We start from the raw sequence: 72,089 nt of genomic DNA, 5'->3' as shown, positions 1-72,089 counted from the left end.
ATATTAAGTGAGTTTTCTGATGATGCTAGGAACCTTCCTCTGAGGAGAATGCACTGCTAGAGTGCCACTTACTGTCTCAAGCCAAATGGATAACATAGAACATAGTACAGTACAGCAGAATGCCCATATCCCTCTATTTTCCTCTCATTCATGTGCCCATCCATGCCCCTCTTAAAAGCCCCCAGTGAATACTTGTCTAACTTTAAATAACTGCGACATAACAGAGTAAAATAACAAGGAACATTATTAAACACTGAGCAAAGATGATCTCAGGCCAGAACGGGTGGGTTTTAAGGAGAATCTTAGGAAGAAGTGTGGAGAGGTGGAAAGGGTTATAGAAGGGATCCCAGAGATTAGTATACTTGGTTTGAAATGTAAAACTCTTCTCTGTAAGAGCATTCCTGATACCTAACTTGGTTAACCTGATGTATTGATTTGTTAACACCCCATTAAATATTCATCTTCAATATAACTGTGTGTAATCAATGCCCAGAGGAACATCCAATAGTCCTCTTCAAAATAGAGTTATACAGCACAGAAACAGTCCCTTCAGCCCAACTCATCAATGCTGAACAAAGTGCCTACCTGAGCTAGTCCCACTTGCCTGCCTTTGGCCGACATCCCTCTAAACCTTTCCTATCCATGTACCTGTCCAAATGCCGTTTAAATGCTATAATGGTTCCTGCCTCCACCACTTCCTCTAGCAGCTCATTCCATTTACCCACCACTCTCTGTGTAAGAAGATTGTCCCTCAGGTCCCCTTTAAATTTTTCCCCTCTCACCTTAAAATGTTGCCTCTAGTTTTGGACTAGCCTCCCCTGGGAAAAAGATATTGACCATCCATCTTATCTATGCCCCTCATAATTTTATAAAACTCCATGAGGTCACCCCTCAGCCTCTTTTGATTCAGGAAAACAGTCCAATCCAATCTCTCCTCATAACTCAAGCCCTCCAGTGCTGAGTGGGAAGAATTCTTCTGATTTTTCATGTTATTAAGTTTACACAAGATTCTGTCTTTTAGTCAGTCTTCTTCCAAACAATTCTCTTTATTTAAATTATTTTCAAACAAATCAAGCCAAAAGATCATAAAATCACAAGAACAGCTGCAAACCAGAAGGAAATTCTCAGCAAGCCCTGTTGCTTTGTAAACTTGCTTTATTGGTGGCTTTGGGAAATGGTAAGATTTTAGCCTGCTCTGTGAGCACAGATCTGCTAAATTTTAATAAGTTCTGGTCACAGAAGATTTGGACTATTGACACAGGTCCAAGTAGAGCATAACAGTACACCAAGAGCAAATTTACTTGCACAATTTGTTCCATCTTAGTTTTACTTTAAGCTTTTTATTAGATAATTTCACTTATCCAATGCAAATTCCAATGTATACAAAACAAATCAGGAGTCTGTACAAGCTAGAATTATCTGGAATTCACATCACAATCAACTTTTTCCAGCTAGCTTTTCCCATGAGAAGCTCATTTGCTTTCAGAAGCTTGTGATTCATTCCATTTCCTTAATTCTGTTTCCATGACCTTGCTACTCCTGGCTATCTTCTTCACGGTCAAGTGAGGAAATGGTCGAGGCGAGTACAATTGCAACATATGGGAAGCATTTGGAAAGGTACATGGAGGGGAGGGGCTTGGAGGGTTATGGGCGGAATGTGGGCATTTGGGACCAGCAGGGAGGATGCTGTGGTCAGCATGGACCAGTTGGGCCGAAGGGCCTGTTTCCATGCTGTATTACTCTATGACTCTAAAGGCTGGGAGTTGCCCATTCCCAATGGCATGGCACAGGACCAAGGGACCAGTTGCACTGATAACCTGGTCCACCCATCTCCAACCTGAGATAACAGAAGCAACTTCCAGATGGCAGGTCAGACACGACTGTCTGCAACCCCCAACAGGATCATTGGTTCGAGACAGAAAAGGTTAATTTCTTCCTTTTAACCCAAGGCAACAGCAGCCAATTTAAATCAGCTGAGTCAGACTGGGAATCACAGATTTTTGTGTTTTTGCTGGTTATTGGATATATTCCATGTTATCCATTCGAATGTTCTATTCTGCATTCTTATTTAATCAGATATCTGGAATTTAGCGCAAACCTTTCTAGTGGTCTAAATGTAACAGGAGAAATGTGATTTTCCACATCTCCAATTACCCCTAAAGCAGATTTCTGTTGGATTTCACCTGAGTTATGGTGGTAGAGCAAGAGAAAAACAAAGTTCAGCCCTGGTGACTCAGACTTTAGCATTGACACTCAAACGCTCCAGTAGAATCATTAGATATTGGCAGGATTGGGAATCCCGGCTGATTCTTTTCTATTCCTTGGACGATGTTCACCAAATCCAATTACTGGGTCCCCATCACTGCCTCATATAACTCATGGGAGATCACAGATTAAACCTGAAAATTTTCTTCTTTTGAATATGGATAGCATATCGGGCAACACATTATTAACCAAATCAACAAGCAAGCTTGAGTTAGTCCACTACCAAATGTATTGTAGTCCTGACTGTGAAACAGAAAGTGCTGGCCTTGACATTCGATAGTGTAACAGGTGATGCTGCTGCCTCACAGCTCCAGCTACACAGCTGAAGTCCTGATGCAGGCTTTCGACGTGAAACATCAACAATTCCTTTCCTCCCACAGATGCTGTTCGACCTGCTGAGTTCCTCCAGCAGATTGTTTGTTGCTCCAGCTACACAGATTCAGTTTTGACCTCTAATACTGTCTGTATGGAGTCTGTACATTCTGTCTGTGATATGTATGAGTGTGATTGACACTCTCTCTTTGTGTGGACTGTGGGCCCCAGGAAACTCTCCTGTTGTTTATGAGTAACCACACCATCACAAAGCTCATGAGGTCCGTGGAAGGAACATTCAATTTGGTGCAGTGGCACAACTAGTAGGTCTGCTGCCTCACATCTGCAGGATCCCATGTTTGATCCTGACCTCAGGTCCTGTCTGTGTGGAGTTTTGTGTGGATTTCCTCCAACATACCAGAGAGGTGCAGATTGGCAGGTTAAATGGATGCTGTAACTTGTCCCTTGTGTATAGGTGAATCTTAGAATCTGGGGTGAGTTGAGGGGGATCTGGGGAGAAGTGTGAGGTGTTGCACTTTGCGAGGTCAGATGAAAGGAGAAAGTAAACAGTTAATGGTAGGCCTCTGAATAGATTAAGGTACGAAGGGATCTTGAGGGTCGAGGTTCATAGTTCACTGAAAGTGGCTATGCAAGTGGATAAGGTGGTAAAGAAGGCGTATGGCATGCTTGCCTTCCTTGGTAGGGATGTTGAGTATAAGGGTAAGGAAGTCATGCTGCAGCTATATAAAACTTTAGTCAAGCCACACTTGGAGTATTTTGCATAGTTCTGGTCTCCCCACTATAGGAAGGATGTGGAGACTGTGGAGAGAGTGCCGAAGAGGTTTACCTGGATGCTGCCTGGATTGGAGGGTATGAGCTATAAGGACAGGCTGGTCAAACTTGGGTTGTTCTCCCTCAAGCGCTGGAGGCTGAGGGGAGACCTGATACAGATTTTTAAAATTATGACAGGCATAGATAAGGTAGATAGTCAGAATCTGTTCCCCAAGGTAGAGATGTCAAACACCAGAAGACATGCTTTTCAGGTTAGAGGAGAGAAGTTTAATGGTGAATTGAGGGTCAAGTATTTTTACACAGAGACTGGTGGGTGCCCAGAATGAGTTACCAGGGTAGCAGTCGAATCAGGCAGTTTGGTGGAGTTCAAGAGGCTTTTAGATAGACACATGAATATGAAGGGAATGGAGGGATATGGATGATAAACAGGAGGAGGACATTTAGTATAAACCAGCATCAAGATCGGCACAATATTGAGGGCCGAATGTCCTGTCTAGTGCTGTACTATTCTGTGTTCTTTAATACCTCAGTCAGTCCAACAATCAACTTGTGGAGAAGCACAACTCCAGCTCCTGGCACTGATGGATAGGTTCCTGTATGGTATTGCTCCACAAACATTTTGCATTTGCATTAATAATACAATAGGTTCATTTTAGAATATTTTCTGTAGCCACTAAAAATATTTAATGCAAGTGGGATTTTTGTTCATAATGTCAATGTGTGGCAACTGAATGGATTGAGCACCCAGTATAGAGATTTGAGGTTGCTGGCTGCAGAATCTACCACTGTTAAAATGAATTAAATGGATCATTTTATAATTGAAGAAAAGTGTGTTGTAATGTTTTACCATAGTAATTGGTGTCAAAATAATTCTATTGTTTTAATAGCTTCAGTCACCATGTGAAATAATGTGATGCATTATGGACCATTGATGTCCTGGGTTTGACCACTGGTCATAACTCATTTAGCCAGGCTGGGGCATTACAGTCAGGCTGTGTGTTACTGTGGAGGAGTGGATAGAATGAGGGACCAGGAATTTGACGTATCTGCCATTTTTGCTTGTTTTCTATTCATTCACTCTCAGGACATCAGTGTCATTAGCAAGGCTGGCATTTTTATTGTAAATTCCAAGTTACTCTTCAACTAAGGAGACAGTTGAGAGTTAACCATGTAGGCCAGACAAGGTAAAGATGGCAGATTCTTTCTCTGAAGGACATTAGTAAAGCAAAAGGGTTTTTACCACAATCAATAGTTTCACGGTCAATTTTAATTCCACATTTATTTAGTGACTTGAATTTAAATCCCCCAGCTGCCATGGTGGGATTTGAACTCTCTAGATCAATGGTGCAGAACTCTGTGTACTGTTGTAGTTGCTTACCCAACACACTAACTGTCCAATGGAGTTGCTGTGTGCATGGACTTCATATGAGAACAGTAACACGGAGATGTTGTTTGTACCTACAGACAAAACAGACATCCTATCCTCCTGTTCCCATTCCCCATTCACAGATTCATTATTGCCTGAAGTTCAATTGGTTGAAATTTGCTTAGAAATGACACATTAATATTCTTTGATATCTGTGAGCTTATTTGCCAAGTGCCACTCATTAGATGCTGGATAATTTTGGTCCCTCTCTAGCTGTTGAAAAGTAACAATAGTTTGTCTGAGCCTCTTGGGTCAGGAGTGGGATGAGAGGCAGTGCTTCAGCTTGATGACAACATCTGAATGCATCCCTTTAACTACATCAACAGGAGATGCTGTTTTGCATGCGATGCAACAGACAGCATTTTGAAAGTACATGAAATTTTACACTCCTGTGTATGTTCTAAGTGCTTGTTCTGTAACAGTGAAAGCACTGTGTAGAAAGATTCTAACACAGCTTTGATAGCCATAAACTCTTAAAGTACTGAACTCTGCAGGCATCAAAACTGAAGTGCTTGATTGTACAACCCTAAAACTACTTGGCACTCTTCCAAATCTGACCCCTTCTGAATTCTCTGCTCCCTTCACCCCACCCTTCACAGTAACATGTTCAGCCTTAGACCTCAAACCCAATTTCCCTCCCTAAATAGAATCATAGTGTAAGAGAGTCATACAGCACGGAAACAGGCCCTTTGTCTCAACTGGTCCATTCTGACCAAGGTGCCCCATCCAAGCTAGTCCCATTTGCCAGCATTTAGCCCATGACCTTCTAAACCTTTCCTATTCATGTACCTGTCCAATTGTCTTTTGAAAGTTCTTATTGTATCTGCCTCAACCACTTCCTCTGGCAGCTCATTCCACATAGATTCCTTCACGTCTCCATCTTTCTCCTCTTTTAAGCTGCTCAGAACCTATCTGAGTGACCTAACTATTTTGTCCTTCAAATACATGACAGTTGCAGAAAAAGTTTTTTTCTAAGTATGTTGTAAAATGTTCTATAGTAGTTAGCCACTTGTACATTGACCTTACACAACTCATGGCCTGGGATTCTACAGTCAGAGACCTGACAAGGGGAAAGTCAGATTAGCTGAGACTGTTATAAAAATAGAAAATCTTAGAGATCCTCAGCAGGTCAGGCAGCATCTGTGGAGAGAAATAAACAGATTTTCAGGTCAATAACTTTTCATCTGGGAAAGATCGGACTCAAACAGGCCTTAAGATAGAGAGAAAGGATGATGTGAAAGAGAGAACTAAAGGTACTTTCAGGTTGGAAGGTAATAGATAAGATAAGATATTTATTTATTAGTCACATGTGCATCGAAGCACATAGTGAAATGCGTCTTTTTGTGTTACTGAGAATGTGCTGGGGGCAGCCCACAAGTGTCCCCACTCTTCTGGCATCAACACGGCATGCCCACAACTCCTAACCTGTACGTCTTTGGAATGTAGGGGGAAACTGGAGTACCTGGAGGAAACCCACGCCGACACACAGGGAGAACGTACAAACTCCTTACAGACAGTGGCGGGAATTGAACCTGGGTCGCTGGTGCTGTAATAGCGTTATGCTAACCGCTACACTACCGTGCGAGGTTAATGGCAAAAGCGGTGTTAAAACAAAGAAGCGGGGAATGGCTCAGGGAAATAAACAGAAGGTTAGTTTGACAGAGGTATAAATGAGAAGCAAGTTCATGATCTGTAATTACAAACTGAAATAATATGGACACTGGAAAACCTGGAATAAAAGCAGAGAATTCTGGGGAAATTCTTCGTTTCCAAAATTGATGAACTTAGTGCTATGTCAAGAAGGCAATGCCTACTCAAAAGATGAGACACAGTTCATTGGCCTTCATTGGAATAGCGCAAGACACCAACAACACAGAGGCCAGAGGGGAGCAGGTTGGAAAATTAAAGTTACAGGCAACCAGAAGTTTGAGTCATGATTGCGAACTGAACAGTGTTCCCAATCTGCGTTTGGCCTCCCCATTATAGAGGAAACTGCATTGTAAACAGTAACAGCAGTACACTGAATTGGAGTAGATGTGTAACTTGCTGCTTCCACTGGAAAGAGTGTTTTGGACCCTGCTTGTTGGGAAGGGAGGAGAATATGTGAGATTGTTGGCCAGAAAGATTGGTTTATCACTGGGCACTATGACACTGTAGTCAGGACAGGACTTACTTTGTCCCATTAGACTGTTTATACATCATGAATCCTTCTGGGTTAAATCAACTATATTGCACATAAAAACTGGCAATGTTTTTGTCATGGTTCATTTATACAGTGCGGTAGAAGGAAACTGGTAGCTTGAATTCACTGTAAATCATTCAGAATGGCTGTTCTCCAGAAATCCAACCTCAAGTAATAAGAAAACAGTTTTGTGCCAGAATTCTGTATTTGTTTTTATTCCTTTTGTATGGGATGTCTTACAAAAAGTAATAAGATATTTTATTTTCCTCATCGTTTGCTGATGTTGACCAGAATGTAAAATCTGTGGCAAACCACTCACTCTTACTGCTAACCTCTGTAAAATGTTTGGATTTATCTGGTCAGTATTTCTTAAAGAGGATCCCATTCTGTGACATAATCAGATCACATTTAATTGGGGAAGCTTGGAACTTAGTTGGCTGTCAAAGAACTGAATGTTCCTGGGATACAAAAGCATGCAAAAACTAGTAAAGTCAATTCAAACCTTCACGAAAACCAAGTAAACATAAAACTCAAAATTACTTAAGAAAACTTAAAAACCCTTAAAATCCTTTACACACACACACAGAAAGGCTCAAACTTTTCCAAATTGATTAACATGCACCTTAGTTCCTTATGGCTGTTCCAACTATTGAAATCAATGAAGAATCAGTCCCAATGCCCAGTCCAACCTGGGGCAGGATGTTTGTATAGATTCCCCATCTTAATTGGTGGTGAACTATTGCAGCTTTGCACTCAAGTTCTGAACTGTGAACTCTGTGGAGGGTACAGATTGGAAAACCTTCAGAAAAAACTGCTGACCTCAACCCTGAAACTTCCACACTTGTGTAGAAAACTCAGCTCCTGACAATTATAAAGGGAAATGTAGATAAATGCCAACATTTTCCCACATAATACAACCCCATAGCTTTTGTTGGCTTCCATTCGCACAATGAATTGAATGGCCTCTGTGCTATAGATGTCTATAACACTACAATTCTATAAATTCAAGGTACCTTCTTTTGTTTGATGTCATTACTTTCCAAATTAGAATGAATTTTGCACAACTTCTATCTCCTGCAGCCACAATATGCCTCCCCTTTAAGATATAAAGGCTGAGTTTAAGTTATACTTACCTTTAAGTGATGATAGTCATTTATAATGCTCGCCCCCTGGACTGAATCAACAGTGTGGTTCATGTGGGCACTTGCAGCTGTTTACCTGAAGGTTCTGGTGATCTGGTTCAGAGGGGCTGAGGCGCGTAACAAGAATTGGCTGGAGCAGATTGGGAAGGTAAAATAAAAATTGGGTTTGTGGAAACGGCGTTCTCTGTCAATAACTGGGAAGAACTTGATTATCAGGTGCGATGTGCCCTCAGGGCCACTGTACTTGGCTCAGGTGTGACCTGTTCCTCACTCCTCAGTCTCGGTAATCACCCAGGACATCTTCCAGTTTATCTGGGGGTCCAAGATGGAGTGAGTCCGACAGGTCACGCTTCACGTCCCCTGAGAATGGGGGCAAAAAGTGTACCCAACGCTGCCCTCATCCTGATGACCACTTTCATGTGTGGCTGTATCAGCCGGTGTGTGGACCCAAAGTATGTGGGCACCAAGTGTCACTACATGCTGAGGTTCTACCTGTCCCTGGTGTTGCAGAAGATAGGCTTGGCCTCGCTACCGCGCAACGTCCCAGTCAGCCGGACGTTGCCGCACTACCTGTCCTTTGTGGAAGAGTTCTTCCAAGCAAACACCTTTGACCACAAGTCCATCAGACAGTGGTCAGTGCGGACTGTACTGTAGACACTGCAGGACAGGGACACCATGGATTCTGTGGGTTTGTTCCCTGAGCAAACGGTCCAAACCAAATGGCAGGACGCCTCATCGCCAGATCTGTCGATCAAGCACCAATACCTCGCTTGGCCGGCGGTGAGAGGTGCCCTCCCAGTCAGAGCTTTCCCCTACAGATGACACATCACCCCCAATGCACGCTGCCCTCAGGAAGGCTGCAGCAGGGAGGAAACGGTCACACACCTCTTTGCAGACTGTGGATTTGCAAAGAGGGTGTGGAGACGGATGCAAGAGTTTGTGTCCCAGTTCATTCCCAGCAGCTGCGTGACAGAGGACTCTCTGATCTATGGGCTGTTCCTGGAGCCACACACCGAGACAGACATCAAGTGCTGTTGGAAGGTCATCAACTCGGTGAAGGACACACTTTGGTCTGCCCGAAATTTGTTGGTCTTCCAGCACAGCGAGATGTCCATAAGGGAATGCTGCTGACTGGCCCAGTCCAGGCTGCAGGAGTACGTGCTGAGGGACGCACTGAAGCTCGGTGCATCCAATGCTAAGGCTCTGTGGGGAAGGATCACAGTCTGGGCTCCTTCCGCTACCACACATGGAGGGTCAGAGTTGGGTGGGGAAGCCCCTCAAACAATGAAAGGGGTATCACCTCAGGGAGCCACATTGGTGGCAATGGTGCTATGTTTGTTTGTGTGTGTTTTTTTCTCTTTAAGTTTTACATCACTGAATGTAACAATCATGAATGTTAAGCTTTTGTATTTTGTACTCTTTTCTTCCTTTGTATATATTTTTTATCATGAATAAAGTTTATTTTTGAAATATTTTTAAAAAAGAGCAGGCAGCAATAAGCTGGCAACTAACTGCATCCCACGTCACCATCCTTCTACTCGCCCCTCCGGTTTCTAAGCTGGAGTTAGTGTAAGCATTCACCCCGCCATCCAATCTGCCTTCATTACATCCATATCATTGTGTCTTTTTTTCTCCTGGCAGATATCAGAGGACTGCATCCTGGTTATCATCTCACCCACAGCCACCAGGTCTGATCCTGATGTTGCAAAATTAAAGAGGGAGCTACAGATGGTGAGACACTGGAATAGATGCAAGACTAGGGACAAAGGTAGTGGGTGTGCCAGCTCCAGAGAGGGTGAGATTGCACAAAGGTTATGTTGCAGGGAATGCCGCTGGTCCTTTCAAATGGCCACTAGAGAACGTGGATGGCTCTACTCTGTGAAAAGTTTGGTGTATTGACAGTCCTGCCTGACAGCTTGCATTCACCATCATGGAGCACACTGGACCACCCAACCATGATGCAGCATCTGATGACTAGAGTCTCAGCTTCCACTGCAGCACAAGAAGAAGGCACTCAATGTTTGGCTGCTGCAATGCAACCTGAGCTTGCTGCTAAGCAGTTTATACTGCTTGGATCAGAATCAGAATCAGATTTATTATCATTGACGTATGACATGAAATTTGCTGCTTTGCAGCAGCAGTACAGTGCAAAGACATAAAATTCCATAAGTTACAAAAATAAATAAATAGTACAAAAAAAGGAATAATAAGGTGGTGTTCATAGGTTCATGGACCATTCAGAAATCTGATGGTGGAGGGGAAGAAGCTGTTCCTGAATCATTGAGTCTGAGTCTTCAGGCTCCTGTACCTCTTCCTGGATGGTAGTAACAAGAAGAGGGCATGTCCTGGATGGTGAGGGTCCTTAATGATGGATGCCATCTTCTTGAGGCACTGCCCCTTGAAGACACCCTTGATGGTGGGGAGGGTGTGTCCATGATGGAGCTGGCTGAGTCTACAACCCTCTGCAGCCTCTTGCGATCCTGTGCATTGGAGGCTCCATACCAGGCTGTGACACAATTGTGCATCTATAGAAATTTGTAAGAGTCTTTGGTAACATAACAAATCTCCTCAAACTCCAAACAAAGGAGAGCCGCTGGTGTTCCTTCTTCATAATTGCATCAATGTGTTGGGCCCAAGATAGATCCTCTGAGATGTTGACGCCCAGAAACTTGAAGCTGCTCAGGCTTTCCACTGCTGACCCCTCAATGAGGACTGGTGTGTGTTCTCCTGATTTCCCCTTCCTGAAATCCACCATCAGTTCCTTGGTCTTGCTGATGTTGAGTGTGAGGTTGTTGTTGCAACACCACTCAACCAGCTGATCTAACTCACTCTTGTAAGCCTCCTCATCATCACCTGAGATTCTACCAACAACGGTGTCACCGGCAAAATTATAGATGGTGTTTGAGTTGTGCTGAGCCACACAGTTGTAAGTGTAGAGGGAGTAGAGCAGTGGGCTAAGCACGCATCCTTGAGGTGCGCCTGTGTTGATTGTCAGCGAGGAGGAGATGTTACTACCGATCTGTACTGACTGTGGTCTCCCTCTAAGGAAATCGAGGATCCAGTTGTAGATGGAGGTAGAGAGGCCCAGGTTTTGAAGCTTGGTAATTAGTACTGAGGGAATGATGGTGTTGAACGCTGAGCTGTAATCGATAAACAGTAGCAGTTGTCTCGGTGCTCCAAAGCAGAGTGGAGAGCTAGATATGGATGACAGTGTTCACAGGTGCTCGCAGGTTGTCACAGTAATTTAGGATCTCAGCCCCAATGGATGACTGGGATTGCTGTAGGCCATACTGAGGGGCTAGCAATAGCAGAAGCAATGATGATGGGGGCCTGTGTACCTCCATCAGCATACACATTGTTACCCAGGGCATGATCATGTCGTCAAAGCCAGGTCCAGAAGGCCTAGGTCTGCTCCAGCTCATCCTGCAAGGCCCATTGCTCTCTTAAATCTCCCAGTGGAACATCAACAGATATCCCCTGTGCTGTCTGCAGCCACTGGAATAACAATGCACGGGGGCACTTGGACAGGGAATACCTCAGACCCAAAGTGAATACAGAAGGGAAATTAGCTGACTTTTCAAGTCAAGTCAAGTCGAGTTCATTGCAATATGCACAAGTACAGTGAGGTACAGATCCAATGAAAAACTTGCTTGCAGCAGCATCACAGGCACATACATTCAGACAACACACACAATATAAATTAAACATAAATTATACAGAAATTATACAAGACAGTGAAGAAGAAAAAGACTGTGTAACACAAGATGTTAGTGCAAAAACAAATACATTCAGAGACAAGTCCATGACAATGCAAGAGGTGGTCCATAGTGCTCTGTTGTTGAGGTAGGATTTATATTCGTGTTCTGACCTTCTGACTTTTGTAATCAATGTGGAACGCTTTAACTTATATACCTGATTTAGAACTCTTATTTGGTATGGGGCTTTTGTATTTGTATTATGATCAGCTGAAGCTCCCAGGATCAGCATCAGAGGGACAGTAGGTGAAATGGGAATTGGGGTTATGTTTACTGGTGTGTCATGTTGTTTAATTCTTGGTACAGAGTCATGGTCATTACAGGCAGCGTCAGGAAAATAAAGGTAAACCATTGGTTATGCCATTGCACCCAATTTTAATGATGTTGCTTGAAGATTAAAAACCCAACTATTTTTGACTTCATCTCATTAGCTCTGAGTATTATCTACCCAGTGTCTGTGTTCATTTCTCAGCCCCAATGCAGAGTCAAGGCAGGTCCAGAGCTGCTGTGCCTCTCTCTGCCATTCCCCTTTCAATGAAAGGCTCAGTTTGGCAATTGGCATTTCACCAGGTCGGAACAGGAACTGATCGGAAGCTTCATTTGGCTCCCATCCATATCCCAACAATCAGGAGGGATCAAAGCAAATGAAGACCGGCTCCACTATCCTCCACTTTATAGAGGGTAAATCGCATTACTAACAGCATGCCTGTTATAAATGATGGGGACCGTGTAAGTAAAATGCACCAGTATTCTCAGTGTTGCTTCCAAATCTCTCCATGAGCTTGCCTCATGCTGTCTCGGGAATCCCTGCCAGATATATGACCTCATACATGCCTTCTTCCTCCCTTCACGGTGGCTTCTCATTTGCTGCTCACTCTGTGCCACTAGGCTGGATCATGCCGGACTTGGCCTGCTGCTCTTGGGTCACGCCACCCACACGGGCCCTGCAGACACACTAACCTTTCACAGTTGTGCAGCTCCCAACAACTTCAAGGCCTTACTGGTACAGTAATGCCACAAGGTGGAGCAGGCTGTGAGCAGCAAGTAGATCTCAGATGGTGCAAAGTGAGACCTTGCTCCTGAGCTGTCCCAATGGCCTTCAGAAAGCTGGTGCTGTTGAACAGCCTTTACACCGTGGAACATTTGCAGACAGTGGAAAGGAAAAATAAATAAACAAAATGTTAGAAACCATTAGTAAAAAACTTTAAAATAATAACTTCACTTAGAAATAATTAACTTTGCAAATTAACTAAAATATTAATATTAATTAAAATAAATTAATGAAAAACCTTACCTCCCATTCTCTTTATAATGGAACTCATTAAGATGAGTGGGGCTGTGCTGGATGTGCCAGCTCTGGCCAGCATAAAGCAGAGGGGCCAGATACAAGGTGCATCCAGTCCCATGGCACAAGCCTTCATGGAATGCTCCAAAACTCAATGGTCCGGGGACAGAGAGACAGGTCACATGTGCTGACCTATGATCTTCAGTGACTGCCATACTTCCATACCGTAGCTAGTCAATGGTCCTCAACATACCCACAAGTATCAATCATTACAATCTGGCCATGTATTGCATCCACTCTTTCAGCAAATACACCCCTGCCCACTTTTCCAAAGTGATTTATCAATATTGTTATCTGGAAAAACTGGGATAAATAACCTGACTGTTGCACAGTCAGAAAATGTTCAACCTGGATGTTACTTATCCTGACCATTCTATTTTTTTAAAGTCACAGAATGGTTACAGTGTGGAAGGAGGCCAATAAGCCCTTTGAGTGCGTACTGGATTTACGTAAGAACAATCCAATTAGTCCCACTCGTCTACCCCTTCCTCATAGCTCTGCAAATCCTTTCCTTTCAATAATAATACTGCAACATAAGAAATAGAAGCAGAAGTAGGCCATTTAGTCTACTTCACTATTCTATAAGGTCATTTCTGATCATTTACCTCAGCACCGCTTTTCTGCAATAACCCTATATTCCTTAATTTCCATAATATCTAAAAACCTATCAGTCTCAGCCTTGAGTATGTTCAGCAACTGGTCCTCAACTGCCCACTTCAGGAGACAACTCAACAATTCACCACCTTCTGGGTAAACACATCTCTTTTAACCTTGGTCCTGAATGGCTAACCCTTCATCTTGGGACAGGGAACCAAGGTTCCAGACAATCTAGCTAGAGGAAACATCATCTCCACTTCTACACTGTCAGGTTCCGTAAAAATTTTATACATTTCCTTGAGATCACCCCTCATTCTTCTAAACAATAGTGAGTCTGCCTCATATTTCCTAATATGACAAACACACTACCTCAGGACCTTTGCTACACTCGCAAGTCCATTCTTCCTCAAGTAGGGAGATCAGATGGGAACACAATATACCAGATGTGGTGTCACTTGTCCACCCTTTCGAATGCTGACGTTTAGTGAATGCCTTTTGATTAACACTGGGTCCAACTGTCTCCATTCCCTAAAGTAAGGAAGGTGATTGGCAACGGTTCATGATAATAGCTCCCCACCATCTTCCTAGTGGGTTCCATGAATCATTAATAACTGCTGGCTTTGATTGTGATTTTCACATCCCAAGAATTAATAAACAAAAATTATTTCTTTGTTTCTAAGGCTTTTATTGTATACTTTTACATGAAACCCAGACCTAAAATAGACTATGATGTGAAAAGTAGACTGCACAATATTACACAAAATGCAGCAGTTAATAAGATTGTGACTATCTCAAAATGATAGCGAGGCTAGCTCTTCTAACTTTATGATCTCCACTTATTTGTGGGACTATCCCTCCGAATCTGTGCAGTGTTCATGGAGACTGATTATGCATCTGTAACTATCAGAAAGAAAGTTCTGCTGTATACATCCTATTCCCTGCTACAACAAATAATTTAACAACTCAGATGAATATTGACATTGATATCTCTGGCAATTTCTACCATTTCTGTAGCATTCTACCAATCTCTGTTGAATAACTCCTGTTTAAAAAAATCCAGGAATATGTACAGGCATAAGAGTTGACCTATAATCATTTGGATCCCATTTCAAAAGGGTCATGGCTGTCTGGATTAAAACTCTCTCCTTTGGAAACTGAGGGAATAACATAAACCTGGAGAAACAAAACACAATCAGTGGTTCATTGACATACAACACTGTAGTTCTTCATTTTATTGGTGTAATGACTTTTCACTTTCAGTCACCACTTAGCCTCAGGAAGATTAGACATCCACTGCTGTGTCATTTTGAATGATGGCTGTTGCTCTGTAAAATGAGCACATATAGAGAAGAGAACAATGACAGCAATTTCCCTTTATTTAGCATGCTCTGGTCAATTAAAAATTAAAAAGACAGGTCAGTACATGTAAACATAAATATGACCTATGATTTGCAAGAGTCATTTCTAAAACCAGTGGTCAAGAATTACTTTTAGTTTCAGCTACGATCAGAAATAACAGCTGAGTCAGAAGGTTGTGTGTTCAAGATACTTGAGCAAAAATCTAGGTTGATACTCCAGAGGATTACTGTTCTGTAGATTCCCAACCCAGTCCTGAAGAAGGGTCTTGACCTGAAACGTCTACTGTTTATTTCCCTCCATTGATGCTGCCTGACCTGCTGAGTTCCTCCAGCATTTTGTGTGTTGCTACAGTTCTGTCAAAGTTGTGATGTTTTGGAAGAAGCGCTAAACCAGGCCTTCTTGGATGGACTTAAATGATACTGATCAAAGAAGCATGAATGAGGGCACCATATTTCAAAACCATTATTTATCCTCAGCAGACATTACTGAAAGAAAATATTATTGGTTCATTACTGAATTAGCTGCAACATTACCTTGTGTTGCAACAGTGACTACATTCCAATGGTACTTTTGTTTCCTCTAGATTACTTTGTAAGTTTGTCATCAAAAACATTATTTGAATGCAAGTCTGTATTTTAATATAAGACGCATTCTCCTGTTTCCCCAATAAATTTGTTTACATTTGGTACTTCAGCTAAATATATTTTTGCATTTCTAGCAATATAAGCCAGTCATCTTTTAAGAAACCAATTGATAGAAAAGGAAGAAGATGTGATTTTCCAGCAAATGTCACTGACTAGTCCAGACTGAACCAAATTTGAGATTAAATCAGAGACATTTACTTCAACCTTCCATGCTACAAAGTACATTGTGGGCATCAAAATGAAACTTTATTGCAACATATAAAACCTGCCCTGGGATTAAATTGATGACTACCTGTTGTTTCAGTATAAATGTTACTAGTAGTTTCAGTACAACCTTTATGTGTTTAAGGTTACAACATTCACTGTGAATGTATTGTTGATCTGTATACATACAGAGGAGGATCAAAAAGGGGTAAAGTTGAATAAGTAGAATTTTCTACAAGTCAGAGAGAAAGATCAAAGTTCAGGATTGCCTCAGCAGGGTATTCTGGTCATTAGCACAAGAAACAGAGTTACTTATTGCAGGGTAATCACAGGGAAAGTAAGTATCTTTTCTTCACTTGTCACACTAAATCAGGGCTGCCAAACATAGCAGGAGCTGTCATTTGCCAAGTGCAGCCTGGCAGCTAAAGAACAAAACAGGATAGTGATATTGCTTGACTGCCACCATATAGATTCCTCATAATGTGAGGAGTACTTAAAGACAATGCTTCCCCAAAGCAGTTTGTATATTGTTAATAAATTATCATCTGACTTGTTCATTTAGTTGCATTGTGGGGCTAGAACAAATTGAATTTGAATTACATATCTTACACAGCTTGTTTCAGCTACAATAACTTCGGCGTTGATTCAACTCCTGAAGGAGTTGACTTCTGCTTGCATGTGTAGGTTCTGGTCATCCCCAGGTAACGTTCTATGTGTGTGAGACGAGGTAGTGAGTTCACTGTCAAACTGATCCTCCATTCACTTAATATGCACACAACCAGTACTGGAATCACATTTGCTAGTTTTCTTCAGCCTCGGAATAACTGCCTGGTATGGAGGCTCCAACGCCCAGGATCAAAAGAGGCTGCAGAGGGTTGTAGACTCAGCCAGCTCTATCACAGGCACCACCCTCCCCAACATCTTCAAGAAGTGGTGTCTCAAGAAGGCGGCATCCATCATTAAGGACCCTCACCACCTGGGACATTCCCTCATCATATTACTACCATTGGGGAGGAGGTACAGGAGCCTGAAGACCACACTCAATGTTTCAGAAACAGCTTCTTCCCCTCCGCCATCAGACTTCTGAATGGTCCATGAACCCATGAACACTACCTCGTTGTTCCTCTTTTGCACTATTTATTTATTTTTGTGACTTATTCTAATTTTTATGTCTTGCCCTCTACTGCTGTCGCAAAACAACAAATTTCATGACATATGTCAGTGATAATAAACCTGATTCTGATTTTGAATAACATCGAACCATTGTAGCATGACTACCAAGATCAACTAACTCAGCTGTTCTCTATTTCTGTGGTTGACCCATTTATACATTTCCATCAAAGCAGCTCCACTGCATTATAAGGAGACACAAAAAAATCCTGCAGATGCTGGAATCTGGAGCAATACACAAAAAGTGCTGGAGGAACTCAGCAGGTCAGGCAGCATCCATGGAGAGAAATAAACAGTCGACATTTCAGTCCAAGACCCTTCATCAGGACTGGAAAGGAAGAGGACAGAAGCCAGAATAAGAAGACCTCCCCCTACCTTCTTATTCTGGCTCCTGCCTCTTCCTTTCCAGTCCTGATGAAGGGTCTCAGCCCAAAATGTCAACTGTTTATTTCCCTCCATGGTATTGGTATTGGTATTGGTTTATTATTGTCACTTGTACCGAGGTACAGTGAAAAACTTGCCTTGCATACCAATCATACAGGTCAATTCATTACACAGTGCAGTTACATTGGGTTAGTACAGAGTGCATTGATGTAGTACAGGTAAAAAACAATAACAGTACAGAGTAAAGTGTCACAGCTACAGAGGAAGTGCAGTGCAATAAGGTGCAAGGTCACAACAAGGTAGATCGTGAGATCATAGTCCATCTCATTGTATAAGGGAACTATTCAATAGTCTTATCACAGTGGGATAGAAGCTGTCCTTAAGTCTGGTGGTACGTGCCCTCAGGCTCCTGTATCTTCTACCTGATGGAAGAGGAGAGAAGAGAGAATGACCCAGGTGTGTGGGGTCTTTGATTATGCTGGCTGCTTCACCAGGACAGCGAGAGGTAAAGACAGAGTCCAAGGAGGGGAGGCTGGTGTCCGTGATGCGTCAACTGCTCTGCAGTTTCTTGCGGTCCTGGGCAGAGCAGTTGACATACCAAGCCATGATGCATCCAGATAGGATGCTTTCTATGGTGCATCGGTAAAAGTTGGTGAGAGTCAAAGGGGACAAACTGAATTTCTTCAGCTTCCTGAGGAAGTAAAGGTGCTGGTGAGCTTTCTTGGCAGTGGCATCTACATGATTTGACCAGGACAAGCTATTGGTGATGTTCACTCCCAGGAACTTGAAGCTCTCAACCCTCTCGACCTCAGCACCGTTGATGTAGACAGGTGCATGTACACCGCTCCCTTTCCTGAAGTCAATGACCAGCTCTTTTGTTTTGTTGACATTGAGGGAAAGGTTGTTGTCATGATACCATTCCACTAAGCTCTCTATCTCCTTCCTGTACTCCGACTCATCGCTGTATGAGATACGGCCTACAACGGTGGTGTCATCTGCCAACTTGTAGATGAAGTTAGAGCAGAATCTGGCCACATAGTCATGAGTGTATAGGGAGTAGAGTAGAGGGCTGAGGACGCAGCCTTGTCGGGCACCAGTGTTGAGAATAATTGTGCCAGAGGTATTGCTGCCTATCCTCACTGATTGCAGTCTGTTGGTTAGAAAGTCAAGGATTCAGTTACAGAGGGAGGTGTTGAGTCCGAGGTCTTTGAGTTTGGATGCTGTCTGACCTGCTGAGTTCCTCCAGCACTTTTTGTCCACTGCCTGATAAAGCATGTGGTTTAGTAAAAATAACCTCCTGATTATTGTAAGTAGAGCAGTTACCAAAATCACTAATGGTGCCCTCTTTCATTATGTCCATAATTTATTGACCCTTTTAAATCTCTTTTCTACTCTTCCACAATCTGTCCTTCTCCATCACATCTCCTTGGTTCTCCATCTTCATGAGTTTTCTTTCTCCTGCTTCTGAAATACCTACTTCAATGACAATGAGGAGGTCAAAGAGTTTTTGCTCCAAGTGAACTTAAGAATTTCTAAGCATAGATGCTGACGAAAATCTGTGGTGAAAAACAAAATCACAGAAGAGTAGTGGGCATAAACAAAGTCCTTAAAGAAACGGCAGAACTATTTCAGTAAATGACAAAAATAAGACAGCTGAATAGATAATTGTCAGAGATATGGTAACAGAATGCATGGCCACAACACATTGGTAATGGATGCGTGACTCGTCTTAAGTACGATGGAATGAACCAATATCCATTGAAAGCGTCTTCAACCTGAAAAATTAACAGTTTCTCTTTCCACAGATGCTGCCTGACCTGCTGAATGTTTCCATCATTTTCTGTTCTTGTTTAATGCATTCAGTCAGCTCCAGAATATCGTCTGCCTTACTGGCAAGAGAGTTTATATTCCAGAGGGTGTGTGTGTGTGTGTGTGTGTGTGTGTGTGTGTGTGTGTGTGTGTGTGTGTGTGTGTGTGTGTGTGTGTTTTAAATTGCTTCACACGTTCACACGTTTGGACATCCAATGCCCAACCCTAGTTGCCCCTGAAGTGAAGAAACAGTTAAAAGTCAACCACATTGCCGAAGTTGACGTCACATATCTCCAGATCTGGGAGGAAAGGCAGATGTCCTTTTCCGTAGGGCATTAGTGAATGAAGCAATTATTAAACCACAGCACGGTAGATTCTCTACCATTGCGTTTTCCCTTTTAAATGCCAGACTTCATTTAATTGCTTGAACTTAAACTGCTCCAGCTATCATAGTGGGATTCAACTCCTTGACTCTTAATCAATGGTTCAGAGTTCTGGCGACCAGAACTTAACCTCTATCCTGGAGTCGACAGGTGTTCTTAGATCCTATGGGCCGGGGGGGGGGGGGGCGGGTAGTCGTGAGACAGGCCCTGCAAGAGGGAAGGGCAGGTGGAAGGAACTATGAGCTTGGCAGAGCATGCCTTGGAGTTTAGGGGAGGGGATAATATTGAGGTGGGCACCTCCAGAAGTTGGCACCTGGAGCGGCAGCTGGAGAATAGGTGAGATGACAGGAGTCCAGAGAGGGGATAAGGGAGCAGGGAAACGAGCAAACACCAGGCTCAGCGGGAATGCCGGTGAAAGTGAAGCTCGGGCTGACTCGTAATTATTTTGGTGAAAAGTATCACACCCTGAGACACTAACTAAACAAAAAATACTCAGCGCAGGCAATAAAACGGGCCTGTTAAGAAGCCATTTGAATATAAAGTACAGCTTCACTTCCCCGCGCCATGGACTGAAGGGTGATAAAGTGTAAATGTGCCACCTGTGGTTACAAAACTAATACAGAAAACTACGGGAGATCTAAAGCGTCTCCGATTCCTGTTTACTTGACAAACAGTTGCAGGATAATCATTAACAACTTCAAAGCGCGGTCCTGAAGTTAAAGCATAGAAACGTTGTTGAAACAGCAAGCGAGACTTGCCAAAGTCAGAGTGAAAGGGGCTCGGCTGCTCTCCGGGTCCCCGCCGGGTTACAGTGGGACTCCACCGAGTGGAAGCATGAAAGGTGGAGAACACGAAAGAATTCAAACCCCGTTCCAGCCCGTGGACATTTCGATACAGGATTGAAGATCGGGAACGCTCCCAGGGTTTACCCGTGTCTGAAGTCAATTCCAAATTCCAAGTTCGACTTCATAGCCGTGAATTATTATACTGCTTGTGTTATTATACTCCTTGATCACCCCGGACAAGACTGGGAAAGATTAATTGTCTCAGTCTTGCTCGAAGCAAAATCCGCATTAAAAGTTAGCGCACTTCGAAATGCGGCTACTCGATATAAGATTAAATTCCACAGTATCGTGAAGTTCTGCGGAAACACTAGCAGTTATGTAGCATGCTTGACGAACAAAAGATATCACAATGGGTTTAAATAGGATTCTTTTTAACAAGCTTGTGCAGTTTTCTCTAGTATGAGAACAGGTGAAAAGTTGTAGGTGAAAATGCTTAAAGGAAACGAATGAAACCGTCCTAATTCAGTTCTGCTGAGTTTTAACAGAAATATTATATATTAGTGCAAGCCAGACCTCCTAAGAGCGACTCAAGTTATTGTGGGGCATAGAATAGATTTTAATTGAGCAATGTTGCTCGGTTGTTGAACACTCAAGTCGGTGTGCATGGTTGGTCTCCCTAACTCCTGTTTAAATCTGTTTCGGCTGTTCCTTCTGAAGTATAACCAGCTGATTCGCCCTGCCGGATGCATTCTCGAATAAGTTATGTGTATGTCAAATAGGCCGCTTTGACAATGTGTAACACTTTAAGCCTTTAAGGGCTTTTTACAAATAGTTTCTCTTCCAATAAATTTCACCCATGGTCATTTTTAAAGAACATTACAAAAACTTCTTGGCTGTTTTGCTTCGAGGAATAAGGGCCCCCAATGTCTGCTTCTTCCCTTTTCTTTACAACGAGCCCTGATTTTTAATAACTCGCGCACAAGACGACCAGAATTTATCCGCCCCCCCCCCGACAGTCAGAGGTCGCTGAATTTTGACCTTATCATAAATGCAGAACAATGGTTGCAGTCGCTGTCAAGATATTTATAAACGGGCAAATCAAATCTGGCAGTCATGGTGCGTGTGAGTCTGAAATGAAAGAACCCTAGGAAATCCTCTGTGGTTCAGTTATGATGCCCCATGGCGTTATTCTTTCTACCGTCCTCGGAACGACCTACAATGCCATTAAAACAATTCATATCTTAAAAAGAACGTTCCATAATCTAATTAGCTATTGAATAAGTACCATTGGACAAAAATATAGGTTGCGTTCATTCTTTGAAGTTTTCTTTTTTTGCACAGATATTGGAGAGAAGTCGCTAAGGGTCAACTCAAGTTCCTTTACAATTTTCAGAATATGCACTGATTACAATTAACTTTTGTTATTGCCCCTAAACTGTGAACTAATAGAGTCTTGTGTGTGTGTATGTAGGATGGGCTTTCAAAATGGAGTCAAGTCGAGTTTATTCTCATATGCACAAGTAGGGTGAGGTACAGGTAAAATGAAGAACCTTTTGCAGCAGCATCGCAGGCACATAGATTTAGACAACACACAGGACATAAGTTGTACATAAATTCTACATAAATTATTCAAGACAGTGAAGAAAAAACAGAATTTGCAAAACAAGAGGTTAGTGCGAAAAAAAAACAATCAGAAACATGTCCATGGTAGTGCAAGAGGTGGCCATAGTGTTCTGTTGCTGAGGGAGGAGTAGGGCTGTGCAGGCCGGTTCAAGAACCTGATGGTTGTAGGAAAGTAGCCCTTCCTGAACCTGGTGGTGTAGGACTTCAGGCTTCTGTACCCCCTGCCTGACAGCAGCAGCGAGGGGAAGCATTAATGGTATGTTACTAGTTCAAGATATGAATCTTAACTAATTATACTTTATGTCAGAATGTATTGTCAATTAGGGGCGTCTTCTGCAATTGTTCTGACTTCATCCTTTCCTTTACACTTTGTGTTCACTCAGACTGTTCACCTCAAAGCAAAATGTGCTCAGAACCATAAATCTATTTCCTGATATACTTATAATCATTCCAATACAATTCACTGATGTCGTAAAAGAAATATTCTGACTGATATGAGTGGTCAGGTGAACTATTTTGAGAACAGCTGAGGAGATCAAAAAGATGACTGACCTGTGCTACTTTACATCCCATTAGTGAAGGTGAACCAAACTAAAAGGTGGCCTGTGCTCAGAGTCTTCATAGGTTTCACAAGAATACCATCTGGCATTTAGATGACAGCATCAACGTAGGAACACAATGCCTCATGAGAGTAGAATAGACAAAATGATTGAGTCACATGAGGTGATTTTAGGACAGGTGCCAAAAAACTTGGCTGGTTGCGTAGTTTTAAGTAGCATAACAAAGGAGGAGATAGGTGTCCTGAGGAAGAAGGGAGTCTGGAGTGCCCAGTCAGCTAAAACCCACTGTTAAAATGTGCCTGAAATTATTATAAAACATTTTTACCGCGTGTTATTGTGGGCAAGTCACAAAAATGGGTATAAAAGGCTCCCAAAAGGCTGGAATCACTCAGCATCTGTGAAGAGACCAGACAAATCAACATTTTGAACTATGTAGTGTTAAAATGGCAACTTATGAATGTTTATTAACTTTTTTTTACTTGGTAAATATGCTCCCAAGCAAGGAGTCACAGAGTCAACTTTTTTTACTTGTACCTCATTTTGTTGAATGGATAAGTGTTGGCCTGGCAGACTTTACACGAGGAAGCAAATGACAAGTGAGATTAACTTTTGAGGACAAGAATTAAGTGAATTATTTCTTAAAGAGACCTATTATAAAGGGTTTGACCACCTTTGTCTCAGTTGTTTAAATCTGAGTTATTTTTTGTTTTTAGTAAAAACAATATCAGAACTGCAGTTGATCATCGTGTCAGCAAAAATATAGGAATCTATGGGGTGACGATTGGACAGCCCATGAGGCTGCTCACTGGCTGCCTGTCTCTCTTTCCCAAACTTGTCCATGCACCAGAGGTTCTGGGAGAGGCCTGGTATCTGCTTGTGTTCTTCTATAACTGATTGACATCACAGAAGTTGCCGGATATAGTGGGCACTAATGTTTATCTTTTCATGGTTTACTTCTGTAATAGACATCTTCCTATAAAAAGGGAGGTCTTTGGTTTAGTTTGTGCTTGCCAACAATGTAATGTCTCTTTATTGGCTTCTTTAGAGAAGAAATTACATGGCATCATTTTTAATTAAAAAATATATTTTATTTATAAAATTTTGCAAATATATAATACAGTACATTATATTTTGCCACCCAGAGCACAAGGCACAAGATTTATAAGATTTACATTATATCAGAATGACATCAATTTTTCTTTCAAATACAGTCCATGAGCAATGAGTCTGAGGGATTTTTACACAGCATCAACCCCTCAGTGCATAGTGGCACAAAGTCCTCAAACTGTGGCCTTTCCCCACAGAGCCATTGCAGTGGCTGCACCAAGATTCAGTCCATCCTTCACCTTGGAATGTGCCAGTCCTTCCACTGGAAGATCAGAAAGTTTCAGGCAAACCAAAGTACATCTTTGAATGAGGTGGTAATCTTCCAGCAGCAGTTGATATTAGTCTCTGTGTGGGTCCCTGGCCACAGCCTCTGGAGCAGAGAGTCCTGTGTTATGCAGCTACAGGGAATAAACCTCACCAAAGATCACTGCATCTTTTTCCAGACCTTCTCGGCAATTGCACATTCTAAGAGTCAATGGATGACAGTGGTGGCTCTGGTTGTGCATGATGGATCTGACGGGAAGGGCCCTTTTTACCAGCAGTCAAGCAAGGTCTTGGTGCTTAGTTGAGAGTTCTAGGGGTGAGATATTCTGCCAAATAACTTTGACAGTCTGAAGAACCATTTGGTAGGATCCATTTTTGTCACTGGGTTGAGCGCATTCTGTGCAGGCCACTGCCTGATTGACATTTGGTCAAAGTTTTTTCTTCCACACAGGTTTTTCATGAGATGCTATGGCAAAGTCCAACTGAATGGTGTGTTCCAAAGCAATGTGACCAGACCCATCCTTTGTAACACCAGGGACAGACAGAAGCTCAGCATATGGTGACACTTGATATTTGTGTCCCCAGGGTCTAGGTACAAGTTTCTGCAGTCACACACAAAGGTAGCCATCAGAACAACAGGTACATTAAGTATCTTTTCTCCACTTTTCTGTAGATTCATATATTGCAACTCTGGGGATATCCATTTTTGGTCTTTAGATAAAATGGAAGAAGACTTGTGTGAGCAGGGCATGGGACACACCTGCACCATGTACAGCAATATGGAGAACATTGCACACCAGGTGACCACATTCTTGCCTGTGATCAAAAGGAAACCTTTCTCCCATAATGCCAACTTCTGCTTCACGTGGCAATATTTTCCGCTTAGTTCTCGGTGCTTGCCATGGCTCTTCCAAATTATGTTGCAAGTACCTTCAGACAATTGGACTACATACTGAAGGAAACTAGATCAGTTACCAAAGAACAGGGCCTCACATCTGCTGGGATATACTTTGGCCTCAAAGGCCAGTTTGAACTGGTAGTAGAACATAGTACAGGTAGTAGAACAGTACAGGCTCTTCGGCTCACAATGTTGTGCCAACATTTCATCCTGCTCTAAGATCTATGTAACCCTTCCCTCCCACATAGCCCCCTATTTTTCTATCATTCATGTGTCTATCTAAGAGTCTCTTAAATGTCCCTAATGTATCTGACCCCACAACCTCTGCAGGCAGTGTGTTCCACGCACCCACCACTCTGTGTAAAAAACTTACCCCTGACATCCCCATTATACCTTCCTCCAATCACCTTAAAATTATGTCCCCCTCGTGTTAGCCATTGTCACACTGGGAAAAAGTCTCTGACTGTCCACTCAATCTATGCCTCTTATCATCTTGTACACCTCTATCAAGTCTCTTCTCATCCTCCTTCTCTCCAAAGAGAAAAGCCCTAGCTCGCTCAACCTATGATGCTGGTAGTATCAGTCTGCAGACCAATAGTGGGTCCTGACGGAAGTCATCCATGTAAAGGGAGGCTTTAACCTGAATGCTTCCACAGCCTAGGATCATCACACCTCCTTATTGATGGATTTGACAAAAGGCTCAATACAATATACAGTTAGGACAGAGGAAAGGGCAGCCTCACCCAACACCAGATTTGATTGAGAAGCTTTCTATTTCCCCTCCAATGTTAATGACTGTGTTACTGACATCTGTGTAGAGCAGTAATATCTAATTGCAGATTTACCCAGCACTCAATAAGGTTCCCAAAAGTATATCCAGTAGTGTGAGCTGAAACCAGTTGTATAGTGGCAGAAATCTATAAACAAAATGCCCCATTATCCCATTGATTGTCAAATTTGTTAATAAGTCTGTAGCTGCTGGAACAGCTGCCAGAAAAGAATGCTCCAGCTTTTGTGTGGGTACATATTATCAAGAACCATTATTTCAATAATTTAAACTATGTTTAACTTAAAATGGCCAAATAAGTAAACATTCTATGTGTGGTATCAACTTCAAAATTTTAGTTTGGAACAGCAGTTGGAATGCTCTAATTCACTTCAGTCCTTCTGTTCCAAGGTGAAAGAGGTTGGAGGGAACCAGGTTAAGTGATTCCTGCTGAGAGTATACCTGTTTGGGTATCAGGTGATAACTGGACCAACATACTTGTGGTGCTCGGTGCAAACAAATTGTCTGGTTGCATTCACTGTTTGATCTCATTGGAGAATGAATTTGAGTGGTTACTGCGAAGACTTTGAAATCGTAACTGGTAAGAGCCAGTGTTCTAACCACTGGAAAGGCCTCACTGCATTGATCACATGTTAATATCGTTCCATTAAATATCCACCTCCATTAAACATGTTTTTATATTGAGGTATCTTCTCAAAGTCAAAATATCCTCCTTCTCTAAAGGATGTGGATTCTGGCTGGGCACATTGGCCTCGACGCTGTCCCTTATGTAAGAGAATGAATACCATCTGATTCTTCAATTATGTTACAGCTGAGACAATTCTAGCTCACCGCAATGTCAATGCTCACATAATTTCCTATCTCCCCCAGCAGCACAGTCCTCCATTCCCCAGCAACGTATTCCTTCAATTCTGATCAATGATATATCTCTAATTTCTAGCAGCATTGCTGACCACACTCTGGGCTCCAGACTCTGGCCTTTCCTCCCTAAACATCTCTGCCTTCTCACCACTCTCTCCTTCTTAAAGGTTTGCTAAAATTTATCATCTTGACCAGGTTTTTGCCATTTTTGAACAAGAGATTGTCATAATCTGCCCCCTCATGTAGATGTAAATACCTGAATATATGGTTTTGAAGAAAAGCAGGAAAATAATCCCCAGTGCACTGGGTAATATTTATTCCTTACTAAAGAATGGATAAATTGATCATCATTTTAAAGAATTACATTCCAATCTGCAAATAATTCCTGATGTTTCTACATTACGACAGTGCTCTACATCAAAAGTTCTTCTTTGCCTGGCAAGCAGTTTGGGATGTCCTGCAAGGAAAATGAAAGACTCCCTTATTTGCTTTGTTTGTGCTTATATCTCCCTAGGTAATGTGATTCTGAATTTTGGATAATATTGATCATATGAAGTGCCTTAAGACATTTTACTACATTAAAGGCCCCCATGCTAATGCCTTTTTTGTTTTCAGCAAGAGTCACTGGATAATAACTGGAAACAAGACATCATGGGCATCAAGTCTGGGGTTGCTAAAAGTGCTTGCAACACCAGGGTGCTTACAGCAGGGGGATAACCTTACCAAAGTAGTGATGCACCATTGATGAATGCACTTTACTTATGTTGGCATTCTTCATACACAAGGGCATTTATACTGTCATTGTTATACAGGTATTGGTGCTATGGTATGACACTGGTAGTGCAAAATATGCCAGCATACAATTACAGCTCTTAATTCTTTAATCAGCTTTTGTTTGCGCATGAAGATATGTAATATTGATTAAGTAAGTTTAAACACATGGAGTAATAGAATTTTTATATGTAATCAATTAAAAATTGAAAACTTCAAGAGTGACAGCAAACTAACAATACAGATCTATTGCTAACTCTGAAGTTAAGCATTTCGGTACTACTAATCTGTAAATAGATCCTGGTACCTGTTGACATTTGTGAAGAATGGACCAGCAGGATTAATAAAGATTAAAACATGAGTGCACTGGTAAGGAGAGTGAAGTCAATGAAGCTTTGCAAATAAAGGAGTTAAACTTGTTTGAGAACATTTTTATTAGTCAAAACTGGAGAACATTTATAATGGCGAACAGTGGGTGGAACCCATCGGCAAATGATAAATGGATGTCCATGACATTGCTTTAAAAGAACACATGGAATGAGTGAATGCAGCCTTTTACATTTAACAGGGCACAAATGTTGCACTAGCAGTGCCAATTCCATGTGTATTTGAAGGTAAGTGTTTTGTCATGGAGTACTTTATAAAATAAGTGGAACTCATGCAGTTGTCATATTTTCTAAACTGGGCATTAAATTGGTGATGTTTTTCTTGAAAACTATTGTACAAATGTTATTATTGCTTTAAGTTATTGATTGAAAAACAATTATATAGCAAGCAAAGTTTCCTTCTGCTGTGTGTATTATAATTTAATTCTGAAATCATAACTTATTTTTCCTGTATGGTGTCTGCAACAAAAATGGCATCATGGTTTTGTGAACTCACAGTTACCAAAGAGTCACTTGCTTTCCTACCATTATTAAAGAACTTTATGTTGATATGAAACTGGTATTAATTGTCCTCTTATTGGCAGAGTTGGACATAAAACAGTATTAATCATAAGAAAAGTGAAATAAAGTGTTTTGAAAGCAATATGTTTTGTAGCAGAATTAAGTACAAAGAAATTCACATACTGGGTATCTGAGTGAAGTTAAACATTTTGAAAATACATAACAAATCAGTCATTGTCTGCAATCAGAAGAATATTATAGGTCTGAAGTTGAGCATGTGTGAAGCTGGATGAACTATACACTACTGACACATCTTTCTATCTTTCTAAATGTTAATTGGCTTGCAATGTTTTTTCACCACTTCATGTTTCTATTCAAAAAAAATGGGCTACATACTTTTGCAGATGATTTCATTGCAAATTCTCTCTTATGACATTAAGTCCCAGGATAATCCATTAAGTTTATGAAAGTGGCCTTAAGACCAACTCCATTTTATGTCATTGACTTTAATAGGAAAATAGGGAAGAAGGAAACCTTTCAGCCCCTCAAACCATTTCCACTGCTGAGGTTGTACATTGTCTTGTCTGAATCTCTGCTCATTTGACCTCTTCTTTATCATTTGGTGCACTTGCTAAAAAAAAATACATTCAATGCACCGTTAAAACCCTTAATGTACAGAGAAATTTTAAATACATAAATTCTAGATTTCCACCATGCTTCCTGTACAAAGGTGTTTCCTGATTTCATTCCTAAATAGGCCAGTTTAGGCATATATCTCCTTATTCTGGATTTCTCCAACAGAGGAAACAGTGTTAACGAATTTGTTCGACTGAATCCCTTTATCTCTTTAAACATCTCCAAAAGTCCACCATTCAAACTTCTAAACTTAAGGGAATATAAACCAAACTTATCCAGGAAAGTTACAGAATTTAGTCTCTTAGCCCTGATTATAAGCTCTTTATTCTTCCCTCCCCTCCTGTGCTGTCACCTCCCCTGGCCAGTGTATCTTTTTTTGTGATTCAGGAACCAGAACTGAATGCAGTACTTCAGCTGGGGTCTGACCAAGTCTCTGTGCAGCTAAAGCAGCACTTCCTCATTATTGTTTTACAACCGCTTTGAATTGAAAACCCTGTTGATTACTTTTTGTACCTGTACCTCATCTTTTAATGTTCTGTGTATTAATGCAAAGGGACATTCAGATTGTTTTGTTCCTTCACACCGCCTCATTCCTGACCAGGTAAAACCATCCATTTTTTACTTGCTCAGATCAAAAGTAAACACCTCCCTATATCAAGTTCCTTCAGCCACAGGCAGGAGCTTTACCACTCACTCTATCTATGCCTACCCCTTCATCTGTTGTTAATAGATATGGTGAAAAATTGAGGCACCTGTGCAGATCTCAGGAAAACTTAATTTGCTGCATCCCAGATATTAGAAGACATTCATTGGTGTCCTTCTTCCCAACTATTGCAGCCAGCTACCCACTTGTGTCCAAAGTTACCTCTAATCTCTTATTATTCACAAACATTTTTTTTTCATCTGGGTTCTCATCAGATGTCTTCTGGCAGACCATTAAAAAAATTGGGCTCAGTTGCAGATGAATAGGCAGATAGGCTGAGAATACGTTTTAAAGGTTTCATCAGGATGAAGGATGTTTAAATATGTGGTGCACAGAAGCAAAGGTGATCAATGAAACATATACTAACTTAAACCCACAATACACTTGTACCCACAATAGGTTAGCTGAATGCCTTAGCAGCTGTAAAGAAAGACTTGCATTTAAAATATTATTTTCACTTTACAGCCAACAAAATACTTTGAAAGTGTAACTACTGTTTTGATTTTCGAAAATGCAGCAGCCAATTTGCACATAGACATCTCCCACAAATAGCGGTGAGATAATAACTAGTACTGTGCACAGCTCCCTGGAGGAGAAATTCAACGGAAGGGGTAGGTACAGAGCCATAACTACACCCAACTAATTTCTGGAAGTATGTTCATGTGTTTTAATTAATTAACCCATTTTCTTTTGCTGAACCCGGTATTGTTACACTACATGTGCTGAAAGAAAATCCACAACCACAATACATTCCAGATGAGTTTCACTTTGTCACATCCCCTCGCAACTCCGCATAATTTTGAAAGTCTCCCCTTAGTCGCACATCTTCGTTTTTGCACCGAGCATGCCACACCGTACATTTTCTGTTAAAAGTCACTTGTACCTTTTTCACCATTTCTTTCTCTGTACATTATCATTGAGATGTCCTCAAAAACAAATTTAATTAAGCAACCAGACTTCCCATTTCACAAAACCATGCTGATTTTCCCCTGATTCTTTAATGATCCAGTATTATGAACGTAAGAAGTTTAATAACGAAAGAGGAAAATCCTTCCCTAGTTCTAAATGTTTAGATTCATTCCGATCCCTTAAGTGCCTGATCCAGACCTTCAGCCCCTTTGCCATTTCCAATTATAGAACGCGCCTTCAACATCTTCTCTCCCTCCTTCAGTATCCTTGGTAACCAATCACAGGATGGTTGGCTTTTTTTAATGTTAGTAGCAGGGCCGAAACATCTGCTATCTTCTAACAATAAAAACATTCAAAGGCAAGTTTAATAAGACCCCAGGAGGCCCATCAAACTGCCTGGGCACTTTTGAAATGCAGCGTTCCACTGTGTTAGGGTTATACTGCACCCCTTGTAAATTCAGATCAATTATGAGGTGGGCTTCTACAGAAGATCTCAAATCCTTCATTCTAGCCTGTTTGGGAAGGTTGCTCCCCATCCTTAGTGGCATTTTTATGTTGCTACTTGTCCAAACCCTTCTACTTTCTGTAAGATGATCAGTAAGCGAAAGGGAAATAGGAGTACTCGACCTCAGGATCATTTACTAAACCGATTTTACCTATACGTTAAGGTGCAGTTTTAATTTATATAGTCTTTGCTTGACCAGCGGTTACGGTCTATATATACCATATGACACATTACGTGTCATACAATGTTGAAATGACAATCGATTTGGTTCGTCACCCCTTGAAACTGGAAGCGACAATAGCAGGTGTCCCTTTGCTCCGATTCATGTTATCCAGTTTATGGATGAGTTGGGGGAGGTGTGGGGGGGGGGGGGGCAATTGTGCGGGAGCGCCGTGCACTGTATACCGAATCACGCTTCTTGGGCCAGAGTTGGGGGAAAGGAACGAATAATTTTTATGTGCATTGTAATCCCAATCAGATAAGTGATACCTTTGTTTCGCTTTTCTGCAAATGTTTCCATACAGAAAATAGTAAAAAAAAATGCCTGATGTGCATTTAGACAATGGTTGGACCGATTATAATTTATTGACTATTCAACTCAATGAACAGGGCTCATTTTGGCGGGATATGTTAAGTAGGGTCAGTACTTGAAATCTGGCGCTTGATAAACTGTAGGCGGTATTGAACCCTCTCTCCTCACCTCCCCACCGCAACCATCACGGTTCACGGATCAGCCTGTGTGTGTGACTGACACCCACCAACTCCTTTGGAGCGCTGACATGTAATAATTCAACGAATTCATCTTGGTGATGCAGAACAGCCCCGTAGCTCGATTGAGATCCAGAAAACCATTGAAAACGTTTGTTCTTTAATACAGTGAACACAGAGACTGAGAAAAGCGACACATTGCTCAATAGAAGTTGCGGCGCGTCTTAGATTATTTGCCACTGTAGGGCAAGATGCTTAAAATATCGGTATTATTATCGCTAACCTTGACGGGGCGGGCAAAACGGGGATTCGTGATGAAGTAGAAAGGGATGAACTGTGGCATCCTGTGGGGTGAGGGTGCCCCCAGCACTGGGTTACACAGCAGATTTTAGCCCTCTGTCTGCATACATCAGACTATCAATGATTGCGGAATGCGTGGCTCTCAATGGATCGCTGTGGAACAATCCATAAAGAGTTACTGGGGTTACATCGCCGCTGATAGATGCTAGACGTGTTTCTGGTCATTTTCCCTCAGTCAGCAATTTGCATCGAACTCCGCCCGTCTGTCTTCTCTCATTGTCAGTGGATTTCTGCTCTTTATTTGAAATTTTGGCGGGCGATATGACTATTTAGTGTCTTTTAAAAAAAAATCTATAGTGCTTGCAAGAGTTTTATTTTCTTTCATACCAGAATGTATACATGAATTTATTAAAGCACTAGCGAGATTAGGTGAAGGGCGCTACGATTGCTAAATGTTCTTATGAAAGAGGAATGCAACTTTAAAAGGGCGGACAAAAGAGAATTCACATTCTCTCCACCAACATTTACTAGCAGAGAATTACTGGATAACCTGCCATTGTCGCAGTTGCTTCAGATTCCTTTACTCAAATATATCACCAGAAAAAGCTCCCTTTCCTTGAAGAATGTGGGAAACTGCATTGTAACTTCTAAACTGGGTGTATGTTGGAGAAGTTGGGGGCGTTCGCCAATATTGTTTGAAACATCGAATATCTTAAGCCAAAATACTGTTGGAGTTTAGATTCAATTATACGTGGGAGTTTAATTGCTATATGAAAGCCTAGTTCTCGGTTGGTTTGCTATAATATTTAGTGAATAATAATATTCCACGGTTCTATTTAAATTTTATTTTTTAAGTTTAGGGCCACCACAAATATATGCTGTGCATTCTAAATTGATTTCAGTCTCAGGGGATAGTGAAATGTGCATTGTATTAAAACATTATAAACCTTCCAATGGATTCAATGTCCGCTAAGTTTGACTTCAATAGGTTCGGAAAATAATCAGTATACCTGATTCCAGGGTCATTAAAAGTAGGCACCAAACTGACTTCTCAAAAAGCTTCAGCATGGAAAACGCTTTTATATAAATGCCTATTTTAAAGTTACGGACAACCGTGGGGGGGGGGGGGGGGAAGTAAAAATATGCAATGACTAGTTGGGAAAATGCCACGTTAAACTCAGACTTCTGAGCTCTGGAATGTGATGGTCATGTAGATTCATAACTGAGGTCAAAATGAGATTAATTTATAAATAACCTTCTGAGGATACTTTAATATCTTAAAATTCGCTGATATCTACCCAGAAGAATAGGTAAGATTGCGTTGATGAAATGGTATTTACATACGAATTTTATTAGCTACTTCAGTCTACAACAAATACTATGCCTGATGCATCCTTGTTAATGTCAAAAACCTCCTGATTATAGTCGCAGGGGTCATATGTGGGACCTATAGAATCTTCCTCAGAAATTAACACCTTTTGCAGACTTCAGAAATAGATGAACCAGAATTTGTTCAATGTTGTAGCCTACATGGCATTAAAATGATTTTTAAAGTATTTAATCTCTAAGAAAATGCTCTTTTTAATGGGGCAGGGATATAAAAGAAACTGGACCTGAACGGAGAGCGCCGTCTCCGACATTGCCCTTTTAAAGATCCACGTGAGTGCCGCCGGCGACGTCATGTTTAGGGGCGTGCCTCCGGCGAAACCTGCTTCGCCCGCTAATTGGCTGTCGGCAGAAAAGGACTGCCACCTTTGCGGGTTGATTGGCCAGGAAGGTCCGGACTGTGGAACAAAAGTTAACAGGAGACGCAGTCTGGTCAGTGTAAGTATATCAGTGAAAGAGGTTTGACCCTGAGTAATGAGAGGACAGTGAAGGGTCGGGACGGGTAGAGCGCAGCCTATTTGTCCCGCGGAATATCAAGTATGCCCGCGTTTTGCTGCGGGATTCACCACATTTCTCCCCAGTTATCACTTTTAATAAGTTTTCCAGTTGCTTAAATCAGGATTACGTTTCTGGGCTTGAAGATGCCTTTGATCATTCCTTTTGCACTTTGGACTTTTCTACTGTCCCTGCTGAAACCGGGATATTCCAATTACTCTGTAGATCAATGCAATTGGAAAGGAAGGTATGGGGTTGTTTTATTAATTTACCATAATGTGAATCAGTTAAAATCCTCGACCTTATTGGGATGATTCGTTAACAATCGGGAACTAGGACAAAGTTGCTTTAAAGTTCTTTGGAAATTGCGCCCCCTGCCCAACAGCGTAAACTTCTCAACTATGTTTGCGGAACCCCTTGTTAGTAGAAATCATTTGTAAGTAATAAGTTTGTAACTGTTTTTCTGGCTGACGAGAAGTGAAGTGATCTCGAGAAAGAGCATGCACCCCTCGAGAGTTTCTTGCATTGGCCACGTTCGAAAACAGCGGCAAGGAGTCATGTATCGCCAGCTTTCTTCATGTCTCGTAAGCTGTTACCGATCACGATGAACCTGATGAATTGTGTCAGGGACGTGCACGTCTGTCTGGTTGTATCATATGTTGCTAAGAACAGCTTGGCCCCCATTAAACGATTGTTAGATGTTACTCCCCCACATTCCTACCTTTCCAGTTCCCGATAATATTTGTTAATCGTTCCCATTACTTGAACCAGCAGGTTTATTTTAATTCGTATGTGGAACATTATAGTGTTGAAACAATTTTGCACATTATTTGAGCTCAGAGTGAGGGTCCTGACCTCGACTATGTTGGGATTATTGTTTTCGATAATTTGTGGTGAAGCTCAGCGTTGTGTTAAAATGGGAGCCCTTTGTTATATTTGGCGCGCACTCTTATTGTTACAATTGTCTTTTCCATTAAGTGCAGAGATGCGCTTGACAGCAGCGGAATCCTGTGCAATCTGTCCTTTCTCCCGAGCGTGGGACTGAGTCCCCACTTCATCCGTGTTCTAAATTTATTTTGTTGGAAAATATCTTTATGCGGAAGATAGTGATGGGGGTGGGGATATTTGGGTATTGAGTTAAGGACAAAGATTTAAAGCCCGTGGGGAGGTGGATTCTACACAGCTGCATTGGTTATTCCATTTAATTGTTTGGCTTGAGCTGCTTGAGTTTTCGATGGTGACTTCCGTCCGTCAGGCAAAACTTGGTTTAATAGGACCTTAAGGAAAGATCACGCAATCCAGACTGCGGAATATATGTTAAAATGTTGATGTGAAATAGCCTGTCGTTATATAAAATATTTGTCACACAAAATAGATGTGAAAATATTTTAAGCCTTTCACGTTGTAACCTCTTTGAACAGCCCAAAGCAGTAATCGTTGGTGGCAGGTGGAATCGAGGATTTGCATCAATAAAGGTTTACCTAGTTCTTTTGTCAGAAGATCAATTGGTCCTTGGAACATGGAAAGTTGAGGAAAGATTCGATGGAAGTTTGCAATTCGTGGAGCGGGTGGGAAGTCGGAATGATTACAGCAGAGGCTATTCCGCATCTCAAGTTGATGCCGACTCACAGTAGAACAAACACGTCACTTCACGCCTCTCTCCCCATGGCCTTGCAAGTTGTTCTCTCTCGAGTGCCTATCTAGTTACATTTTTGGAGGCACAGATTCCGTTTCCATCGTCCCTGCAGACAGTGACTTGCAAGCCCCGGTTACCAGGGAAAACGTTTTTCCTCGCATCTTTTATATTTGCCCGCAATTCTGTGTCTCAGGCACCGGTGGGAACAGCTTTCCTCTATCTTGGGCGGTCAGGGTCTTGTACACCTGTCAAATGTCCCCTCAATCTTTTCTTCAAGAAGGGAGATACCAACATCTCCAGCTTAACGGCTGAAATCCCTCTCCCTAGAGCCATTCCAGTAAATCTTTCCTGCACCCCCCTCCAGCACCTTCGCATCCAAGACCAGAATAGAATGTAATATTCCAATTTGTGTTGGACAGTGCTTGTGTTAGGTTCAATATAAGTTCCCTGCTTTTGTATGCTGTGCCTCTGTGCTGCCTCTGATCTGGTTTGTTTTACCAACCATGTCTGATAATACGTGGACACGGACCTACGGGTCCTTCTGTCCTCGCACCCCCTTGAAAACAGTCATTTTACATTGTCCCTTGCCCTTTGGCAGAACGAAGAGCACTTCACACTTCTGTAAATTTCATCTGCCACTCGTGCGTCCGTATTTTTGCAATATTTTACTACCATCTCCATTTCCTCCCATAGTTTCGTGTGATCCGCAAATTTGGACGTCAATGCATTGGGGGTGGTGGAAGTTGCAATCCCGGCACTGTTTCCTATTCTCCTCTGATGTCTGCCTTTATAGAGGTTTTCTGTCCACTAATATCAAATGGAAAGAGTTGAAGGACGGAAATGCAGAGAACATCAGAGAAATGGTTACCTTCAAGAGGGACATTTAAGAGACTCTGAGATAGGCACATGAATGATAGAAAAATAGGGGGCTATATGGAAAGGACGGGTTAGACAGATCTTACAGCAGGATAAAACGCCGGCACAACATTGTGGGCCGAAGGGCCTGTACTGTGCTGTAGTGTTCTATGTGTAAAAGTCTGGACGCCCTGTCTGAAATGCTTCGGTTCCCCCTTTCAATGGAGTAAGCTTGAAATCTGCAAGGGAAGAGGAAAGAGCAGGGGTAGCACCGCCAGGGAGGCCGAGTGGCCTCGCGTGTCGTAGGAAGTATTCATTATTGGGGATTGTAGTCAATTCCTTTCATGGTAGGTAGGAGCACCGATAGAGTGAATGCACAATCCTTTCCCCAAGGTTGGGGAATCAAGAACTAGAGAGCATGGGGTTAAGGCGAGAGGCCAGAGATTTAATAGGAACCCGAGGGGCAACTTTTTCACCCAAAGAGTGGTTAGTAGATGGAATGAGCTGCCAGAGGAAGTGGTTGAGGCAGGTACATTTACAACATTTAAAAGGCACTTGGATAGGAAAGGTTTAGAGGGATATGGGTCAAACGCGAGCAAATGGAACTAGTTTAGATGGGGGTCTTGGTCGGCATGGACGAGTTGGGCCGAAGGGCCTGTTTCCGTGCTGTATGACTCTGTGAATGTAATGAATTCCGCTGCTACAGTGCTGGCGGTGAGGTGATGTGTGCGGGTGTATTTTCTCATTACATGTTTATGTTCCACTGCAGTGGTCTGTCCCAGGAGCCCGGCAGCGTGGAGCAGATCTTCCTTCACTGCGCCGAAGGGGACGTGGAGTGGCTGTACCCGGTGGGAGCGCTGCGACTTAGCCTCTCTCCCCGGCTCCCCTCGGGGCCAGCCTCCTCGGCCACCCGAGGAAACTTCGGTCGCATCACGGCGTGCATCAAACCCGCCGAGACCTTTCGGGGGGCTCAGATCTACCTGGAGCAAGGAGCAGAGCTGCAGCTGCTGGTCCGAGATCAGCAGAGAGAGGAGGAAGAGGAGGAGGGGGCCGAGCCGAAAGTTCACTGCTTCAGCCGCTTGGCCGGCGAGAGGGTGGCGCTCTTCATCCAATCCACACTGCACCGGGACATCAGCCGCCGGATTGCTGCCTTTAAGTACGACCTCCGCGGGGAATGGAGCTCTGGAGCACTGCTCCCTCAGCAGGCTGAAAGTAAGGAGCCTTGCTTTGAAGTAGAGATGTTGGATTGATCCCAATGGGGATTTTTTTTTGTCGCTGTCATTAAAGCTGCCGTTTACTCCGCCCTCCGAGGCCTCCTGTCATTTTATAAGGAGGCTGGGAATTTAAATCACTCGACCCTCATCTATAAAACTGTCAACAACGGCAGAGAATATTCAGAGTCCAGTGGTGAGGCGGTGACCCTTTTGTAGAAAGTGATATATTCTGCATTATTCTGCCATCTTGTAGTTCACATCCCTCGGTACCTCTCCACCTCGAATATTTATCACAGTGTAGAAAAGACATCTGAGGTATTCCCTTCTATCGTTACGTTAGAGAAACCAGGAGATCCTCTGCAGCCAACGAACTGTTGTTGATTTTGTACTGTACGCTACCTGGGAGGATAAGAACATGGAATAGGATTAGACCAGTTAACACCTGCTCTGCCATTCTATAAGGTCACGGCTGATCCACTCTTGGCTTTATCAGCACTTTCCCGCGCTCTTGCAATTCCCCTTGACATTCGGAGTTTAATCTCAGTCTCCCTCTTGAACATAATCAACGACTCTGCCTCCACAGCTGTCTGGGATAGAGGATTACAGAGAGATTCATAACCCTTCGAGAAGTTCCTACTCATTTCCATCTTAAATAGGTGACCCCTTTATTCTGAAACCATGCCCCTCTACTTCTATATGCCCCTGCTAGGAGGAAGGGGGGGGGGGGAATTCTCTTGGCATCCACCATATTAATCCCCCTCAGAATCTTGCATCTCCTCTCATCTGAGCTCTAAATGAGTAGAGACTCAACCTCTCATCACAGGAATCAACCCAGTGAACCTTCCCAGTATTGTCTCAGATGCAAGCATATTATTCCTCAAATATGGTGAATTAAACTGTAATGCAGTGCTCCTGGTGTGGTCTCAGCAGGGCCTGTAAAGCTGCATCAAAGGTTTCTTGCTTTTGTACTCTATAACCCCTGCAAAAAAGGCCAGCAATCCATCATCTTTTTTTAATTACTTGCTGTACCTGCGCTCTAACATTTTGTTTAATGTACTAGGAGCCCTAGATCCTTTTGTACCACAATATTTTGGGGTTACTCAAATAATTTTCCTTTCATTTTTTAAAATTTCAAAGTGAATAACCTCACATTTTCCACATTATACTCCATCTGCCAACCTGCCCACTCACCTTGCCTCTCTATATTCCCTTTCAGGCTCCTTGTGTTCTCCTCACAATTTGATAACCCACCTATTTTTGTATCATCACTAATCTGGCTATAGTGCACTCATTCCTTCATCCAAGTCATTACTGTAGAATATGAATAGTTGAGTCCCCAGCACTGATCCTATGGCACCTACCCCACTAGTTACTGATTACCATTATGAAAGTGTCCCATTATCCTGACAGTGTTTTGTGTTAGTTAGCCAATCCCTGATTGATGCCAGAATATTATCCCTAAACCCCTGTGCTCTTTCAGGTGGCACCTTATCAAATGCCTTCCAGAAATTCAAATGCAGTACATCTATTGGCTCCCCTATTACATCCTCAAAGGATTCTAGTAAATTGTCCAACACCATTTCCCTTTTATAAAATCACTGATTCTGCTTGATTGTCTTATGATTTTCTAAACATCCTGCTGTAATAACTGTTCCAGTATTTCCCAATGACAAATGTTAGGCTGACTGCCCCAAACTTTCCTGCTTTGCCTCCCTCTTTTCTTATATAATGGTGTTACATTTTCAGTTTTTCAATCCTCTGGGACTACTCCAGGGAATTTTGGTAGACTACAATCAACATAACCACTATCTCTGCAGCTTTTTCCTTTAAAACCCTAGGATGAAGGCCATCAGGTCCAGTGGACTTGTTGGTCTTTGGTCTCATTAGTTTGCCTCATATTTTCTTTTATCCAATGATGGAGATTGTTTTGTTTCTTGCTCCATGTTGCCCTTTGATTAACTATTATTTTGGGGATGTTCTTTACTGTGAAGCTCAACTCAAATTAATTTAGAATCCTTGACAATTTTCTTTTTCTAGTCTCCTCTTCTTCTAAGGGACAAATGTTTATGGATGTGCGGGGAAAAAAAAGCCCTGCATTTTTTTGTAAAATATTGACTGTTGGCTCAGCATTTTTGTTTAAATCAATAATGAACTTTTTAATCACACTTGAGGTAGACCATCTTGCATAAGAACAGAGAATGCTGGAATGCTTTCATCAGCATCTGAAAGGAAGGATGGTGCAAACATTCATAGAAGTTTCCTTAATGTTCATGAATTTGATGACATAGGGAGAAATCTCCCAGTTAGGTTAATGATTTAACAGCAGGTGACTCATTTTCCACATGGTGGGGAGGTGAGTAGGAGCATGGGGTGGGGATGGCAGACGTTTACAGGTGCAGAGAAGGGATTAAATTGTAAAGCAGTTCTGTGCAGCAGCAAGGAAGAAGAAAGCAATTGGTTGTCTTTCCCTGTGACAGGGATTCCTTGTCCCCTTGGATTTTAATCTAGAATGCCTCTAATTTGCTTGATTTGATTTCCTGTAGAATGGAAGGCAAAAAACTGAATTCTGGAAATCTGAAATAGAAACACAAAATGCTGGGAGTACTTAGTAGGTCAGACAGACATCTTTGAGTTAAAACTTAAACTCTGTTTCTCCCCATAGATTGGGATAGTTTTCCAGTATTTTCTATTTTTACTTGAAATTTAAGCTCCTCAGGTCAAAGTTATCAACTATTCGTGGTTGAGCTGTTTTTAGAAACAAAAACACCATGAAACCATTGTATTAGGAACAAACTCCAGTTTCCCCCTGGAGAGTATTAAGGTTGGGAATTTAATAACTCATTCCATTGGTTACATTTGCCATGCCATTACAATGTTTTGCTTATGCCTTAACTTGTGAATTAGAGATATTTCCCAAAAGGCATGATAAAATACCCAAGGTTGAGGTCTGAATCACATTGATTTAAAACTACTTTGAGGACTGAACATGACAGAAAACTTGGCAGCACTAGTTTGTGTGGCCTGTGGTTATTAAGCAATGAGTGAGTCTTCCTGTTTTCACATTGTATTCTGTATAACTAGAAGTTAAAATCTTCCACTGTTCACTGAAGCCCATTGGGTTCAGACAGGTGCATCTGGACACCAACTTGAAAATGGGTAGTTCTGACATTTGTATCTCACCACAGTTTGGCTTTGCGTGGCTCACACACAGAATTCTTCCCCATTTCCTAAGAACAAGTTCATGGAAGGAAGAAAAATGCTGCAAGTGGATTGAGGGTCAAGAATGCTCTTGTGTTTATAACCTCCAATAGCACCTTTGTGGTGGTACAGACAAAAGCCCAGTGTGTTGAGCCCAGTATAAAACTGTCTTTTATTCGGATGCATGAAAGATTAAGGATTAGTACAGTTGCCATGGTGATTTTAAAGTATTTCATCATGTTGCCTTGTTTGGTTTTTTAAAATCATGTGCCATGAGTATCCTTCTGGATTTTTAATTTTGAAGGATAAAGGTAGATTAAAATTTTTCGAACAGATCATTTGAAACTTTCATCAAAGTAGTTTAAAATTCAAAATGCCCAATGAACACTTTCTTTGAATTCTAAGCTGTTTTGGAAACTTGAAACAAAAGCAATATGAAGAGATCTGTGTGCAATTTAAGTACAAAACACTAAAACCTGCTTTGTCACGAAGTATTGAGAGATCTCATGTTGATTTGTTTAAAAAAATTAATTCTGTGAGATATGAAGGGAAAGATCTAAGGGGAAATGGAAATATTCTCATTCAATAATGGATAAGGATTTCTTGTGTTCTCTGTAACATTTATAAACTCGTCCTTTATAGGTGTTCATGAGTTTATTTTACATAATGTATTGAGGACATCACTCCCCACTATTAATACAATGCATTATGCAAGGTTTAATAATTTTTTTAAATTTTGAATGATGATAGAATGTTATGGCACAGAAAAAGGCCATTCATGTCATCTAGTTCTTACTGGCTCTTTGTAAAGCATCTAATTTGTCCCCTTTTCCTGTAGTCTTACAAATTATTTTATTCCCTTTGAAAGTTGTGATTGACTCTGTTTCCACTGTCCCTGCTAGCAGTGAGTTCCAGATCACAAGTGCTCTATGCATAAACTTTTCTACCAGTGCCTGCCACCAGCCCCCCCCCCAAACACACAGCAAATCACCTTTTGCCCATCAGTTTGAATTTGTGTGCTCTAGTCCTCAATTTATGTCTTGTAGAGAATAACTTCTCTCTAATTATTTCATCTAAACCAGACATGGTCTTTCTGACTTCCCATCATTACCGCATCCTCTCTGTCAAAGGCTATTAGGGAACTGCAGCATAGAGGCTGTACTCAAAGAACTGGAAAAATCTCAGTTTATAGTTTGCAGAACACTGAAACTACTGGCAAGAGCAGTAACAATCCAGAAAATGGACCTATTCATTCTCTTGCCCATCAGCACATTCTGCTTGCACAGGATATCTATTTTAAGATTTTGCCAACTTTCTTTTTTGGTGGTTCAACATCCACATTGAAAGTTCATTTATTGGTTATAAACCAACTGGAAAAATTCTAAGCTGAATGTTCAGCCCCTAAACTCGGCTCTTCCACTTTTTGGCCATCTGCAGTAACTAGGCACTTGTCCTCAAGGAATGGCGGGAGATGATTGATATTGCTTTCCATACATAAAATGATTCCAAAGGAATTAAATAATGCTTTGTGAACACCAGTTTTCTAAGTCCTTTGTCCATTCCAATGCATCTTCTGCTCCTTGCCTCTCAGCATTTCTGCCTTGTTCTTCTACACCATATTTGTACGGTGGCTATTAAATGTGTTTGTGGGGAGATGAGTATGGAGTTACTTTATTCACATTCATCACTGCAAGAGATGATGGGACCTCCTTGTATACAACTAAACTTGGTCTTAAAACCTCCAGTGATATTTTTCTGCATCTCTCTTCAGCCAGTAACAATTTAATTAGTGCATAAAGCCATCCAAGTTTAATTTTTCTGAAAAAATAAGTTAACCAAACTTTAGGCCGTGGCAGCTTGTAAAATGAAAACCATATAAGGCCACCTTTTTTATTTGTTTTCATTCTGTTGTCAAATGCCAGCAGCTTTATGCTGCACTTTGGCCTCAACAGCAGATCCGGAGATGGCACTGGTGCTAGGTGTAGTGTAATGGCTACATATCAAAATAGTGAATTACAAGGGAAAGGAGTTCTGATGGGAAAAGATTGGAATTAGAAATTCCAGATTACTTCTATTATGCATGAAACTAAAACTCTGTACTTTTGATGCTCTCCTTATTCTTTCTGGCATCCAAAATCCACAAAAAGAATTGTGGACAATTGGCCCAGTTCTATTAGCAGCACAGAATATATTTTGAATTTATCCATGTTTTGCCCAGAATTTGTGAACAGCATTTATGTCATTGCAAGCTGGGCTACTTGATGGCTTAGCATACCATTAATATGGTGTCCTCTTGTTCAGAAACCAAGAGTTGCTCTGTGTAGTTACAACTGAGTTGTGGGAAAGGATATTGGGTAAATTCAGATATGCTACCTCAGAAGTACCAATTTAGAGCCTAATAATATTGCAACAAGTACCTGAAAAAGTGAGCAGGAAATGGAGAATAATCTGTTTGATCTTTCAACTGTCCTTGCTCCAGAGTAAGAAGGCTTTATTAATAGATAAGTGCAGCTATTTGTCTGGGCCTCTGATCATCAATGGCATGGAAGTAGTTGAAACTGATGTTTTATCAGTTAAATGAGTGAATAGAAAAACAACTAGGCTAAACATAATTATAAACAAACAATGGAAATACTCAGCAGGCCAAGTAGTATCTGTGGAGAGAAAACAGGTCAATGACATTAAAAAAGCAAAAACAGAGTATGAGAGTAAACTTGCAAGGAATATAAAAGGGAACTAAAGGCTTCTGTAATAACAACAGAAAGATTATTGAAGACAAATATAGCCGCACTAGCGTCAGAAACAGAATTTGTATCAATGAACACAGAAATGGCAGAGTAATGAAATACTGTGGTTCTGCCTTCACCAAAGAGGGAGCACACACAATGCTTACTGTTTCTCTTTCCACAGATGCTGCCTGACCTGAGTTTTCCTGGCATCTTCTATTTTGTTAAATATTAATGCTATTAGACAAAGTCAACATGGATATATGAAAGGAAAATTGTTTGACAAACCTACTAGAGATTTTTGAGGAGGTAACAGGTAGAATAAGGGAGAATCAGTGAATGTGATACTTTTTGGATTTTCACAAGGCCCTTCATTAAGTCCACAAGAAACTAGTATGCATATGGGATGGGGTAATGTACTACATGGATTGAAAATTATTGACAAATGGCAAGCAACATAAAAATAAATGGGTCTTTTGTGGTGTAGCAGGCAGTGATTAGGACTGGCTTAGGCACCAGCTATCATATAATATGTAATATTAAAGTTTTCCAGCAACATGAAACTTGATTGAAGTGGATGCAAAGGGAATAAAGGATGATTTAGACATTGAGTTAGAGGTTAAATACTTGGTAGATGCATTACAAAAACATGGATAAATGTGAAATTAGGTACTCTGATAGGGAAAACAGGTGATGAATTATTTAAATAGTGGGAACAGCTGAGGTACAAAGGGATCTGGGTATCCTAGTACACTAGTGACTGAAAGCAAACCTGCAGGTGCAGCAAGCAGTTACAACGGCAGGTGTTATTTTTCCTTTCATTACAAGAGACTTTGAGTATTGGTGCAAGGATTCTTGCTACAAACTGTGAGAGTACTGTGAGACCACAACTTATTTAATAAAGGCTATACTCTGACACAGCATATCTGAATTTACCCAATATCCCACCATAGAAATAGTGCAATAAAGGTGATGCAATTGTTCCATTTTCCAGTAGTGATAACCTTGCCTTTGCAAAAATTTTGAATACTGATGGGAGGGAGAAGAAAAGCATATCTATGTTTGTGGTACCACACATGTACAAGCACATATTGGCATAAATAGAATATTCACAGACATATTTGTGTTAAAAGGTTTGTACACCCCTCTGCTACCCAACCAAAGAGAGGCCCTTTTGAAACTTAGTCCAAACTGGATTTGAAGTGGAATCCAAAAATGGATGCACAGCTTTACAACAGACTGCACCTGAAGAATTTTTGAAGAGATTGGTAATTTGTTTGTCAAGGAACATTATGATTTTGATTTGAGTCTTCCCCATAGTGGAAGAATGCAAATTATGTTGCAAGTACTCTGCTTGGATAAGGTAAATCTGGATTAAGTGGTGAATTTATCTGACTAAAAGTGTTGCATATTGGCTCATATTTTCAGGTCAAATCTGGTCAATTAGCTCAACAAAAGAGACTTGTCATTGGAGGCAATATAACTCCCTTCATTATCATACTTCAACTCTTTACGAGTCATCTTGTGGTAAAACTAGAAGACTGAATTCATGCATCATGTATCATACTATCATACGACTGCTTCATTACAGTGGAACAGAATGCTTTTAGTGAATTATGCTTCATAAAATACAGCTTAGAATAACTCAATCCTGAAACTAACATAGTTAAGAATTATCTTTAATGTAGTAATTTGAGAATTATGTTCACCAGTTACATTGGTTAATAAATTAATGATCATAATCAAAAATGTGCTCTTTGCTAATTTGGATTCTGCTATAATATTTTGCTTTTCGTTATATCCAGAGGTTTTATGCAAAAATTATTTTTATATCTTAATTCGGGAACCCCTGTCTGATTGGCAGAAGTTGCATAGAGAAAATTAAATGATAGCCTTGTGGAATTTTTTCTCTTTTACATGAATTTTGCTAATTAGTCAACAGGTGAATGAATGTAGTAAATTTGATGGACCCCTAACAACTCATTTATGGGATGAGCTTGTTACCTTGTTTTAGCAGGGTAGATTATTACTCTTAAGTGCTAAGCAGCCAATGTGCAACGTATGGCCTTTCTCTCCTTGATTTGTGTGCAGACATACTTTCATAGTTTCCCTGTAAATGCAACAGTGGCCAGTGATATAGCTGGCCAAGGAGGTATCCTGTACCTGCACCCACTGGGCCATCCATCCATGTGTGGATATGTCCTATGATCGGTTTGGAGGAGTTGCTGGTATAAGAGAATCCAACATCATCCTCGGCTACCAACACTGCCTTCTCTCTCTAAGAGACCAGGGTGAAGCTAAACATCGAGTATTGAACAACGAAGGTGGCAAATTGTGGGGGCCATTACTCTGGCTAGGGACGAGCAACTAGAGAGCAAGAGATCTTTTTTTTTACAAAAGCTTTGTATAGGGAGAAAAACTGTGACATAATAACATTTCATCCAAAAACAGTGTCTATCAGAAGTAGATTTCCTGACCATTGTGTGGAAATTGATGTTACATCTCCGACAGAATGTAACAATCATTTGCAGATATTATGCACCTCTTTGCTTTTTGAGATTTGTCTATGTAATGGTGCAAAATATAATTTTGTGAAAAGAACTTAATTCTTGAGTTACATAGTTCAACTGCACTTGTGAAAATAAGCATGAGTAATGCATCCTTGCCTCACTATATTTTAAGCTGCTGCTTGTATAACCAATCTCCACATTTGTCCAATACTGAAAGGAGCTTTTGTGTTTTCAAATGTAAAACTTCTGCATCCTTCAGTTCAACTCTTCAATAGGGTTCTCTTTCACCTCAAGTTTTTGTGTATGGAAAAAAAAAGTCTCTATTTCACTCTAGTGGGGGCAAGGTTAACCTTTAGCGTATGGTTCATTTGTCTTTAACAATGCCAAGCATGTGTCACATCCAAATTCCTCCTTTTCTTGTTTTTTTGCTCTTAAAACTCAACAGCTGAGCTGCAATAATTCTATTCATGTTGCAAATTCTTATTAAATGTATAAATGAGAAAATACGATTTCTAATACAGTGTCATTTTAATAACTTGGCAAGGCAACTATACAACAAGAATAATGCAGCTTGTGTTTTAAAGAAAATAAGTGCCTGCAAGGAACAGATTTGTTGTTTGATTGAGCGATCTGTTATGTAGATTTATAGATGTAATTTCTTTCAGAAGGAAAGCATGCCCCTTTTGGATATGAAGTTTTAGTTTGCTGCTATTGTTATCACAAGAATAGACCTTTTTAGCAGTCCATATGGTGCAGTCTGGATTTTGAACATTAGGAGAATAAAAAGTTAAACACTTGCTTTAACTTAAAGTGGCATCATAAAACCTAAGATAGCTTCAACGTGATTAGAAGTTGACTGAAAGCAGAACTTTTAGACCTGTTGATTTGTATCTCTTTTTAGATACAATTTTAAGTTGAGCATCTTTAGGGGGTGGGAGGGGGTGCTCATTTGATTGACAATCTCAGAACTCTTAACAAAACGTTCATTGTATCTCTAATGTTAGTTAAGTGTCATATTTAGTAAAGAAAAGAACTGTGGGTCCTTGTTTTCACATCCATGGGTTTGTGAAGCTGAGGTGCGTACTTTGAAAGGAGCAGCATCAAAGCACAGGACAAAAGAGTTAAATTTAAACCACCTGTGTATTGTTACTTGGCAGAGTTGAGTTTCAGTACAGCTGGAACCCATACTGGACATGTGACCCATGTCACATGCAAAGTATATGGAACACGGCAACAATTAACAACACATGGTGGATGTGGTTTGGTCTGGAGATAAGTAACTTTGGAAATGTTGAGATTCTGCTCAAATGTTTCTTTTGACTAATTTGTCTGGTTAGAAGTAACAGACAGTCCCTAGAGGAGGTAGCAATCCACGTAGTGGGTAAGTTTTGCAGACCCAAGTGTAGTCGGCTTGTCAAAAAAGTTGGACGAAGAGCAGCGTTTAAACACGGTTGCTTTATCCATTTTGGATTTCTTCATTTGAATGTTAAAAGAAGTCTAATGTATCACAAGTACAAGGTTCTTTTCAGAAAGCAGTTAAACAGGCTGAGGGGCCAGATTCTGCGCTACATTATTCTGACTGAATAGTGCACACTGCATAAAGTGGTGGGGCGAGGGGAGAAATAGCAAATTAAATGATTCCACAATGCTCAAAAGTTGCTGGTGAATGCTAAGGTTATGTGAATATAAAGAAATATTGAGTCCCCTCACTATTTCTTGCAAGACATAAGGGACATTTCATACTGGCTTACTTCCTCAAGGCAAGCAGGTCTGTCACTTCCAGCATTGGTGCTGAAGTCTTGCTGCCCATAAATGAAGTGATTGATACTCAAAACTTGGCACAGCCTGAATCTGAATTTTTGTGCAGGCTTTTGCTTTAAGTTCTTGCCAAAACCTGCCCATGCTGCCATCAGTACCAGAGTAACCATAAATCATTTAGCCATCACCCGTCCCTATGCTCCAAGAATACACTGTTGAAATGGTTCTTCCAAGGTTCTGTTCAGTGCAATAATTTCAGAGGAATCACGAAGATGAATGGTGACGTACCCACTTCCACCTCTGCTCCAATCCGTTAATGGTGATCCTTCTGCAATTGTTTTGCAGTTGTTGATCTTCAGTCATAGAAACATAAATAGGAATAGGCTTTGCAGCCCTTCAAGCCTGCTTTGCCACTCGATAAAATCAAGGCTGACCATCTTTCTCAATACAATATTCCTTCTCTCCCATAACCCTCGATGCCTTAAATGTAATGAGCAACTTAGCCTCTGCAGCTCTCTGTGGTATTGAATTCCACTTGTTCTCCACCTTCTAAGTGAAGAAATTTCTCCTCCTCTCAGTCTTAAATCTCTTGCCCTGTAACCCAAGACTGCGACCTCTCATTTTAGATCTCAAGCCAGGGGAAAGATCCATCCAGTCTGGATCCTGCATCCAGTCTGTCTAGTCCTGTCAAAAATTTGTAAGTTTCAATTAGATCTCTCCTCATTGTTCTGAACTCTAGTGAATAGAAATCCAGTTAACTTAATCCCACTTCATACGAGAGTCCCTTCCTCCCAGGAGTCAGTCTGGTGAATTTTACTCACCACAGAAGGTGTACAACTATAACATTTCTAGGGTAAGGTGAACAAAACTACATAGTGTTCCAGGTGTGGTCTCACATATTGTATACCATGTACATCCTTGCTCCTGAACTCAAATCCTCTTGCAGCAAAGGCCATGTACCATTTTTTGCTTTAATTGTTTGCTGAACCTGTGTATTTGCTTTCAGTGACTAGTACACAAGAACGTCCAAGACTCTTCGTACATCGACCCTTCCCCATCTAACAGAATGGACTGCCTTTCTGTTTTTCCTACTGAGGTGGATAACTTCACATTCATCCATATTATACTGCATCTGCCAAGTTTTGGTTACTTGCTTAATCTAAGTCACTTTGAAGCCACTTTGCATCCACCTCACAGCTCACAATCCCAACCAGTCAGTAAAATTCAAAGTGTTACTTTCTGTTCCCTTCTCTAAATCATTATATATTATGAATAGCTGAGGCCCAAAGCACAGATCCCTGTGGTACCCAGCTAGTTGCCTCCTGCGACCCAATAATAAAAGACCCATTTATTCTACCCTGCTTCCTGTCAACAAGGCAAATACGATTGGTTTTGGATTTAAATTCCCATTGGTAAGCTTGGCAGAGAAACCAGTACAAAGGAAATTGAGATTAATACTGTAGCATGGTATTTTTGGAAGATAAAGCATGTTTTTCATGAAGGTAAAGACCTAAATTATTGATTTGGTTTATTAAAACAGATGCTTTGTCCAATAAAATATTTACCAATATAGGATCATTTCAACATTCTCCACATGCTAATACTGTCTCTTCTACTTAATTGTTCCTCTACTTAATAACCTCTAAGCTCCGATTGAAGGAATAGAAGTTAAATGTGTTTCTGTTGAAGTTTGGTTTTGTCTACTAATAACAGTAATTTTGTTTGTATTGTAAAGTTTTATAGGTCCCCACCCAATTCTCACCACTAAACTAATCTGTTAATTGTTCATCTATCTGCTCGTTTAGCCAGTGCAGGTGTTACACTCCAAGCCATTTAAGCAGCTCTGATCCAGGCCATTGTAAGTGTATTATGGCCTTAACTTTGATTTAATCCACATCGTTAAAGTCTGTTGCTCTTCATCAGTGAAGAATATTTTCAGCAGAGAGGATGGGTTCTGTCTGAGGTGCATGACCAACATTTGAAAATTTATTTTTCTTCAACGATTATGCAAATTCAATGCACTAATTGAACAAAATCAATTAAACAAAATGTAAAATGGGATCACTGAACATGCCATGAATTCTCGCTGGGACACAAGTTTAGAAAATTTGCCTCCATAAGCACCTGTTGTTGGGTGGTATGGTTGCTGATTTAGTCTGCATTTTCTGTACCATGCTTGTGTAGTTTAGTGTATTATCCACAATATTAAGGGCAGTAGCATGAAATGCTTGCATGTGCTAAGTTAATGCAGACAATGACATTGATTATAACTGATTTGCTATCAATGCACCTAATGCCATATGTTCAAATCAGATGGAGAATCTAATAGCTTCTCTTCCCCACCCTGCTCAACATACTTGGAAGTATCATCTTGTAGTGTTGCTGATGGTTGATCTTGCTGTTTTTTTTTTGAAAAATTAGTACTGGTTCATGTTGGTAGAAATTTAGCTTCTACAATCCATGGGGTGTGCAGAAGTATAAGTGGCACTGTTGTCTTGGTATCAGCAAAGTGTAGTGACCAATTAAATGTGTTCAGCATGATAATAGCAATGAGTGTCCAGAAGTTCACCCGCAGTCAGTAGCACTAAATTTGCTCCATAAGACATAAGAGCAGAATTGGGTCATTAGGCCCTTCGAGTCTGCTCCGCCATTCAATCAAGGCTGATTTATTATTCCCTCTCAATCCCATTCTCCTGCCTTCTCCCCGTAACCTTTGATGCCCTTACTAATCAAGAACCACTTTAAATATACCCAATGACTTGGCCTCCACAGCCGTCTGTAACAATGAATTCCACAGATTCACCACCCCCTGGCTAAAGAAATTCCTCCTCATCTCTGTTCTAAAGGGATGTCCTTTTATTCTATGCCCTCTGGTCCTAGAATCTCCCACTACCGGAAACATCCTCTCCACATCCACTCTATCCAGGACTTTCAATATTCAGTAGGTAAATATCCAATATATTCTCTGCCTCTGAAATTCATTCCATTCCATTCAGTGAGGCTGCTATACAGCACATTTGGTGCTACTTGCATGGAATGACCAGGCCCCCGGTAGTTAGTAAATTATCTTCTACTGCCCCAACAGATGCTGTAGAAATCCTTTGTGCCTAAGCCTACCTGTGATCAGCTATGGTGTCCTGTAAGCTCCAAAGACTTGAAGTGTGGTTGGAACTGTTATTTTGATATTATTAGGAATTACAGGCATTATTCATTGCATTGTAGTTGTTGGTGCTGCACTGTATATGTTTAAAAGATAAGACATCTTTATTAGTCACATGTACATCGAAAAACACAGTGAAATGCATCTTTTGCGTAGAATGTACAGAGGGCAGCCCACAAGTGTCGCCACGTTTCCAGCGCCAACATAGCATGCCCACAACTTCCTAACTCGTACGTCTTTGGAATGTGGGAGGAAACCGAAGCACCCAGAGGAAATCCACTCAGACACAGGGAGAACGTACAAACTCCTTACAGACAGCGGCCGGAATTGAACCCGAGTCGCTGGCGCTGTAATAGCGTTGCGCTAACCGCTACACTACCGTGCCTGGCACAAAACTGTGCCTAAATACATGGCCATTTAATACTTCTGTATCAGATGTATTTTGATATCCACAGAATAACATAAATCAGAGGAACTCTACACACTGATTCTAGTGTGAAAAGTTAGATTAAGAATTTTGGTAAATTAAAAGATGAAAACATTTTCATGAGTGTACATTTAATTATTTAGAATGTTGAAAGTTCTTGTTCCTTAGAGGTTTTCACATGATACAAAAATTGATCATGTAGTTGAACGTGGGGTGGGGGGTGTGGGAGCGTTTATACTGCAGTTCATTTTGGCAGAAAATAGGCAAGATGGAATTTAATCCATGCTTGAACTGTGTTGGGTTGAATACTCTGCAGTTCTTGTCAATACATTGCAGGAGAGATTGGCTTGGACTTGAGCCTGCAGACTAGATTTAAATGTGTTCCCAGGACTGAAAAATTATGTCTATGATGGAAACACTGGAGATTATTTTGAAATGGAGGAGACGTGGGAGTTAATTGGGGTGTATAAAACTGAGAGGCTTGGATAGAGTAAATTGGAAGGACATATTTCCCTTCCCAACAGGGTCAAGACCCAAGAGGTATAGATTTAAGGTAATTGGTAGAGTGAGTAGAGATGAGGTAAAATCTCAAGGGTGGTGGGCGTCTGGAAATCGCTCTTTGAAAGGGTTGTAAAGGCAGAAACCCTCACAGCACTTAAAAGTAGTTGGATGTGAACTTGAGCCAGGACCTGCAGGACTACAGACTTAGTGTTGCAAGTGACTTAAGGCTCGTTTTATTTTATTTGGCCTGTACATTGGACCGAATCTTGTCCAGTGCCATAAAGATTCCTTGACTCTGTTCTTTAAATTCTGAGTTTAAGGCCAAAATAATTGCTGCCAATAAAATCCACTTTAACTGCTGTATTTAATGACTATAAATGCAATGCAATCTCTCTGATTTTTCTTCTTTTTAAAATTACTCGGACAATTCCTATTGCAGTAGTTCATGTGGTGTTCCAGTCTGACCAAAGGTAATTTTTGAAGTTTATCTGATGCATAACAGTTTTCAAGACTAACTATTATTCTTTACCCCAAGATTGTGTGCTGGAATTTATGAAAGCATTATATTAGAGATGCGTATCTTGACTGAAGGTTAAGTGACCCCCTGATGGTTCAATCAGCCTTGCACTGACTACTTAAGCCATCCATCAAATGGCAGGTCTAAGAAGTTGAGGTGAGGTCATAAAGCACAGCTGGAGGCAAAGCCGGAGGTGTCTGATGGGGGCTGGAGACTAAAACTGTTTACACTTCTCCAACCCTAACAAACTATTTGTGGCTATTAGGCCATGAAGGACAAAACCTGTTTAATTTCAAGCACATTTAACCATTAAAACAGCAACTAGGCAAATTCCTGAGGCTGGAATTCATTTCCCCCACACACAATATTTTCTAAATGTTGGTTGAAGGGGGTCCTCAAACTGCCTGTGCGCTACGGTAGCTTCTGAAGTAACATTATATACTGACTTGTTTCAGTTGGGCTTGTGACTGAGTAATGACCCTGTCCTCGTAGTTCAAGCTGTTTTCCTGGAAGCGGACTCTCACTCGGGGTTTATTGTTGTAGATGAACAATTCTGTAACAGCAGTACCGAGGTGGTTTTGACAGTGAAAATGCAGTAAGTTGGTACCACAATTTTTTGCTCTCCCACCAGTGTAAAACAGTTTGTCAGACTTCTAATAGCCTTTTGGGTTGGATCAACTGGATACAGACCTCCAAAGTAATTGAATCTGGGTTTTTTCCCCCTGACCACTATTTTTTCATTTGATTTTTTTTGTTGTTTAACCTGATGAGGAAACTACATCCAATACCATGGCTGCCTCTCTGATTCTAGGTCAAAGGATGGATTGTTTTGGTATCTTGAAACAAAAAGCTGGCACTTTAAATCTTTCATTTCAGTCAACTTCTTTCCTTGCCCATCTTCATTTTCTTCTGCAACACCTAATGCTGTAGCATTAACATTTACTGTGCAATTCCATCAAAAGGAAAATAGAAGCTCATAATTTGTTGTCATGGCCCCTCCAACTATGTGGCTCTTCCTTACAACCATACTGGAGAGCTGGCATGGTTCCATGGCATTGTCCCACATTTGAGTTAAAAGGTAGTTGCTGGGTCAATGCTTCAGCTCAGTACTATTATTAAATTGGAAGCCCACCTCTAACCAACGTGGTCTAGAATTACTTACATTATGAATTGGATTCTTTGGCTCATCACAGACAATTGATTCAAATTGTTCTTCATGGTTCTGTGTCCTTTCACTGGAAATTACCCACTGACTGGTGAAAGATGCATCTGACCATAATGGAGGAGAAGTAGGGGTAATGGGGGATGAGGGGAAGAGGGTCTGAAAGACTTAAGTGGTGTAATCTCTTGGAATGTTTACAAAATCCATTGCCTTTGGCTTAGAAGTTCTACCATTTAGCCTATCACTTGTATGTATTGCACAATAGAAATTGGTAAATGGTGTCCGGTGCATCTATTGGCAGGTTTGCTGATTCTTCTGAATCCTCCAGACTGATGGAGCAAAATACATGGGGATGCACAGCTATGAGCTATGACTTCTGCTAACTTTAGTCATACATGCACAGTATGTGGATGGCATGGATCAATGTGTGGCCTGCCTCAGTACAGCATAAAGATGACCAGCCTAATCTGGTGCATTGAACCACCTGCTGTGGTCCTCTCAGGTTATGTACTTGTGCCTCAATGTGCTTCTTCCTAGTCACAGTACCCTGACCTCATCTCACTCCTTTTTGCTTCTTCCCCAGCTGCCTACCTCCCAATCTATGACGTGACCCACAGACCTTTCATGGCTTTCTTCATGTCACCAGTTTAATATAGTTGATGTTGAAAACAATTTCTAGATTTTTCAGTATATGTAAACTATATCTGCACTTTGCTTTTGTTGGGCTCCAGAGTGCACATCAAACATTAGGGGTTCGATTTAAGCTGTATTTCAACAGCATATGTTTATTGTTAATTAAAATGGATTCACGTTTTGTTGAGGTACCATATCAGCCAATGGTAACAGTACTTTGTCTTGTAATAGATTGCTATAAATACATTTCCAGGTTTGTGTGTTTACACTGACTGTGATCAGTTGAAATAAAAGACTGAAAATTGAGAATTTACTGATTAACCATGAATTGGACTCATGTAACCAATAAGTACACATCAAAGGCCAACTTGGATAAACATTTTCATCACTTTCACTGATAAAACTCCATGCCAGCAATGAATATCAATGATGCAGAATTTATATTTTTATTCATTTTACTGGTAAAAATGCTGTAAGTAGCTTTCAAATTGATCACTGATCAATCCCATGTGCTTGTAGGGATGCTCTGGTCACTGGTGTGACAGGTGAATGCCCACCTTTTGTTGTTATTACCTTTTTTTGGTTACATTCTTGGTGGCTGAGCTATTTCTCTACTATATAAAGGGATATTTTAAAGGATAGAAACTGGAATGAGTGTTGTGTTAAGACTCAACTGTTAGACAGTCTGACTCGAGCGCAATTGTCAGGCTTCAGGATATTCATAAGACCGAAGGAATAGGTAGAGGAGGTCCCAAGGAGAAATGATGTCCCATACCCACTGGTTGGTGGGGTGTAAGGGGAAAGCTGACCTGTGACTCTCAGCACATTCCCAGCTGTTACACTGGGAGGTACGTGTGCCAGGTTAGACATCTGCAGGTTCAGTGGCTCTATTTATTTCAAAGGCTTCAAGACAGAGGCAGAATTCAGGTCATTTACGTTTTTCAAATGCACTGAAACATATTGTTTTATTTCTTTCTAGTTTTTAATTGATTTTTTTATCTTTTCAGTTTTCAGATATTTTTGTTGTTGACAGTTGAGTCCTGATGGCTGATTCTGCCTGGGGTCATAGTTCAACCAGCTGTCAAAGCTCCACAGGCCTGGCAAGTGCATTGGAGCTAGTATATTCAGTTATGAAGGACCTCACTATCTAGAAGATCCTGCAGCTAAGTTTGTGGGTATGGCAACAGCAAGCTTTGCTCAGAGGTGTCTTGGGCCAGATTCAGTTCCAGGGTTGTATGGTGCACCACAGGCATAACAACTCTGCCTCATAATTGTCTAAGGGCATATATGTTGAACAAGTTCAACAATAGTCCATGTGATAGTTACTTAATATCCTAGTGTCTGTAGGGTATGTGAGTGGGCTTGAACAAGCACTGCTGGGGGATTAAAAAAAACTGACAGCCAGCATAGTCAAACCTTCCAGCATTGCCAGCTGTCAAGCATTTGGGCATTTTGAATGCTCCTGACATTATGAGCAGTCAAACTATTTCAAAAATCAATATTTTAAAAATAATTAATATAGTAATTTGGTTATAATAGAATTGTTTTCTATAATATTTAATTATTAAAAAGGTAAGTTAGCCTTGTCCCTTGCAGCCATTTGAATGAATGAGTCTCATCTGACATGCGTTCAGCAGCAACCAGATTCCTAATTTATTGCATCTTAGAAGTGCTGATCATTTATTTTCAGAATTCTAGCTTTCTTATAATGGATACATTTATTTTTGCTCAGTACCCTGAAAGAAAAGTAGCATTTACTTCAAGTGTTTTTACCAATATGAGCATGAAGAGTTTTAGAACTATTAACATATGTGTATCCCCTTCCCACTACAATATAGTCCTTTTTTCCCGTCAACAAGCATTTTTATAAAATTGTGTCCCAATGACTTCTGCATTCCTTCTAATTTTGCATATTAATACAGTTAACCTGGATACAAATTTACTTACCAGAATCTCTCACTAATTAAAAACATTGGGTTATGGTGAATACAATTGCAACCACACTGGATTCAGGTTTTAATTTATGAAATCAAAGCTGATCAATTATGGTTAATTTTAGAGGTGACTTCAGTACCTGATGTTCATCTGGTCCATTCTGAGGGTGGATGTAGTAGTCAGCACTGCCTGTAAGGACACTGCCTTGTTGCCAATGGGCAACATTGTTCCACTGTGCACATGTTTGCAGATAATGGGTTTTTATACCAACAAACTGAATAACGGTGTCCTGAGATGCAGTGGTATATGGTCTGTGTTTACTAGAACTAGATATTACCCTGCAGCTATTGGCTGATGTGGCCATTCCACCCAATATTTTGCCTGGCTCCAACTTGCTACAATTGTGTTCCTGAGGGGTATTATTCTTAAAGCTAAACAGCCTCCCACTTCCCCAAAAACATATAGAGTTTACATACTGAGTTATGACAAAAATATTCCAATGTGACCCAGTTTTGACATTTCCAGCTATTTGAGGCTTATGTGGCTTGCTCTTTATGGTGACTTTGAACATTCTGGGCCAAGTGTTCCTCAGTAAGGTAGAATGATTGTCCCAATGGGACTGCCTTCACCAGTGGGTTTGCAACATTGTATCATTGTGTAATTGAACAGGGTTTAAACTATTTTTGCATCAAACATTATACAGAAACTCTTGTCACTGAAGTACTTCAAGCTGTGGTTTACTGGTCTGGGAATAAGGGAAGCTTTATTGAACAGAAATACCACTTGGGCTAAGCATGCATGTTGAAATTAGGGTGGTTGTGAATAGACTTTATTGTACTGTGATGTTTTGTTCATCAAAGATGATTAAATAAAACCCACCAGTTGACAAGTAGATTGCATGTTTTCAGTAAAGTGCTTTCCAAAAACTTGACAAATTAAAGCTTTGGCTACTGAAGCTTCACAAAACTTAATGTCTTTTCAGATAATTTTAACTCTTTTATCTCTGGGTGCAAAATGGGTGATAGGCAGTTGGCAGTCCATCTAACACTTTTTTTTATTTCTGCTGAAGTCAATGGAAAGGAAATTGGATGGTGCAAATCCGGGTGTCTTCAGGTTGTCATCTCATTATTAGAGGAGGGTAAAACTTGGACACTAGTCACTAACTCGTGGTGTGCGTGTGCGTGCGCGTGTGTGTGCGCGCGCGCGCGCGCGTGTGTGTGTGTGTGTGTGCGCAAGCATCAAATAATCATTGGCTGTTGTCCCACCACTGACAATTTTACATCCGCAAAGGCTACACAAGTTTAGCATTTGGAAGAGGTGCCATGGAACCATATCCCAGCAGGTCAGCACCTTCAATGGAAAAAAAACAGTGATGGCAAATAGTTTTACACAGGACAACTAGAAGGATAAAAAGGAAATCTGTCATTTCTTATTTATAGTTTTGCATCATTGCTGGTGTAATTGACATATGTGACAATTTTTCTGGAAGTCGATTGGTGTTCAGTGTATTTCAATTGCCAAAGCTGTATGACAAATACCATCAAAAGACTAACAGAGCTACTTTGTTTTGGTTGTAGGAGCATGTAGACCATGCAATGACACAGAGGTTCTTATGGCTGTCTGCACAAGTGATTTTGGTAAGTGACTTATTTTCGCCATTGTTTTGCTTCCTTCCCAATTATTGCCACTCTCCTATTTCTTTCTATCTTCATACCTAACTGGCTAGGCTGTATACTCTTCTGTGGAGCTGGGTGTTCAGGATGGGGTAGTCTACAATTTGGCAAAGACAATTAGTGGATGTGTTATTTCCATGAATGTTCTCTGCTCCATCAGGAACTACCAGAATTTGGTTTCCTATTCTGTTTATGGAGCATAATGTATTTGTCTTTTTACTGTTGAAGTGGAAATCCCAATGAATAATACTGGGATGAATGTGGATGACTTTTAATATTATGATATTAATTTATTTGAGATTTTAAAAATTAACCCCAAAATTTTATAGCTTCTGGAAAAAAATCACCATATTTGGACTAAACTGTAAATATACCTCACAAAAATGACTGCAATTGAAGTTAAATCCCTGTACAGAGGCCAGAGTGAATACCAGACTGACACTTCTGGGGAATATGGAGAGAGTGCTGCACTGTTAGTATCTCCTTTCAAATAATTTAAACCAAAGCTCCATTGGCTCTCTCAACATGAAGTGAAACAGCCCTTGAAGCTACTCAAACAGTTAAGGAGTTGTACTGATGTTTATTCCTTGACAAATCCTACCAAAGTGAATGATCTGGTCATTTATCTTGCCGCTGTTTGTAGGCTTTGCTGTGTTGTCTATAGTGATGGCACTGCAAAAAGTATTAATGAAGTACTTTGGGTCATTCAGTCATACATGGAAACATGCTTCTCAGCCTTCTGAGTCCATGCCACCATCAAGCACCCATTGATACTCGTTCCATTTATTTTCCCCACATTCACCTCAACTCTCCCAAGATTTTATCACACCTACATGTTGGGGACAATTTAGTGGCTAAATAACCCAACAATCTTGTGGGCCAATCTTATCAGGATTGCTGTAGGAGTGTACAAGGCATCCATTATTTTTTTTAAGATTTCTTAAAGTATTTTGCTTTTGCTAATGAATATTCTCACCATCCATTCACTCACTGCTTGTTCAACAATTGTCACCATGGTCAACATTTTTCTTCCAATGTCCCTGACTGTTCACCCTGAACCCCTTCCCCATCTCGCAATATATTGGTTGCTCCATCCCTTTTTTTCCCCTTCAGACCCACCCAATCTGCTTCCTAGCTGATACCTTACACCAACTCTACTTTCTGCAATAGAGGAACTTGTGAGGAAAAAATCCCTATTCTGGATCTTGGTTGTACTAGGCCTATTTGGGATTCCTGAGTGTCAGGAGGGCCTCATGTATGAAAGAATGTTACTCCCCACTGCAAAATTAGAGCTGGCTTCCCATAGAAGTTAGCTTTAACAAGCTACAGTATTTCAGAAAACCTGCAATCTTTAGCTAATGAATTTTTAGATCATTAAATGAAACCTTCACCTCTGAATTTAACAAGTTTCTTTAGAAATGGTCTTGGCTACAAGTTTAGCTCTAGCATGTTGCCAGAAAATGATACAGCACAGGAGGTCATTCACCCCATCATATCAGTTGAGAAAGACCTGATTTGAATGAAAGGCCATTGAGCTGATATGTAAACTGCTTCCCTCTACAGATGCTGCCTAACCTACTGAGTATTTCCAGCATTTTTTGTTTTTCATTCAGATTCCCAGCATCTGCAGTTTTTTGCTCTTCCATAAAGACCAATTCAGCACATAGTCTGTGCTGAGACAGTGCATTGAGTACTCCAGCCTCACTACCTATAGACTGGGAAGTTCCTGGTTGTTCATTAAAATGCCAAAAGATTAAATTTGATTCACTAAAGTTTAGAAAGTGGAACTTTCTTTCAAATGGAGTGGTTGAAGAAGATAGCACAAATACTTTTAAGAGGAAGCTGGTGAAGTAAATCAGTGAGAAAAAGATAAAGATTTGCTGAATGGTCTAGATGAAGCAAGGTAGAAGGTTTTTGTGGATCACAGTGGAGAGACGAGACTGCAGATGCTGGAATCTGGAGCAACAATCTGTGGCAGGTCAAGCAGCATCTTTGGAAGGAAAGGAATTGTCATCAATTCGGGTCAAAACCATGCATCAGGACTTAGAGGGGAGATGGCCAGTATAAAGACCCCTCCTTAGTCCATCAATCACCTCAGACTCCCGTCTCACCACTCCCCCTCTCCTCTTTATACTGGCCATCTCCCCTCTCCACCCTCAGTCTTGATGCAGGGTTTCAACCTGAATCATCGACAATTCCTTTCCCCCAACAGATGCCACTCAACCTGCTGAGTTCTTCCAGCAGATTTTTTTGTGGATCTCAGTATTGGCCTAGATCTGGGGCAAATAACCTGTGGTGTTGCTGATTCAGTTTAAATCACATTGTGCTATAATGGTACCAGAATGAAGCCCATGATTGTTTAGTTGTTCCTAAATTTCTGCTTGACAGCTTTTTTAACCTGTAGCTTTGGAAATAGTCCTGATTATTATGGGTAATAATGTGAAGCTGCCCACAGACCACTATCTGGAAACTAGATTTGATGTGACTTTATGAAGCCAACAGTAGTGGAATAGTTTGTCAGCACTCATGAAGTATCCTAGATATATTTGGATGAGGTCCAGAGGACTTTCAATCCACTGGCGTAGAAGATGCCTTTAAGAGGGATGCAGAGAGGAAAAAGTGGGAGAAATTCCTATGAGGTATCATCTTTTGAACTATAAACCTTGAAGTATTGCAGTTTAAAAGTATTGTTGTCTCAGTCATCGCCGAGTGCTCCATTGTATAAATTGCATACTATTTCACATTATTTTGAGAAACCAAAGGCTTGATGTTAAATGCCCCAATAAGTACCTCAGGGAGGAATTTCAAATGCCATTAACCCATGTTTAACAGCCGTTAACCTACTGTGTATAATTTAGAAACCTAAAGTTTTATATTGATTCATTTGGGTCTGCCTTTGATCCCCATTTGTTCATTTCAGAATATACTGGACCATTTTTGGCTCCTCTTGTATTTGAAATCTCCTTTCATACCACATCCTGGTGCTGACAGCAAAGTGTATTAAGTTAAACAATGCTTGCTTGTAAGCAGGCCTTTGTTTTAATTGGCACAGCTTCTCTGCTTATCTTTACTGTGGAAATCCACCTACAGGATGAGTTGGCCGGAAGGGCACCTCATGAACTTGTGCCAACCTAATGCCATTTTGTGCTACAAGACTGCTGTGGGTATTTAACAGCCTAGAGTTCTTTTTGTAACACTTGCAGTCAAAATCTTGTAGATTAGTTTAATTACATCAAAGGGATTATTTCTGCAAAGGGCATCCTGGGGTAGGATTGCAATGTTAACAATTCACCAAGGAAGCACAATTCCAATTGTTAAGTAGGGATTGTTGCCTGGTGCAGATTTGTAAACAAGAGTGTAAAACGTCATCATGAAGCCCAATTGCATAATTACACCACTAATCTAGTTTACTATTACAAGTTATAAATTCAATCTAAGCCATAACAATAAACACATTGTAAAATGTTAAGCATTTAGAGATGCCGGTGCCAGGTTTTGCTGATTCAGTCAGTAGAGCCCACTGAGTCGGAGGTTGTAACTTCAAATCCTGGGTCACAGCTTGGGCACAAAATCTAGGCTGATAATCAGTGCAGAAGGGGTGATGCACTCTTCTAAGTGCCAGCTCTTGGGTGAGATGCTAAATTGAGATCCAGCCTGTTTCCCTGGGGGAAGATAAACGATCCTGTTGTGGTTGCGCAGGGATATGGTAGTGGTAAAATTAAGGGAATTAATGATGGGTCTGGGGGTAGGTGTAAATTGCTATAGTAGGGAGACTGAAACCTCGCAGAAGAGATGGCACACAAAGCTTCTGTGGTTGAGGAAGGTGGGTAGGCTCTTGGTATGGCAACCACTTGCTAGCCATGCACCGCATGGATTCCCACCCCAAACACTGGTCAAAATTGCTCCACTGCCGGTGGCTGAGTTGCACACAACCCCATTACTAATAGCTATTGTCTGAGGACATGGGATTGTAGTTAAAATCAAAGTTGCCAAACACAGCTGAACTACCTGTGTTACTAAAGTCTGAAAATAACTAAAGAACATTCACACAGCATTGCAACATTATCAAAAATTAACTGCTGGTTAGGGGTAGGTTAATGACAACTTGCATACAAACTGGGAACTAGTGTAAAAAGATTAGTGGCCTAAACATCCAGCGTGAAGTGTAATCAGCAAACTCAAGCTTCTGCTGCTCTGCTTTAAGCACTCATGGTCTGTTGAAAGTAAATGGCCAGTGAGCAATTTATGCTTGCATGGTTGGCTAATATCATGATTTGTAGGCCTTAAATGTACGTCAGGTCAAAAGGGATATGGCTGCTACCCCGCCCACACCACCCACTCCAATGAGCTTTTGTTCTGAAGTAGCTCTCAGTGCATGTGCTAGTTTTTTTCTGGAGTAATGAGTCTGTTTGAGACTTCAAAGAAAAAAATCAAAATCATATTACATCATTTTGACAGTAATTTAAATTGGTTTTTGAAAAGCAGACTCAAAAATAGGAACCAAATCTTTACAGAATCACGTATTTAAAAAGAAACTGACCTGTCTCCTCAGTTTCTCTGAGTTGCTGCTTTGAGCAATTTGAAAAAACAATGAAGAGGCTTGTTGCCATGGTTTCTCCACACTAGCTTAAGCCTTAACACTGTGGAGTTTGTGATTTGAAACCATAATTAATCCAGTAGGTAACATGTAAGGGCAAAGAGGCTACATCCATTGCAATTTAGTCATAATGTGTATTAAATGGAAAATGCTACTGTGGGATTTAGTGTGATAACACTTGGATAGTTTAATCAGGTTTCCTGATCTTTTGCCAGTTTTAAGTTTGATCACCATGGCAATAGAGCAGTGAACAATTTAAACCTTATCAAAGTGTGCAAATCATCCATTATTAATCTCGAAGGCACCGCAGATCAAAATCTTGTATTAACATATTGAAGGTACCACATTTTAAGTTAATTGATGGATGATGATGCCTGCTAGCTGGCAGTCATTTAACTTCTCCCTGATTCTTAAATTTAAGCAATTTAAAAATTGTAATTACATAAGTGTATGTTTATAGATTTGTTGAAAGATTTGTGGATCCATAATATCAATGACTTGATGAAAAGCCAATGCTAGGTCTAACATTTGATCATTGCACAAGAATGTTTCATACACTATTTCCTACAAGCATTTGTTCCCATTATAATTAAGGTTGCAGGACAGAACTGCAGGGAATCTCAGTTTCACTTAAAATCCCCAGAGAAAGAATGGTTTCATATAAGCCAGTTGTAGTAAAGTTTATTGTGCAATGAACAGTGACTTGTTTAGCTTTCATAGCAGGCATGCACACAGCACAGTTCCATTTTATCTAGAATAAATATCCTGTTTAAATATGTTGGCACTGCAGTGGGATTCCCATTAGAGCTCTGTGATCTAGTGTAAAGCCAACTAAAGTTTGCTCAGTTATGGAGGACTGAGCTCACAGCATAATTACCATTTCACGCCACACAGACACAAACCCTGAAGACGCTCTTTATCAGAGTTCACTACCGTTTCCGGCCAATTCTCATTGTTTGTATTTAATGGCACCTTCTCAAAGGCAGCTTACATTAAAATTGACATTTAATTGCCTGAATCATTTGGACGCTAATTTTATAACTGTTGGAAAGGACTTGCTTGTTGCCCTTTTTCTCAAACGGTTGAGCTTGGTTGCAAAATTTTTAATTGTTATGCTTGCATTTAAAGCATTTGCCTTTCAATAAATTAGATGTAATTATGTCAAGGTAAGCCTGATTACAGAAATTGTAGTCTGATTATGAAATGTATACTCTTAAATATCTCCCCACCAATTACCAGTTTTCTTCTCTTTCTGTGTGTCCTGGATAGCTTGTGTAAGGGGTCATTCTTTATGTGTAAGACGGTGAATATCGGCAGGCAACTTCATTATAGGTGATGGGAACTTCCACACAAGTATATCCAGTAGTGAATGCTGCTGAGCAGAAACCCTGGGTAACCTCTCCAACCTCCTCACTGAGATGAATTATCTCCAACCAGGCCTCTGCTTCTTTTAGCTTAGGCAGGAATTAATGTATTGGTCATTAGTGTACACAGCAGTGCATTTTCTGACTGAGCCATGGGAAATCAGGATATTTTACTGTTATTAACAGTGTAAATGCAATATGTTCCTGTTGTTCAGTTGCCCCAACAACTCAGTTCATTAAAAGCTGAGGCTTTGAGCCCCTTACGTTTGAAGTCCCAATGTTCATTCAGTCTAGGGTTGGATGATTTTGTCTTGACTAGTGATTTGGACATTGCAAGAGATGTCAGGGTTTTGGGAAAAGTGAAGATTCTGCAGTTTAATGTTTGCTGGAAGTTTGCTAAAGGATGGAGTTCCTCTGCTGCCTTGCATCCTTCTCCTCTACCCCACCCCATCTCAGTATGCTGAACTCTGGTTTCAGTAACAGCCGAGGATTAAACACCAGAGAGGCTAATACCCAAGGGTTCACTGGCATAAATGCCTGAGGCTTCTAGAGTCCCATCTCCTGCTGAGCATACCAGATCAGAGCTTCACTCCTTGTACTTCAGCAAAGAGGCATCTTCAATGGATGGTGGCAATTAGTTTTAAATGTAGCAGAAGATTGTGGGCCAAATGGCCTCTTTCTGTGCTGTAACAAACTCCACAACTCTAAGATGTACCTTGCTTCAAAGCATGTGACAATATTGCATTGTAGAGATGTTTACCAATTGTGTTCAAAGCCACAAGGAATAAGTTATGTGGATTATATTTTGTTCTATCATATTTTACTGATTAGACACACTTTGGATATCAAGACACTATTATAGAATGTACATACGATTTTTGTCAAATGTTCTTATTGTCTGAAGTTAATGATTTTAAAAAGGAAAGTTGATGGATCCCAAAACACTTAGAAACCTGATACTTTTTATTTCAGGTGGGAAAATGGTGACGTTTGACGAACACAACTGTGTAGAACTTGATCGTGCAATTGTGTAAAATGATGACTAACTGTTAGCAGTTCATACACCCCCCCGTATTTTTCTTTCATTCTCTTTATTCAGGAGAGAGATAAAGTAGATTAAGTCATTTTTACTCATTCTCAATTAGTTTGATTTTCTCCACTGAATCTCACTCCAAATGAATGTGTTGGACTTTGTCTTCTGTCTTAGATATTTGTCTGCACTGTTTGCAAAATGCTAAGATGTTTTTCTTTATTTTTCTAGTGGTACGCGGTCACATTCGAAGTGTGATTCATGACAGAGAGCGCCAGGAATCTGTTGTAAACGTGGGCACCACCAAAATTTACAGACAGAAGTACATGCTCTTCCACCCAGTAGGGAAATATGGAAAATCATTTGGGGAAGTGAGGACATTCTTGAAGTGTGGTGTGAAGCAAGGAGTTGGGAGCTTCATTTTCACAGGCCATGTCCACTTTGGAGAGGCGTGGCTTGGGTGTGCACCTCGCTACAAAGATTTTAAGAGGATTTATGAAGCAGCCAAAGAAACACATGAGAATCAATGTGAGATTGAATCAGACTGAAACTGCTTTGCAGTTATTGGCAGAAAAGGAGGGTAAAACATATGTCACTGCAGTGATACGGTACGTGAGAAATCATGTTGTGAAGGAATCCCTGAAAAGATTTTGGAGGATTGATTCATTGTCCAGTGAGAACGTCTGTGACTGTACTGCTAACCTCATTGTGCAAAGCAACTGTGGGATTGATTTATTGTCTGATGCAACAATTGTTATTACACAGCAAGTTTGTGTGTGAAGGACATTTGGAAAGGAAGGGGAGTGATTTATTGCCCCTTGTGAACAATTAAGAACATGCACTCAGTTTCACTTTGTGAAGGGCCTTTTTGGTTGAATAATAAATATGTAAAATAGTTTCATATCAGAACACCACCTTCTTGCAGGGCAATGGTGTCTACCACAATAAAATTAGTTTCAAAGTCAAATGGTACAACTGATTCAGCATCTAAGTAGAACATTCCAAATATAATGTATGATGTACAGATCACATGGCTCTATGTCGGTGCTTATGAAGATCTTTAACCAAAACTAAACGGCCTTCAACAGAGGTTGTTGACCAATAGGATCGATGACTGATGTTTTATCATATGATAAGTCCAAGTGAACATTCTGGGTTATTCAGATGAGGTGAAATTGAAGACCAGGTCAAAGTTTCCTCCTTTAATAAGAGAATGTTTACTTTGTATATTTTTGTTATTTATGATTTGATTTGATGCAACTTTAGAAGGAGACCACAGTAATAATTGGAGTGTTGGTTATTGCTGGCACATACAGTCCAAATACTGAACATTTAAGCCTTGGTAACAGAAATCTGTAGCATTTCTGTTTGCTAGTTTCCATGCTCTTGTTGAAGCTAGACTCTTATGCATAAGTTCCCTTATCACCCTGTGATCTCTGCTCTCAAACCATAGGCTCTCCATTCAGCCTATTTAAGGACTTCGATTTGGTTGTCTTCTTTATAATCCTTACACCGTTCTATGTCTTTGCTTTTCCTTTGAATTAAATAGTAATCCACCACTTCCAGTAAAGATGCTCTTAGCAAGCAAGATACTAGGGCATTTATTATGAAAACCTGAACATGTTAGAGAATGGAGAAATGCACTTCCTTGCTGTGGAAGCCTAGCTCTATTTTGGTATTTGGAAAAATGTGAAGAAAGTTACATATTATGTAAATATCTGGAGCTTTAAAGTGGGCTGCCACTAAACACAAGACCCACTGGTAATGTTAATGCACAAAGCTACAACTTTTAAAATCATATTCGAAAGGGGCAACATTTGAGGATTGGTCAAAACCCTGTTATGGAATAAACAAAGTGAATAAAATGGGCCAAAATCTTTACTCTGCTTCTATTTCTTTGTCTTTTCATTGGCTTGCTGTAGAGCGATGGTATTAGCAATTCTGCTCATATAAGATATTTAGTACAGTGCCATTTTATCAGTGGCCTTGGTTATGTTTGTGTATCTACAGCTAGTTTGAGTGTATATAGTGTAAATATTTGTTTAAAAAAGAATCCTAAATTCAATGGATGGAAAAATTGAGAACTTCTGAGTCTATGTATAAATATGGGCTGTAGTTTCATTTTTTTTTTAAAGAAGGCCTTTTTACTTTTCAAAAGTTTATTAAAATCTAAAGTTGATTTGCATTCCTGTCCTTGGAATTATTTATTTAACACTATGATGGGCTGTGTGGCTGTTTTCCCCATGGTATGATTCTAGAGCACAGCATAAAAGATCATGGAAGGTCAAGTCGGAAGACATTTTCATATAAAGTAAGGGGGCAAAAATGGACAGCATGCAAACAAGTGTGATGTTCCTTTGAGTATATGGAAGACATCAGTCAAGAACTATTTGGGAATTATGTATTCAAGGGAAATGGGGATTTAGCTTTAAAATGCAAAAATGAAGTAATAGAAAATCAGTTATCATATTGAATGGTGGAGCAGGGCTGAGGCCTTGCACAGAATTTGGTGCAGAAGAAACGGGGAATTTCAGTTTAATAAGGATATCAAAGAGTACCTGATGACTGCCTCGGCTTCTGGAGGAGTACTCAGTGTGATCTGAGTTTTCAATGCAGCCTCAAAAGTTCAGTTTATCAGACTGTTCAAAGGGGGTTCACAGCAGTGCAGCCATCCAGCAGGTTACTATAACTGCTCAGGTGCAGTCCTGGAGGAATATCTGTGGGGCTGTGGAACACAAGCTGCAGCCGTCTTGGATGAAGCATACATACTCCCACTCTGGAATTTCTACTTGGTGCTCTTACTGTTGTCAAAGTTGTCCTGCAAGTCCACTTGCATTGATAGTTAGCAGCCTTCCACTGACCATGCTGGGGTAGCATTACATAGATGCATGAGATAGGAATGGCAGGTGGCAAACCAGCACTGAAGGATTGCCCAAGGATGATTCAGTAGTTGGTCTGGTGTTTGGCATGACCTAATTCACAACTTTGGTTTGAAATGTGACTTTCAGTGTTTGTTTTGATTTTTGGCATTGTGGTTAAACAGTGGTCAGCAGAGGGAAAGTAACATGGGAATGAATTTTTGCAGGATGGGGAAAAGGGTTAATTGTTGAGTTAGTGCACAGGCCAGCCAGGCAAGCTTGTCTAAATCATCCCTCGCTCCTCTTGCTCTTTTGCAGCTACTTGGTGTGTAGGTGGTGGCAAGAGATAAGCCTCCATGATCGTGAATAACAAAAAAAAACTTCAGATGCTGGAGATAAAAACAGAAAATACTGGAAACATTCAGCTAGTCAGGCAATATCTGTGGAAAGAGAAACCATTAACGTTTCAGAACAAAGATGCTTTATCAGAAAACTTGAAAGTGAGGAAACACTGTTTTGAAGTTGCAGAGAGGATGATGAAGAGATGGATAGAACAAAGGGAATATCACTGATATGTGACCCCAGGGTTATCAAGGTGATTCTGCTGTTTATGGAGCCAACTGATTGATGGATTAATGAGGGAAGTTAAAGAGAGCAAACATGATTCTGATGTGCGTACAGCAGACTATCTTGTATCTTCAGAGTTGCTTCACCATGCCTGGCAGAGCTCCCCCAGAGCAGTCCATAAATCCATAGACCATAAGATATAGGAACAGAATTAGGCCATTCAGCCCATCGAGTCTGCTCTGCCACTCAATCATAGCTGAATTTTTTTTTCAACCCTTTTCTCCTGCCTGCTCCCCTCAACACTTGTACCAATCAAGAACCTATCAATCTCTGCCTTAAATATACCCAATGGCTTTGCCTCCACAGCTGTCTGTGGCAATGAATTCCACAGATTCACCACCCACTGTCTGAAGAAATTCTTCCTTGTCTCAGTTTTAAATGGATGTCCCTTTATTCTGAGGCAGTGCCCTCGGATCCTTGACTCCTCTACCAATGGAAACATCCTCTCCATGTCCACTCTATCCAGACCTTTCAGTAATCGGTAGGTTTCAATGAGATCCCCCCCCCCCCCCATCCTTCTGAACTCCATTGAGTACAGGCCCAGAGCTATCAAACATAGCCTTTCAGTCCAGGACTAGAGGCAACAGATGGCTGAGAGATAAAACTGAGGATCCTGTTGGTTGGAGCTTATTGGAAGGGCAGCAGAATCTGTGATTGCAGACACTGTTGACACTGCAGCCAGTGCAGTAGCAGTGAATAGAGCATAGCGTCGGGAGACATATAGTAAAACCTGTCCTGGAGAAACAAAGTGACCCTCAGCACTGTTTTAATGGTAGGAGGGACCAGAAGCTCACCCTGTAGCTTTGTATCACAGGATTAGTCTTCTACAGGCAGACACATGGAGTGACTTCACTTAAGCGAGAACTAATGGGAAAGTGATGTAATCAGGACAGCTGCCCACTTTACATCCTATCCATTGCTGCATTCCACAGGTATCTACATCAGCTTCCCATGGGACATTCAGTTAAAAGTGCCCCCATGATTATAAGATCTGACTGAAAGTTACATGGTGCAGCATCTAGTTTATTGAATTGCCAGTGGCCTCCATAGTACTAATGTTTTGCAGAAATATTACAGTCACATATTGCAGAATTCTTATGCACTCATGGATTAATTTACAGTGCCCCCTTCTGTCATTAACAGAGTAGTAATAGCCAGTGATATCACTGCCCATTCTGTTAATGAGGTTGGCTCCAAATTGGAAGGAGAATGGTCAGGCCCCCATAGCATCAACCTAATTCAGCAGAGAACCCTTCCAAAAATGGAAACTGGGGGTCTGTGACACAAACAAGAAACTGGCTGCCAATTGTAAATGTGGGCTGGTTGTAAACTGTGGTATGTAGTTTTCAACCAATTCTGTGAGTAATGGAAGAGGAGAGTCCCTCAAAAGAAAAGTATTGAAGTATTTCTGTGGGCCCTGGAGTGGCAGAGGTGATACTCGGGACCCACACTATTAAACTGAACTGCTGTGATCCTGGGTCCACATTCCTTGTGATCCTTCCTGTATCCTGACACCATTCCTGCTGATGGTCACATCCTGGTCCAGTGATGGGTCTGGTGTCTATTTCATGTCCTACACCTAAAATGAACTGAGGGCAAAGTCACAAGTGGATGACAAGAGGTGAGGTCAGCCACCCAAAAGTCAAAATTGCACAAATAGATTTGACTTTGCATCAGAGAAAGTCATCAAATTCCATCAAAATCTCTCTTGATTTTTCCACTGTTAAATAACAAGATACAGCAAATATACAGGGATTAACATTTAATCTTAGAAGTGCAACAAAATGAGGGTTGTTAGCTTTGAGACCTGAGGCTCTAAGCTGATGCATTAATGTGATGCTGGGTAAGTGCTGCATTGTCAAAGGATGTCAGTGGATTAGAGGAGGCATTAAACTGAAGCCCTCTCAGATGGACAAAAAAAAATCGGATGTTGTGTTCTCTTCACTATCCATGTCAATTGTTATCCAAAATATTGGTTGAGATAAATATTAGTAAGGACACTGAGGAGAACGCAACATCTCAACCGACATCACAAAAAGTATAGAGATTGCACTGTGAGATCCCAATGTCTGGTTCCTCTGTTAAAAACGTGATGATTTTTCAAGTAGTAATTCATTAGGTTTAAAGGACCTTGGAAGAGACTGAGGCTATGAAAAGCCCCATGGAAATGCTATAGAAATCTTCACTCCCAAACTCATGTTGCAAACCAAGCTGGTATTAGGCCCACCCACTCAACTTGCCACCAATAGTTCCTGCCCGTCTGCACTTATATTAAAAATTATTGAATAATATAAAAATTTTAAAAACACCTTAAAAGACTAAGAAATAATCGAAAACTTAATATGAGTAGAAAATAACTTAAAACAAAAAGTGCTGGAAATACTCAGCAGGTCAAGCAACCTTTTGGAGAAAGAAACAGAATGAACGTTTTAGGTGATGACCTTTCATCAGATCCCACCATAGTATCTGCAGGTATTTGTTTTTTTTAGAAATAACTAACTTTTTCCTCCTACTCTCCAGGCTGGAATCCCTATTCAATTGTTTGGGGTCTCCGTTCATATGCCAGGTCTGGTTGGCATTGGGTTAGAGAGGCAGATTCCCCAGCATAATGCCCCTGTGCAAATGGGCTCTGTCACTGGATTTCATATGGAGGTCAGTGACAAAGTGGAGTGACCTATAAGTCAGCATTTCTCACTCTGCGTGTCCATGACTTACATCAGTACGAGACTTACTTACCCTGCAATCAGCTGTATCCTGGCCATTCCCTTGGACCCACAGGACACAGTTAACACAATTCAGTCCAGATACTGAATTAATGGTATCTATTCTACATCTAAACCAGCAATACATCAACTGTAAAACATCCCTCACAGCCAAAGGCAAACTTTCAACAAAAAAGCAAAATTTGATCTGTATGAAAACGCAGACTCAGTAATATGTCATTGTTAAAAAGAAGCAGCCAACGTCTATTTAGTCTTTAGCCTTCTATTACTCAGTAGCTCCTGGATATCACTCTTCATCCTGGGGCCAGGGGGTGGGGTGGGGGGATGTTGGTGGAGAGTAAAAGCCCCTTGAGAACTACTGGCCAATCACATCATAAAACTTCAATCTCTCAAAGTGTCTGCTCTGTATCATCCATGGCTTTTACACATTATTCTGTGAAATCTCTATCAAACACAAGACTTCAAATGTTTTAATAGACTTAGACACTAACAGCAGTGTTTGCTGAAGCCTGTATTCTCATCCAGAAACAAATGAAATCCTGCCTTAAATTCAAAATAGTTAACTCCTTCGTCATCAAATGCCATTAATCAGGAGAGGGGACATGAAGGGAGGGAAAATTGCATTAAGTTGGTGCTCTGCTTTTTTTTACAGTTACATAAAACATCTGTGGCTTATTCACTACTTTTAGCCATCACTGCAGTGGGAACTACTTTTGTCTCCAGTGTTGTCAAGTCTGTATTTTCCCTCAAGATGAGAAGTCAGCTCAAACTGCACAGACATTACAATGACCCCTCAGGCAACTGTGTCTCATCTTTAAACTGCTGTTCAATTGATCTGGCTGGGAATTCCCATCCCCACTTTGACTTATTTTATAGATGTCTTGCTGCAGGTAACAATTCCTACATTAACCATTCCCTTTTTACTAAGTTGTTGGTCTGCTAACATGTCTTGTACAGTGAAATACGTGTTTGCTTTTAATTCAATGGTGGTTTGTTACAATGAAGTACCTCATTCTTGTAAACTGACTCTT

The 72,089-nt window shown here is 40.8% G+C and overlaps 1 protein-coding gene across 1 annotated transcript; it reads left to right on the top strand.

The window, feature by feature from the left end:
• Window positions 1-33,894: 33,894 nt before the first annotated feature.
• metrn (meteorin, glial cell differentiation regulator) lies at window positions 33,895-67,034 on the top strand. Its single transcript, XM_052021642.1, has 4 exons — window positions 33,895-34,201; window positions 37,215-37,657; window positions 57,764-57,823; window positions 65,082-67,034. The coding sequence occupies exons 1-4, from the start codon at window positions 34,101-34,103 to the stop codon at window positions 65,396-65,398; spliced, it is 921 nt and encodes a 306-aa protein (XP_051877602.1). The 5' UTR covers window positions 33,895-34,100; the 3' UTR covers window positions 65,399-67,034.
• Window positions 67,035-72,089: the final 5,055 nt, after the last annotated feature.

The sequence above is a fragment of the Pristis pectinata genome, chromosome 8 (assembly GCF_009764475.1).
Source record: "Pristis pectinata isolate sPriPec2 chromosome 8, sPriPec2.1.pri, whole genome shotgun sequence".
Classification (NCBI taxonomy): Eukaryota; Metazoa; Chordata; class Chondrichthyes; order Rhinopristiformes; family Pristidae; genus Pristis; species Pristis pectinata.
This window is presented reverse-complemented; position numbering and strand designations above follow the sequence as displayed.

Bases quoted from the DNA above. Each gene is read 5' to 3' on its own strand.
- metrn (XM_052021642.1), top strand. From the start codon at position 34,101: ATGCCTTTGATCATTCCTTTTGCACTTTGGACTTTTCTACTGTCCCTG. The intron at 34,202-37,214 runs GTATGGGGTTGT...GTTCCACTGCAG, and splicing joins CAATGCAATTGGAAAGGAAG to TGGTCTGTCCCAGGAGCCCG. The intron at 37,658-57,763 runs GTAAGGAGCCTT...TTTTGGTTGTAG, and splicing joins GCTCCCTCAGCAGGCTGAAA to GAGCATGTAGACCATGCAAT.